We start from the raw sequence: 71411 nt of genomic DNA, 5'->3' as shown, positions 1-71411 counted from the left end.
ATTCACTAAAACTCATTTCATTATTTCTAACAGTCTGAAAGTAATGAATCTATGAAGAAGCCAGACGTATTACGTTTTGATGTAAGGAATAATAATATTACAATCAAAGTAGTGCTGACGTGAAGTTTGAAAGGTTAGATTTCACACAATTATGTGTGGAGGCGCTGAACAACCGCAGTCACCGACTCCCTCCTGGCGACAAATTTCATTAACAAACCTGATGTATACAGCACACGCAGCCACAGTTCAAACGGAGGACATAAATTCAAGCCTGTGGGGTACTGCGGTCACATTACAACTAATCAACCGCTGTCCTTATACCCTTCTGGAGAAATCTTCTTCTTGTTCAGACAGGTGGGGGATGATAAAGGAAAATATGATGCTTTATTTCTAATCAGCATAAATTACCAGCATCCATCAGGTGAGGTTCAAATTAAAATCCTCATCTGACAAATCAATGGAGTGAGCTCATTCATGAATCAGTATGATTTAATCCAATCATAGAAGAGCCCCAAAGCCAACATTTTCACCTGGGATCAACCCAATTGCCCTTCTTCGCATTTCCTTCATAAGGTCTTCATGAAGGAACATTGGAGGTTCAACCAAAGCACCTGTCCCTTTTTTCCTCTTCAGAACAGAACATTCGAACAAGGCCAAAGAAACCCTATAAAACAAACATCACATCATGTCATCCTACTCAAACACCTGATCTTAACTTTATCACTCACATTCATCACTTTATCAAGAAAATAAAGTTCTCCATATTTTATCATACAGAATAATATGCCTTTCTATAAATATGAAAACCTGAAAGTCCTTTAAAACTTATTGATTTGCTACTGTTATATATCAAAATTACTGTATTCTGACTGTTTGTTTGAATCAGCTTCAGTTAATATAACCTCCTGCACTCATTAAGTCCACATCTTATTTATTTTGTGTGTCTAACAGCAGAAATGTTCCTGCTCCATGGTGCAGTCTATGTACTGAACAGGCCTGGAAGTCAGAGGTCAACAGGCGGCTAACTGTCTCTATAACTGTTAAAATCAGATGTTTCCTTTAACAAAGACTAATGTTACATGTACGACAATATCTGTATTTGTGTGTCTTGGTGCCGTGAAGCATAAAGTGTGTATTTCTCTGTAGCAAACTATCAAAACAGGAAGTATAGGATAGGGACAGTTGGTTGCTGGGAGCTCACCTGCTGTTAGCTGGATGCTACCTAAGCACCAGCAGGGCTCCTTCAGGTGACGTGCGTCCAGTAGCTCTCCTTCATGGGGAAACTGGTCAGGGAAAGTCCAGCTGACCAGCAGGTAGACAGCTGGAGCCCATTGCTGCAGATCCACTTCATAGCGTCACAGCATCCTCCTGCTGAGCTGCACGTCACAGCACAACTCACCTGTCGGCTCTGCCAGTAAGCCCCGCCCACCACCACGCCCACTTATAAAAATACTGACCTGAAAAAAAAGGGGTGAAACCTGACAGCAAAACATTATGTCTGCCAATGTAACCTGATATATGTTTAAATTTAATCTGATATATGTTTTCATCTAACCTGACATGTGTTTAAATCTAATCTGTTATATGTTTAAATTTAAACCTTTTGTGAATTTAACATACTATTTGTCAATTTAACCCGATATTTGTAAATTTAAGCTCATGTTTGGGAATTTGACTTAATATTTGTGAATTCAAACTAATAATTCCAAATTGAACCTTATATTTTTAATCGAATCTAATATTTGTGAATTTAACCTCAAATATATTAATTTTACCTGATATTTGTGAATTTAATTTAACATTTGTGAATTTAACCTGATATTTGGGATTATAATGTAATATTTGTGAATTTACTTAGTTTTTTGCAGATCACCCATAACCGTATTAACCAGCCTCAAGTCCCCTGGGCCAATTTAAGCTGCTCGACCCCTCCTGCTCTGAGTGACTTATTATAAACTGGAATACTACCAGGGACCAGGTTCGCTGTAAGGCAGGTTCATTTAATTCATTCATTTAAAAACATTTACTTTATCAGAACAGTGCTTGTTGAAAAATTGGCAATCATAAAATAAGATTTAGACTCAGCGGTGGCTGCAAGGAGAAGGTTTCATGATTGAGTGATATTAACAGGCTATCGCTCTATATTCCCAAAACAATTTACCCAGTTTGTACTTTTTAATTACATATCCAATGAAAAATAATTCATTGTTGGCCAACCACTAATTGATTCAAATTAGAATTTATGAAATATTACACATCAACAGCTACATTTGAGTACAAATAACAAAAATAGTGCCATTTTATCTACATTAAAACATTTATAGAGCAGCCTGTAAAATATGAAAAATTACTTTAACGCAGGACCATCCAAGGTCTCTATCAGCTCTACTGTACTGCATGTATGAAGTATAGTATTTGAAAAACCTAACTAATGGTTAAAAAAGTCCTTATAAGACTCGCGCTGGTGCAGTCATCTTGTCTTGCAGCTGATATATTGGCCAAATAAAACCAATTCAATTTGGGTGATTTTTTTTAAGCACTATTAATTTAACCTTAATTGGGCTGACCAGCGCCCCGACGTCCTTGCTGCACATCCAGACACACACTGGTCACAGATTTAAGACTGGAGTCACAAAGCCAGCACACTATAGATATGAAACCTAAAAGCCACTTTACTGTTTCCAATTCAACTTATGATACTAATTAGTGTAATTGATCTAATTATTAGTTAAAGTGCACATATTTAACATTTGGAAAAATGTTTGAAAGTGGATGATTAAGAGTACTCCAGGACACCTCTATAAAACACAAGAGATAGAGGGGGACTACAATGGAACTTGTCCAATTAATCAAATAAGTGTGGCAATTAACTAAGTGAGTGCTTAAGGGCTGCAGAGGAGAGGACAATCGATTTTCTCCGAAAGTACTTACGGCCTCGTTTTATTAGAACTAAAGAGTGTAGATGGTCAAAAGGCTGAATCCAGATATATACTGTACAATAAAAGTGCCTGCAGCTGAATTATTAACACAGGGGAACATAATTAATATGATTTAAAATATATATATTAATATTATAATGATATAATATTTAAAATCTAAATATTTGCAACGTCCTTTACAAACGGCAATATCCGGGGTTGATTGTGAACCTCGTGGCGGAGAGTTCAAAGACGAGAAACACATCCAATCAGGACAGGAAGCGGCTCTGCCTGCCTAGATTAGTTTCATTGAACAGATGGCGTTTCAATTTTGAACTTTTGCACTGGTGCAAAAAAAAGCTTGGAGAGTCAGGCTGTTTTTTCTCACATCACTGACAGAAGCTGCGCATCAGATGAAGGGGATGTGTGAAATAGCATTCCCAAGCATTTCTGTCTCCATGCTCGGGACACAACCACTGAGATACAGACACGATGCGGAGGCCGGACCATGCTGCTCCGTCAGATGGTAAAACAAAAAAATCGTCAGAGAACAGGAATTCAGTATGAGCCCTCGGCTGAATGTAAAGCTATGTTATGGTGATGAGATGTGTTACTGTATAATGGTGCTTGGGTTTGTGTGTGTGTGCGTGTGTGTATGTAAATGTGTGTGTAAATGTGCAATTAAATAAACAAAGAGAGGCAACTCATAGGGGTCCTGTCATATCACAAAAAAGAATACCAGTTGGTTATTTAATGCCTCTCAACCACAATCGGCTCCTATTGCCCCACATTAGCAGCATCTTGCTCTGAATTTCCCCCCCCACCCCCCCAGTAGCAGTGGTAATCCTGGCAGCCAGCTCGCCCACGCCGGCACGAGTCGAGAGGACAACTGGAGAAAGATCACAGTTCAGGCTCAGTCAGACGGAAAATATGGAAATCAGGCGGTGGACGGACGGACCGCTGTGTTTTACCCCTGTTTCCGCAAGCTGCCACAGTTTGACTGACAAACTGACTTTTTGAGGGGCCTGTGCCCATTCCAGTCAGAGTTTATTGAAGGTGATTTTGATCTCCTTCATGAGGCCACAGCAGTGGTGCTGCCATCTGTCACCTTGATTGCATGGCGGCCTCTCTAGGGGGAGCGCCATGGCTCCTGATCGTTTACAGATTGCGCTGCTTTCGCCTCCATAAGGGCCACATGCACAGGGCCAGATGGTGAGCATACACGCTTATTATGAGTCTTTATCTCTGTGCAGGAAGGAGTGGAACCATTAGGCCTCCCTCAGGATCTCCACTCCTCTCTGCAGCCATGCTGTTCCTCCACAAATACAGTCCTCTTCTTCAGCTGTCACTGGCCTACGACAGTACACACACACACACACACGCACGCACACAGAGCACACAGGACCACTTGTCAAAAGAATAAACACAAATCTACTCAAGGCATGTGATGGTTGTGTTAATACATCTGCATACACTCAAAGACACACACACGCACGCACATGTTCACACACTAACACCTGTTTCTAATCCTGTATAATAGGAAAATATGGCACGTGGCAAAAATGCAAGGTGGGCATGGGTGTCGGTGACATTTGTCGTCTTGGTAACACACGGTCATGTAATACACATTGTGATTTGATGTGTGGCATCGAGGATTATTGCCATACGCTGTCAATGTCACGTCTTTACACAATATGTCGACAGTCTTCTGCAGCATCGTGGCAAAGGCTGTGTGACCACATGTGCCCATTGATCAACGCTAATAAGTGCTTCTAAAGAGGCGTCAGCGTGAGTGCCTGCAAATTGTCATGATAAAATAATCAGAAGCACTACGCTGCGTGTGCAATCGGGCCTTCGCGAGGTCCATTCATGCATGAGTCTGATTCAAACAGATTCCGCCTGGTATGAGACATTGGCAGGAGGCTGTTGTCCCTATCCCTGACATATGTACTGCATGACCAGGAGGGTGAAAAGTATGTTCAGGATTAAAAACTGACATGTGTAACGTCAACATACATTTGTCACGCTCCTTCAGAATCCAAAAAGTTCATTCACTTTATTGCTGCTCACTGTTTGGTAAACTCTCAGATTTTTATGTGGAGGTGAAATGGAATTCATAATTATTCAGGCGTTTATGGTGTAACGCTTTAATGAGCATTTACTGAGCTCTTCATAAGAGGTAATATCCCACTTGATCAGAGATTAACAGAGAGCATTTCAGTGCACGCTTTAATGCAAAAGGCTTAACTGCTTGAAGCATGGCTTTATTTCTCTCAATTACATCTAATCTAGCGTTTGGATTCCCCCTGCAAAGATGCACTATTCAAGCATAGCTGACCTAATGAGTGAAGAAAAACACTCTCTTGCATAAATGATGTCTCAAAATCTTCACAGCAGCATATCCGGTGGAAACTGCATAATTCATTTTGTACGAGTGACTAAAAAGCCATTAAAATCGCTGTTTATTTATTTGTTTGCTAAAAGAGTGGGCTGATGTCAGGGGAACATGCAGCATGCACACTATTGTCCTTTGCTGTCCCTGATTCTCTGTCCTGGGGCGATCCAGCAATGTGCTGCACTTTTAGGACAACAGCCGGCTATCTGCTGGGGTGAGCCCCCTCGTCAGTCTCCAGCACGGTGCACAAACTGACATACTGTACGCCAGCCTGTGGTCACATTTCTGCTCAGGGCAAAGCACAAACGCTGCGTGCACGGCCACAGACTGCGGCATCACTTTGGTTAAACACTGCCAAGGCAACCTGAAAAACCATTGTTTTACATATTGAAAACAAATTATTTAGAACAGACAGGAGCGTTTATCCCAGATGAGGGGATGCATTCTTGAACATATCCAAAATATTCCACTGTGTCTATTTCAAGGATGAATCTGTTGCAAGTTCATGAAAATATTTTTTGCAAGATATGAGCGGCCTTCATTACCTGCCACAAGTCCATCAAAGAGACCGAGTGTTGGTTTAGCTGAGTGACCACACGGCACCATGATGTCACCGCACCAAGCATGAAAATAATTGCTGGTGAAAGAAGGTCAACTGGGCCTTCGGGGGTTGTACCTGAACTGGACCCGACTGGAGATCGGTGGGGTATCATGGAAAGTGCCACGAGCACCCGGCCCTCGCAGGCCTGTCACAGACTGAAGGTGTCACCCAGAAAACAGCAGTTACATTAACCTTGGTGGGCTCCAACCAAACACAGCCTGCAGCGTGCCAGCACAGTCCAAACCCAGCCCTCCTCAATGTCTGCCGTCAGGATCGAGAATGGCACGCCAAGGCCCAACTGTCCACTTATGAAACCCCATTTAAATTCAGTAGATCCAGATTTTTACTTGGATCAAGATTTTAGACCTTAGTCCCTTTTATATGCCAGATTTGGTTTTATCCAGATCAACCAAGATCTATGTAATATTCTCGGAGAAATTAAGGAAAATAGTAAGAAATGCCTTCAGGGGAGTTCAAATTCCTGAAATCTTCCCCCTGATCGGGATTTGCACTCATGGGTACTTTATTGGGTCATGCCACACCTCTCCACAAAATGTTATGGAAGTTATTTTTGTGTAATCCTGCTAACTAACAAACAAACAAACTAAAATAGCATTCCAACATCAACGCCAAGGCCCAACGATCCCCTTAAATTCAATCAAGCTGCACCAGATTGCACACACTCATAGATATCAGCCTGCTTACACTCATAAATATGCCCGATTTATATTTAGAGCCATTAGTTATTCTTTGAGAAATTGGTGAAAACGTCAAAAAAACAGTAATTTTAAAGACTTGTCTTGGATCCACGCCTTGATTCAGAGTTTTGTGGTAAATCGTCCAGTAGTTTCTACTGAAGAGGTTTGGCTGATGTCGCACCAGCATAAGTCGGTGTGTTGCTCAAGAGAAATGCAACAGGCTTGCACAGGCACAGGAAACAACACATTTTGGGTCAATGACATCAGATCAGTGAAATGATGAAATTAAAATTCCTCACCAGGCATCACCTCTTTGTTTCGGAGGGGATTTGGTGGCCAAACTTCCATATAATTGAAGAGGCTATGCTAGACCCCATGGAGACATACCATCGCAGCACACCAGAGCTGAGTTACTTAGAAGAAGCTTCCTCCTGTTTGCCTTGGAATTAGCTTCGAGATCACACACGCACATACACACCCGACTCAGCGCACACATACACTCCCTCTCAGCCTTTTTCACCCTTCTGCATCAATCTGTTCCCAAGCTGTTCCCACATTTTGGTGAATTTCCCAGGCTTATTCCTTGGCACAAGTGGATACTGGGGCTGATTACTTTAGCGTGAACCCATCAACGCTGCCCAGTGTCTGCAAAGCGTGTACACTCAAAAACACGGCTGCCATTCTCTTTCCCGCAGTGAGCCTCTCAAAGAAATAAAGATGTGAGATAAAGCATTAGCATTTAATTCAGTGAGCATTTACATAAACTTCACATATAAATATAAGCTACAGCTTGTCTCTTCCCAGATGCACCGGGACGCCGCAGCATCCGCATCGATCTTTAATAAAGCACAAGCAACAGCAACAAATCCAAACCTCATTAAAGAATATAAATTCCAAATCTATTCTGGCACTCAATCCAATGCAGATTTTCTCCCTCTTTCTGTCTCATAAATTACAGTTCTGGTGCACTGTGCAAATATTACCAAGCTGTAAGACAGCTGTGCCCCATTAAAATGTGTTATGGTTGCTGATTTCCTACAGCACATGGTCATCTTGCCAAATCTACAGCCAGTAATTAGCGGAGATGAAATGTTTAATTGTGCCTTAATTTTGATAAAATTTATCTGTCACCCATCCTATAATCAGGCATCATGCTCGCAAATCAACGTCAGCAGATTCAGGCAGGGAGACATCCACTAACCTGACAGACATGTCTGGATGTCAGTGGCCTGCTCCAACTGCTCTGAGTCCAGCAAGACGGCACAGAGCACTGAGAGTGGGATAGATGAAGAGTTTCTTATTATTACTATCACAGATGCAATGCTCATATTCAATTTACTACTTGGTGTATGAAACTCGCAGTGCACGCAGCTTGTCTCCCTGCGAACAGACAACACGATGGGACCATGTGGGTGATCTTGTCAGAATCACATAACGACAGGAGGAAGGCATTCTCGGACAGATGGACGGCAGGGGCGCAGGAGTGGGAGAAGGTCAGGCCGGGAGAGAGAGAGAGACACAAAGCCGTCCACGCTGACTGGGAGGGAGAGTGTGCGAGTGTTTCTCAGGGTGCTAAACCGCGTGGTGCTGCCAAAGCACGGCCCGGGCAGATGAGAGGAGCCGCTCGTGGCTCTCCTGGGGGGATTCAGCGTCTCCAGACGAGGCGGTGGAGAGGAGCACTTATTAGCACCGACAGCGAGAGGATGAGCCAGGCTGAGAGCGATGGGTAATGGTGATTAACTGATTCATCAGCAGCTGGATTATTGGCTAAATGTTTAACAGCTCAAGCAAGTAAACATTCTTACTGCATCCTCGATTGATCCCCTGATTTACTGTAACGCAGAAAGATGTAAAATTGAAGAGTCGCATCTGGCCTCAAATGTTCCCCCGTTTATGTGAATAGCGACGGCGTTTGACATCAGACGTTTTTAAGTATAAACAGTTAGAGCAACCTTGAACTGAAAACAAAGCGTATTTGTGAACGAGCGTGCGGTAAGGGCAGCAGCCGTTTTGCATATTTATGAATAATGTCGTCCCTGAGAGTGGCCACCCCCCTCCCTCGGGGCATTATGGGTGATTATTGTCATCTCAGTGCAGCCAGTTATTCACCAACATGCACCGCATAAAACACATCATAACAAAGGGCCACGAACAGGAAATGAGATGTGGGGCAGGGCTCCAGCAGCAGCCCTTCTCTAATCACAACGGCCAACTGTCACCCTCTGCATCCGCTCGTCTGCCGCAGATTTGAGCAGCAGCGTGGAAGGATTTCACCGCAAACTTTTGAGTGGATCTGCAGTGGTAGGACATCCTGCGTAACATGTGGCACCCATGATAATTACGGCAGAATTAACACAGGCGGGTTTATGGCCCTTCTGCCACCAGGCGACGGCTGCCAGATAGACACAGGCCTCGTGTTTGAGCAGCATACTTGGGTTCAGACGCCCACCCGTCTCCAACACTTCTCACCACAGCAACTGTTCTGGGGGAGAGGACCACTTTCAGCAGAGCTCGCCTGTCGCAATCCCTCTCATCCTCGCTGCAGAGTCTGAATAAATTGTGGACGGTTTGAGGGAAACTGGCAAATTACAGACACGGAATGACCAAATGAAAATGGTTAGTGCTAGACTTTGCATAGTCCACATTTGAACTCCCACCAAACCAAAAGGCAGGGAGGAGGCGATCATTCAGTGTGATCTCACCCAAGCGAAAAATGCATCGAGAGCTGGGATTGAAAATGTACAAAAAATACAAAACATACCAAGTTTCGGATTAGATTCTAGTTTCAATAACCAATTTTGAAATCACAGGAGTAAGCCATGAGATCATTTTGAAAGAAACTGGCAAGGAGCTTCTCTTACGGATGACAGGAAACAAGATCTGAGTTTCTTGTATATCCGGTCGGTGCCTATAGTTGATTATCAGGCCAATCAAAGCCTTCATCCTCACACTCCTCTCTGCAACAGAAACTCTGTCTATGAAGCGACACTACAAGGGAGGGGACATCAATAACGACGAACCAGCCACCCTCTCGTCCTTGATTCCTTGTTTTCTTTTTTGTTCTCGGATTAAAGAGGAATATTTGTGATTTGCATTTTAAAACGTCGTGATCAAAAGCCATTGCCCTCCTCCTTCTGCATTTCCCACACAACAAATGAATGCGATTACAGGCCTTGGTGAGCAGCGGCTTCTCGTGGCCTTGTTGCGCTGACAATATTTGAAGTTTCCCGCAGTAACTTCATTAGGCGTATTTTGTCCAGAATTAGCGGAGCGTGCTGAAAATTGCTAATGACAGATGTTTCTCCACACTGTCACACTCCTTGTATCATTTGATTTGGAAAGCAACATACGGCGTTCTGCTCCATCAGTATGTCACAGACTGTCTGCAAACAGCTGGTCATAACTCAGTTCAGTGAAAACCATTACTTTCCAATGAAGTGCTGGACACGTTCCAAATTGGGATTTGGCGTGGCCTCAGCTGCACCCATGATGCACTGCAGCCCGGTGTTGCAGGTACACATGGATGGGAGGAGGAGGAGGCGGATGAGGGGGGGAAGGGAGCAGGTGAAGAGGTTTTCAACGAGCCCTCGGCCTCTCTGTGCCCCGATAGTGGGGGAATACTGTTGCAGCAGATACAGTGAATAAAGAGGAGACTATTATAATGTAATATAATCCTCCTGCTCTGAGGCTTTAACACACTTTACCGTTTTATTCCTAAAAAAACTTCAGCTCAATTGTTTGGTAAAGGTGATTAAATTAATACATTTAAAAATCCAACTACAATGGTGCTGGCCTACATGTACCTCTGCCAAGGCCCAACAGTTCCCATATGAAACCACATTTTAAGTCACTAGATCCACATTTTTATTTGGATCTGTACCAAATTTCACACACTCATATATACCAGTCCCATGATCCTGCTTGATTTAAAAATAAAAACAAGATCCACAAATTATCTCAGAGAAATCAAAGATATTTTTGGACCTTAAAGAAACTGACCAAATCCGCACCAAAATTGAAAATGCTCTTCCCAAAGTCTCTGTCCCATCTCTCTTTCATGGAAATCAGTTGGGGGGGTTTTGGCCTAAACCTGCAAAACACAAAAACACGAACAGATGCAAGCCTCAGCTTATCATTAAATGTGTCACTTTTCATGCAGAAGCACTTTTCAGACAGACAAATTTCCTAATTTTCCTAAAGAGCAGCACGAAGGCACAGAAAGTGAGAGAAAGTGAGATCATATCTGTGTATCAGTTACGAAGCTACAGCAAATAGTTGTTAGCTTAGCTTAGCATAAAGGCTGCAAATAGAGAGAAACAGCTAACTTGGCTCCATCAAAGGGTGACAAACCCTGTGTACCAGCACCTCTAAAGCTCACAATTAACACGTCATATTTTAGTTCAATCAATATAAAACGAGCATTAAAAACTGCCAGCCTGTGGTTTCACATGAGGTTGAGTGCAGAACTATGTCTTCCGTTAAAAAAACGTTTCTCTTCTGGAAGAAAGTGAAGCATCTTCTTGTTTCCCTGATGCTCCTCTCTGACGCCAACAAGCAGGAATGAAAGTGGTATTGTTCTTCTCATCCAACTCAAAAAAATCTTCCTTCTAAGAATGTGCTAATTATTCTTATAGCTTTTTCCTTTCCTAAAAGAATTATTTTAAACTAGCTGAAATATAAGAATCCGATTTATTACAGAATTATTATCAGTCGTATTTGTGTAGACGATGAATCCTCCTTGAAATTGAAAGGTAAAGATTCTGGGTTTCGGCTACAAATCTCTGGCCAGGAGGACGGAGCTGTGTGCCAGGACATCTCACAGCTCAGCTGCTGCCTGCACGCAGCAGAAGTGTCATTGACACCTCGCTCCATCTCTAAAGATAAGGCAGTAATGACGCGCTGTGTTCCCGGGGCCTGGTGAGTCTGGGTGATAGTTGCTATTTGGCCCGAGCAGTAAAGAGCTCAGCAGCAAAATAGCGTGCTGACAACATATGTTAAATTAATCTAAAATCATTCGTTTCTGACTCGTCCTCCTTTCTGATGAAACTAATATTGGAAGGTCAAGAGGGAAACGGATGAAAGATGATTTCTGCTATGAAAACGACATTTTTATCCAATAAAAATGATCACTCTTCAGATAAAATTGATTCCTTCGGCGATGAATCAACGGGTGATTCATTACATTAAATGTCACTACAATCGCATGCTTGGTGCTAAAGGGTCAACAACACCAGCACCCGAGGGACCTCCTCAGCTAACAAGACAACGCACAACAAGCAGCGTTCCTATTTACTGTATCAGTCGTGTGACCCCTGGCAGTATCTGGTCCCTTTATTTCTCCGCTGACTGTGTAACTGTGTAACTGTTTGGTAGCAAAACTGACAAAACAGAACAGAATTGGATTAATGAAGACAAATGTGTGAACTCGCTTGTATGAATGTGGACTTTCTAGTCTCTGTGGATGGTATTTCTGCTGCAAAGGCCCGTTCCCTCAATCATTGTAATAAGGCTGATCCCAGTCAGAGCTCTGACAGCTCCGAGATGAGGCTGCCCTCGTTCTGCACGCCGCTCGCTTCAGCACTGGTGCAGGAGACAAAATGGCTTCACTAACAAACACAGATATGCAGATTTTCCTATGAATTTCATGCTAAAATGCATGTAAACACTCAGAAAATACTTAAAGCAGCATGACCTCAATAATCTCGAAAAAGAAGATCAAAATTCTGAGATTAAAGTTATGGGTCTTGACTTTATCCGTTTTGCTTTTCACTTTTCCTTCTTTAACTCACACTTAAATAAAACAAAATGTTTCCTAATTCCTAATATGCTAACAGATCAATTTAATATCCCATTTCCTGAGGTTAATTCAAACAATATTAAAAAAATGATGTTGACAAGGAAACCGAATCTGATCGATGAATGAATGTGATTGTGTTGGTTTTGATACATAGCTTTTAGTACAACTGAAATCAGGGATTATTTAACAATTTCCCTCATATATTTTATTTCAATGCACTTGTATTTCACCAGGATAATCCCTTCAGTAACCACATGCTTTTTATGCAGATTGAGTTGTATTGAAACCAAACAATGAAACAACAATATAACTGTAAGACAATATTTGGGACATGAAGGGTGACATGAATTTTTCCACACGACTCGACTGCTGTCTGAGCTGCTCAAAACGATTTAAAGAGAAAATGTACATATACAGTTAAGCCACAGTACATGTCAAAATAAAGTAAATTCACATTTTTTTATGCCAAAATGTCCACTAAAACATTCACATTATGTAAATCAACATTTCATACGTTTTCCTTTATGGAAAAGATGCATTTCTACATCATCAAACAAAGACGTAGATGTTTTTTTTTTTTTTTAAAGATTCCAGCCCATAAAGTCATCACACGTCGTTTGAGCAGAGAATGTTTGCTTCCTCATACCAAACACACATTTACTCATATAGTTACAGGGATGAGAAGCTGCCCAAATGCACATGGCGGTGTTATCTCATTATCTCCACTCACATTGTTACCGGACCATGAGCAGTAACAGAGGATGTACACTCCGAGCTGCATCTTTAAGGAAGATTGTCCCATTAAGCTGCTCGCACGTCTCCCGGGAGGATAAAACCTTTTTATTTCTTGTATTAACGTCAGGCTTCCGTGGAGTGCAGTAATGTGTTGTTGTTTAGCCGCGAAGAAGTGAAAAACGAAACATCATTTGTGTTCATCATGGTCGTGTAAGCATTGAGACACACTATCCACTAAAAAGAAGAAAAAAACGGCCCTGCTTTTAATGGGATGTTGTTTATTTCGACTGTAAGCGTCTTAAGCTACTTTATAGGTGCAGTGCTAATGCAAAACTGACAGCGCTAAAGGGCTAACGTACCTAATCACCTTTATTAAATGAGATATTTTAGCGTTTTTAATACGCTGTTCCTCGTCTTCTGAACGCCCTGACCCAAAACTGACAATTGTGTTAATTGGATCTGATGAGGTTAGTTGACACAAATTTACATTTAACCACATTAAAGTGAAAGGAAAGAAGACGTCGCCCTCGGAGTCATCAACTCAATCAACACTAATGACTCTAATGCTTCTTTGAATTTAATACGTATCACGCACTTAATCCAGAGAAGAGAAAGGTGAAGGGGCAGGAGGCTGCATGGTCGGGATTTTTCCACCGCTGGTTTTCGCTTTCACATTTTTATATTCGAGGGAAATTTGAGAATGATCGTACGTTTCTAGAAATCGTGTTTTGACCTTTTCACCTCTCTCATGTCTCTCATGCTCTCTGATCAGATCTCCAGGTGTAGCACAGACTGTGCTCGTGATCTCATTTAGTGTTTTTTATGGTTTTCTATTTTCACATTTCCAGAATCGTACGTCTCTAGAAATCATTTGTGTTTTAACTTTTGCACCTCTCCTCTCTTTCCTCCATTTCTTGACCCTCATGTTCCCTCTGCTGTTTCCTCCTCTCGGATCATATTTCCATGTGTGGCGTCTCTCCAGCACGCTGCTGCCAGGCTCTCCACAAGGATGCTCCTGCAAAACAAAAAGTCACATTTATCTCTGTAATTGGCCTCGGCGTTTAAGTGGATAATGCGGTTATTGCTGCATTCTTTTCATTTCTTCCCCTCCACCGCTCCTTCCTTTCTTTCTTTTCCATTTCTCTCTCTCTCGCTCTCTGTTTTTTTTTTCTGAAACTGTTGAGCTGGTAAGTCCAATGCAGAGGCACGTACGCGCTCTGGAAAGGTAATCTAGAAGCCAGTTGAGCCATGACAAATAGGGACAGCTGGCCTAATTGAATCATTTGAGCTAAGACAGCTCAACTTGGTTATCCCCTCTGCAGCCCACACTGATATTAGTGCGGGAATCATTAGCCATGAAATCATGTCTGCTCTCTCTGACTGCATCCTTTATGACATGACAGCCAGCCAGGCCCGTCTCTCTCACCCCCAAAAAGAAGCCCTTCATCATAAACAGGTGGAGGTGGAGGCGACCAGGACTGAGCAGGATGTATTTTTATCTCTATTCCGGACACTTTCATCACAGAACTTGGTGGTTACTGCACAGCTACCGAATATCACAAAATATATTTCATTTGTTTTATTTTGAAGGCGTTTTTCTGTGCTTTTTTTGTTTTGTTTGACAAAACTTCGAAGATAAACGCCTTCCTGTCACACTTCACAGCCCTTAATGAGACACATTTACACCCAAATCCTGAGGACCATTTGTGCACAATGCTATCAGGTGGTCATGATGGGCTCCAGTGAAGGATCATGGGGCGTCCTGGTGGCGCCGCGTGTTCTGAGAACCCTCCTGCCTCGCAGTCCGTTTTCTGTGGTTCTCTCTCGGCAGGACGCCCCCTTCATGCCAGGCGGCGCCATGGGCAGAGGGATGGAGGAGTCAGAGAGAGGGAAAGAGGCGTTAAATATTTGCCAAATTGTTTCTTTGGATTAAATCCACTGCACAGGAGTTCATATTATAATTGTTTAGCTATTCAAATATGCCAAGGAGTGGAAAAACTCTATTTAATGGTCAATGTAGGTTCATTATCCTGCTCTCCGGCCTCAGTGTAGTGATCTGGGACGTGAAGCAGGGTGACAGACAGACAGGGTGACGAACTCAATGGATGGTCCTTGTGCTCTGCGTAATAATGGACATCCATCCCAGAGTGAGGATGCCTGGCTTAATGGAGCTCAGACTGGGGGATACTGTGCAATGTTCAGGCCCATTTCCCTTTGACTCACATTCCACTGGGGTGGCATGACCCCAATGAGACGCCTGCTTTCCCCAGGTGGCAGTGAGCGATGCTACCTCCACAGTGCCGGTGCAGGGGAGCGAGGAGACCCCTCTTTGCCCAATGGGCTGGGCTGGAAAAGCAAACGCCCGCACGGACTTGCACATCTCTTATGCACACGTACACTCAACTGCACCCTTCACACCCTCAAGGGCCTTAGCCCACTTTCAAGGAAATTTTGACACAAGCAATTATTGAGCGTTAGGGAGTGACAGGTCTATTCCAGGTTTCAACAGGCGCACAGAGGAGAAGCGGGCCGACAGTCGTCTAGAATTACCAATCGGGTTAAGGCAGTGTGCGGGACTAAGTGAGCTGCATGTCTGTCTGCATCTCTCTTTCCCCCTCAGGGCTTTTTAGATGAGCGCGCTGCCTCTCGCTGGATGTTTACACATCATTAAGGATCCCCTGTCTCATCTCTGCTCTGTCCTTTAAGGAACAGGGCTCTCGTAGGTCTGAGTTGGAAGAAGAGAAAAGACAGTCTCTGGTCAAGCATGAGAGAAAGGCAGGAAGGAGGCGGTGCTGATATGGACACAGCAGAATCCTGCAGACAGTGAGAAAACACTTCAGCTCCTGTGAAGAGGAGCTGCCTGTCTGCTGTTGGAAAGTTCTTTTGACAAACTTCACCGCAAAACCAAAAGAAAATAGCCCAAACTTTTCTCACAGCATTAGTATTCCATTTTTCTTTTGTATCAATTGTTAATCACTTCATTTGGAGCTTTGTCAAACGTGCATATTAGAGAAACAATTGTGATGAACAAAAGAAGAGCTCTCACTGATTGTTTGTAGCACACATCATCAACAGAGCCTCAAAAGGAACTTTATAAATCTGACTTCTGAGAGAGAAACAAAAAGCCGACGCTGGAAAAGTCTGGTGTGTGGCAGACACGTTAGACAAAACTGGTAATGATGCATTGGCAGAAAGTGATAATTATTTTAATTAATGATAATGGTTTTAATGATTCAACATTTTGGCTAATTGATTATGATTGATTGCACATTACTAAACAAGGAAAGTGAATCAGGGAGGTAATCAGGGAGATGACAGCACAGGTCAACACTACAGCGTGACGGAACATACACTACACATGCTAATCAGACCCTGAGAGACGGAGAGAGGGAGAGGGAGACACGGGGCGGGCGGAGGGAGGGATGGAGAGACGGAGGGAAAAGAGAGTGAGTGAGGAAAGCAAATAGAGGAAATAAACATAGTAAACTGAGGGATGAAAAGAATATTAAATAGGAGGTGGTTGTCAGAACAGAACTGGAAACTCTGAAAAAAGGAAGAAGAGATATGACTGTTTATCTGGCTTTGTGTGATTATAGTAGAAATCTGCACATTTAAAATTACTGAGCAATAGGCTGCATCACTTTTGTTATTCCAAAAAGTGTTTATAAATAGTGTGTTTTAGTAAATTGGGATTAGGAGTTAAATGATTATGTTTGCATACAGTAACGGGTTAATAACCATTAACCAGAGAAACAAATGGGTTTACGAGTGTTTGTCAAGTGCCTTTGATATTTGGTTTGGGTGAGATTTGGATTAAAAATAATTTGAATCTTCATTATACTCAAGGGCTACTATTTATCAATAAAATGTCTCATTACTGATGAGTTTGGTGGAATAGGCCTCGACCTGGTATTGCAGTACATCCAAGAACAGTAGATGGCCGTAATGCACCTTGACGTTGGTTGCCACCCGTCAATAAACCGCACAAAGAAGACGATAGAAGAAGAGTTTGATGAGTTCCTCTGGGCAGATGATTGTTTAAAAAAAATAATAGTGTGAGAAGAAGCTGACTTTCATCCTTGAGCTTTTATTTGTTGAGTTTGGGACATCAGGGCGTTTGCTCACAAAGTAATGTTGTATATCAGTTATATACATAACCTCGGCAGAGACGTGTCACACAAGTGCATCAACGGAAAACACAAACGCAAAAGCAACAATACAACAATACAGTTTTTAAAAGTTGGACAATTCTGTCACCTACGCAAAGATAAGATGTTTCATATGGCGCAGGTGCTTGGAGCATCCAAAAAGGTCATAATAAAAATGTTGGTGTTATTCCTTTGAAACAGTATTTTGTGCACTTATATGTTTAACATAATAAAGCAAAAGACCAAATAAACAATATATCTCTTGTTTCTTTTTGTTCATCTTTGGTGTGTCTTTGAGGATAAATTCTGCAGGAGTCAGTTACGATATTTTACAAAGGCCTCTTGCTGCCTTCTCCCAGTCTCTTCACAGCCACTTGAAGTGTGTTTGAGTCAGTTAGGAAGCATCCGACGTCTGAATCCTCATCATACAGCATCAGCCTGTGACTCTGACCAGTGATCAACGTTTAGGAAGGATGGAGTCGACCATTTCTCTCCTTTCCAGAGCATTGACACTTGTCAGGAGGATTCCTGCTTCCCTGACTCCCCACTCCACCTCCATTATCAGCCTCTATTGTCTAGGCCTCGAGCTGTAACCCGCCCTAGGAGCTCACGACATGCAAATCTGTCCCCTTGATTTCACTTTGGAGAGATGGTGAGTGGAGCGGTGAAGTGCCCTGCCCTCTGCCACCCTCCTCCTCCTCCTCCTCCTCCTCCTCCTCCTCCTCCTCCTCCTCCTCCTCCTCCTCCGTCCCGGCCCTCCTCCGTCTCCCGCTCTCACCCCCAGGATGGGGCGCTCCTCGGAGTGGATGGACTGGGTTCGAGTTTAATTAATGAAATGCATGATAATGTGATTTCTTTAATAGAATGACATAGTCTAATGGTGTTGTGTGATTATGATTAATATAGTACTTTGGTGGGAGAGAACATCAGCCAAGGGCTAATGAGGACCTTCTCTCTGCAGCTCCAGTCCTGGACACATTTCAGCTCAGCTCTGGGCCTCTGGACAGCGTCTGTGTCTCACTGCTGAGACGGTGACGGTGCAATTCACCAAACAACAGATGCTTTACTTTGCCTCCATCCTCTTTAGTTATTTGTGTGAGATGAGAAGATCAGCAACACTCCTACTATTTGCGTTCAAAGTAAAAAATAAAGCTGCAGCTAAAAGGCAATTAGCTTGGCTTAGCATCATCTATAGTAGAAAAATTGTTGTGTTTAAAGGTTATAGATCTTCTATCAACTAATGCCTGAAAAGCTCATTGAATAAACCTGCAATGACAGATATTTGACATATTATCATCTTTAAGTTGAAGTGGTGAATATTTATGTATTTCTGGCCACCTGACAAAAGTAAGATCAATATTAATGCTCCTTTAAACTAAGCACGTTGTATTTTGTTGGTTTCTGGAGTTGGGCAAAAAATATATGCTAATATAGTAAAAACTGAAAAACAACACAATGAGCAAAGGCTAAAAGGGTCTGTGAAGCTCCAGGGTCTGGTTGTTATTAAATTTGCATTTACATCTTATGATCCCAACAGTCCCCTAAATAAATCTGGTTATTTTCATAAAGATCCATGAATTATTCTCGGGGAAATCTGTGAAAATGGGAAAATCTCACATTTCACAATGTTAACGGAAGTGAAAAATCCCTTGATCCGCCCCTTTGGACAGGAGTGGTAACAAATCCTCCTTAGTGGGGTTAATAGAAATGGTACGGCAGCTGTGACAGGTCATGTCACGTTTGTTTAATACATACGAAAACAAAATCTAAAAACACATTATGGTTTTACAAGCATTGCCTGGCGACCTAACAATGAAAGGGAATTGCTATTTGGACAAAGTCGGTCTTCCTGTTTCCCACGTTTCCATTATGTTGAGCTAAGCTAACTGGTCTACTGGTCTTCACACAGTGGAATAAATCTTCAAAGTTAACTCTCTGCAAGAAAGAAAAAAAAAGATTTTTCCCATAATGTCAAACTCGTCCTTTTTATTACATATCACATTTTTAATTGAATTTGTCAGTATTCATTCTGAATGATCCGTGATTAAATCCACCTCCAATAGATGATTCTGTTGTTGCTGTTTGAGAACTACAACGTTAAACAGAAGATTAACGTCTCTGATCACACGTGGTTCTATACATCTTCCATTTGTAATGATGTCATGGGTCAAAGGTCGATCTTTTCTCTCTCAGATGTAGACCGGTGAAGAGGCTGTGAAGCGTGAACCGTATTATCCTTGAAGAGATTAATGTAGCTGACTGAATGAAGAGGGTAATGATGTGGACAAAGGCCACTCATTTTCCCTTCATCACAGGAGCGACTGCTTTTGATTTTTCATCTGGAGTTTTCTCCATTTTCCAAATATTCGGCCTCAACTTCTCATCAGACGTTGTTCTTTGTCAAATGAACACATAAAAATGTTTCTTTTTGGCTCACAAGTGACATTGTCTGGCAGAATATGCAGAAGGTGTTGAATGGAGGTGTAAACAAAAGCCTCTCCGTCATATCCACCTGTGTGAAGGTCGTCTGAAGGGCAGACGCCAAGCACGACGTCTGAAGAAACAGGAGGCTCGACGGCAGTGCTCCTCCACAACCGTTTGTCACTCTGATATGTGGCAAATGTGATAATTAATACTGTAATTTAACTAAACCCACTCTGCGAGGCCTGTAATTAAAACTGATGTACCTACTTAGCGCACCAAGCATCACAGGTGGGCCCAAATTAATCTGCAAATAGAGCTAAATTGCCTGCGCTTAGCGTTTTCGTCAACGTCACTCAGTTTGGGGGGAAATATCTGTAATTAATTCTGATATAACAAAGTCATAAATTTGAGGTTAAACGCAGCCTTGACAACAGACGCGGTGACAGCAAGAGACCTCATCTAGCCGTCCCCAGATGGGATCCAAGACTCCGCTGTCTCCCGAAGAACTTGGCTGAGACTTCCTGGTTCCTGCGACGACTGCGTGTCACCACGGAGACCGAGAGGAGAGAGAGAGAGAGAGAGAGAGAGAATCGACGATATACTCATCTTCCTCTCGCTTCACCCCCACCTCAGTCTTTTTCAATTTGGAGTAAATCAAAATGAACTGGCGTGAAAGCCGACTTCCAGACTACAGAACGGAAAATGAAATGATTAGTTCTGGATGAAAGCCAAATGAATGAATGCATTTTTGATTTTGAAATGAAGCTCGAGTCACATCGTTTACAAATGTGCATTTTATTTGATTTCTTCCCAAATAATTCTGTCCAAAAATAAGAGTTTACTGCCTGTTTTGAATTTGCAAGGTGCAATGTGGTGCATTCTTGTTAATATAAGCTTTTTCTTGAAGGGAAAGTGTTTCGTTTTCAGATGTGTCACATTAAAATAATGATAAAAAAAAGTAAAGTAAATCTCATTCCCATCAGATTCAATTGTTGCAGCTTTGCATTCAATATCAGAAGATCATTCATGTCCCAGTTTGACCTATGATGTGCAGCTAAAGACTTCCTCTTATAGAGAAGAATTCAAATAACCACAAAGATGCAGAATTAGCATTTGGATAATATAAAATAGAGATGTGTTGAAATTAAAGCATCTAAGAATTAAAGGCTTCCGACTATAAATGCACGCTGTTGTTCATTGTTCCCTCCTGGGTGTTTTGTTTTGGATCGTGCACACAGTAGAAGACGGCATGTCGCTATTGTTGAGCAAAAATAGTAGATTAAACCAAACGACAGTCAAATCAAAGAAATAATCACATCTTTATGAATATTTAATATGGTCATGGCAAATAAGGCAAGTAATTAGGAGTTTCCATAAATTAGCAAATTGTTATTTTATGGTAATGAGAGATCTTCAGTTTTTGTCCTCATGAATAATTTATGAATCAACAAAAAAAAAGTTTAACAGGGAAGGAAGGAGGAATTCTTGCACATGTGCCGAGACAAACGCACAGCTTTCTCCTCTCATTCTTTTTGTTTTTGTTTCAATTTGTCACTTGTTGTATTTATTGGGCTGGAGACGGCAGGTTCCATCAGCTGAATGTACAATGCTGCCGGGTGTGGAGTTGTTATGGAAGGAGAGGTGATACGCCACAGAAGCCTTTTGGTGTCTACTTTGATAATAAAAAAAATGCAGACTCTGGGAGATCTTATCTCAGAAAGTGGAGAACAAAAGGAAATGTGAGGAAAGTAAAGGGGATATGAGAGGGATCACACGCTGAAGGGCCTGGCCCACCGGGGAGCCGGGGAGGGGTCTCACTAAACGGGTTAATACGGAGGCGGAGGAGAGGAGTGGGTGGGGCAGGGAGGGCAGCGAGTCAGAAAACAAGAGCAAAACAAATCTGTGATCTGGAACTGGGAGAGCAGCCACTCAGGGGGGATTAATGAGAAGTAGGAGGCTGTGAAATGATGTGGCCTTTGAGTGGGGAGAATGGCCCTAGCGGAGCATGGCCCTGAAATGAGGTGAGACAAACTTCACCTGATCCACAATTAACGGCGTCGCGCGGATTGGGTGACGCCGGGTCACCCAACAGGGGAAGTGAGGGGGGGGGGAGGGAGTCGGGGAGGCGAGGATAAAAAGTCACAATTCACTTTGTGGCAAATTATCAACCCCCCGAAGAAAAGGCAGCCATCGGAACCCCGGGAGTCAATGAGGAGAGGCGAGGATTTTACACACCTTGTCTTTATTTTAAAAAGAACGACAGGGATGAGAGGAAAGCTTGTTAGAGAGATTTACGCTGGGTGAGGACAGACAGTAGCAGGCGACGGGGACAATTAACGGTATGGAAAAACATAAATAAAGAGCCGGAGAGTGAGAGACCGAGAGAGGAAAAAAGGGGGTGAGCTGATTGGACGTGGGGGGTGAGGAGCAATAACAGGAGCACAAATGATGAAGTGGTGTTGGGGACTAGGAACACTTGTTTGCAAGGACAATCTTTGTGTGCTTTTGTCGTGTGCCCAGCCGCCTTTATCTTTGTGTAATTCTCCGTCTGATGAAATGTGTTTAAAGAGATGAATTGGGATCGGAGGAGCCGTCCTGACATGATTATGAGGGATTCATCTGCAGCCATCTGCCACCGTTATGAAAGGGGGGGAGGGAGGGAGGATGGAGGGGCTTGTAGAGAGATAGAGGGAGGAATGGAGGGAGGGAGGGAGGGAGGGAAGTGCAGACCTTCTGTTCAGCAGCCCTGCCACAAACCCGCCATTACACGGGCCTCTGGCCTCCAGTTTAACATGAAGACGTGCTCGGCCCCGGTTCGGTGGAGGTGAGCTTGGGTCCAATTAAAGAAGCAGAAGTGGGTCGTGGAACTTGTGCACGTGAGGTTTGGTTCTGACCCGATCCAGCGACACGTGAACAGTCTTTAACCACAGCACGATGGGACACGACGGGATTTCAACTCACATTCACACTCGTTTTTTGTCTTTTTATTTTTTTTTAAGAATACATCTCCAGGTACCACTGGTATCATATTCCAAGTTGGAAACGGCAGCTCCAGACTCCATCCTGTTCACACACCAGTTGGAGGAGAGGGCGCAGCAGATGGGTCCATTGCTCATCACAACGTCCACTTGTTCTAAAGGGGAAAGCGGGGGCTTCAGACAGCATGTCTTAAGTTGTGTAAGAGGCTTTTAAGTGTCACAAACGAAAGTCACACATTGGGTTTTTTCTTTCATTTTTTTCTCAGGTTGTTTGGCCGTCCTCCGTTTTTACACAGCTCAAAAGATTTGCTCACGCAGTTTAACATCACAGAGGATGAAAAACGGTCTCTGCACTTAAATTTTCAACTGTGCTCCTTTTGTATTGATTAAATCGATGACTCTGACGGCCCTCTCTGATCCCTGACTGCAGTCGCCATGGAAATCATTCCACTTACAAAATAATATTCTGTGTGAGTCTTTTGAAAACGAGGATTTCTGACTCACTGACAGCTGTCCTCTTCCTCCTCTTCTTCTTCTTCTTCTTTTTCCGGGTGTGGAAAAATAACTCCACTTCCACATCTCAACAAAGCACCTATTTCATTCTGCCCGCACTGAGCCATCACTTCATATTACAGGTCAACGTTGCGGTGCTTAATTATGTGCCGGCTGCTCGCGGCTCCTAATAACCTGTCATTGAGGGGAATTTGAATGTCACACCATATTGTTGGGCCCTAATGGCGGCGGGCAGATCCACTGATGAGCCGTTTTGGGACAATTACAGCGGATATTCAAATCACAGATCTGGGTGGGCTGGGGGGGGTCGGCGGGTGGGGGGGGAGAAATACCTGACACGGGTTGACCAACTGTGCACATGCACGCGCACGCACACACTTGTTGTATCTTGACCCCCCCCCTGCCTCACTCATAAAGAGGCCTCCCTCCCTTCTTCTCCCCCCCCCCCCCCCCCCCCCTTGCTGCTGAAACTGTTTAACTGGAGCCTGATCGCTTTTATTATCCACCTAATCCAGATATCAGCGATTTCATCAAGCCCGGGGGAAGATATGCATATCATGAATTATTTTGACACTGGGACCTTTTAATTTTCGCCGGCAATATTTCATCCCACCAATCAGCGGCTGGAGTGGTTGTCGCCGGGCGGACGTGTCGGTGTCAGAGGACGAGACTCCCTCCCCCCCCCCTCCGGTGGATCCAAATCATCCCGGGGACAATAATGAGCTATGGCCACAATTATGATGTGCCTGTGTGTGCATGCATCTCATCAAGGGCCCCATGCATGCTGCTGCTGCTGCTGCCGCTAAATGTTTTGGATGTAGGCCTGGATAGTGCATTTTAATGATAATTCTTCACTCTTTCTCAGAATTAACCAGTAGGTAATGTTTTGCTATTACTTGATTTACTTCACATTAACACAGCTGAAGTACAGTTTGCACTTTAGCAGCCATAGTAAGTTGCTTTTGTGATTTTACTTATAACAGCTTCAGCAAATGTATTCATGCAGCTTTAAAATGTTGCCCCCATGTTGACACATCATCAAAAATAACCAAATATTATTAGATTTCACAATGAATGGTTTTTCAGGTACTAGTTAAAAGAAAATTTTGCTGATACTTAACAAAATGCTGGACTTTAGCTTTATCCCGTCTCTGCACATTAACGTTAATAAGACATGATAAACTTACAGAATATGATCCATTGTGACTCATTACACGACCAACTGCAGTTAAAATTCACCTTGACCATACAGCTACGACCTAAAATGGTGCTTATGATATATAATAAATATATATTAAATCGGCTATAATATATAATACTGAGAGGAGCCATTCTGGATTCTAAGAAGGGGCTATTACCTTTGAGTGTGTTGAAGTTCATTTTAATACAGAACTAGAACTTGCAGTGAAAAATATATACATTGTGGTACTGAATAGCACTTTCTAATAAGATGTACTTCATTGAGGAATTATTGCTAATAGTTCTCTTTATCATTACAAATACATTTATATAATCATTCAATTACAGACTCTCTGTTGGTCGCCATCATTCTCTCTCTCTATTTAAAGGATCATTCAACTGAAACCCATAGTGAATCTGCATAAGTCTCACTCACATTATGGGGAGTTTTTTTCCTCATGACGACAAAAAGCAAGTCCAGATAATGTAAATCATTAAATTACAAGGTGAAGAAACTCTATAAGGTTAGGTTAAGGTTAGGACAATAGTTAGGCTTAGGCAAGTAGTAACCATGGTTAAGGTTTGAGTAAATCTCCAGGATATCAATGTGAGTCAGTGTAATGTCCCCTGAAGCCATGGAGACACGACTGAGTGTGTGTGTGTGTGACTGTGTGAGTGTGTCTGATGTGTGCTCTGTGTAACTTAATACTCTGTGTCTTTACCCAGCTCCCTGTGGAGCGGGTATTACGTGCACAAATTGGATGCTCAAACAGTCAGTCCCTGACCTTCCCTCATCTCGGATGTTGACCCCCGTATAAAGAGAGACATTACATCTCGTTACACAACAACACGGCTCTGGCGCTTCGCTGCAGATAGAGAAAAATGTCTCAATTAAATCTTCGCCGGGGCCCCCTGCAGAAGAGTTATCGCCGCCCCGGCAGCGCTGATCGCTACACTCACACATCCTCAAAAGTTATTTGACATAAATTGCCGGAGTCACATCATTTCCCGCCACACTCTGAGCAGGATTTACGGCTGATCCCATTGACTGGGAGCTGAACCTCCAATAAAATTCCTCAAGAGCCTGTGGGGCTGTGAGACGCACCTATCTCCCCCCCACCATCAGGCCCTCTCCGCCCCTGCTCAGATTAACCATGCAAACACACACAGGTGGTGGTGGTGGAGAGAATGAGGGAGGGGTGATACCGACAACACATTCATGTACATATATGCAACTGATACGGCCCTGCAGGGTGGATGAGGCCTGTGCACACGCAGGACTGATTGTGTTTGATCTGATACGAGATGGAGCAGAGGTGAAACTGTAAAGCAGCTTATCCGATCCAAAGAACTCAAGAAGGGGTGGAAGGGAAATTATCTGTGGCTTTAATATGAAAATGAGAGGTGAGAGCCTCTTTATGATCTCTGGGGGATGTCCTCCTGCATGCTAAGACCTCCTGAGAGGAGCGATATCATCATAAGGCAGCATATTAGTCCTTAAATAAAATCATTTAGAGCTGGAAACTGCTGAACATCAGTACTCAGGCGTTGGAGAGAAAGGTGCACACTATATTAAGCACTAAAAACAACCTTATGGCTGCATTAGGCCACAGATATTAGAGTCTGAGGTGGACAAAGATGCTCATAGTGTAGTTTGTTTAAATGCAGTTTCAATAAGGCTGTACATGAAGAGTAATATTAGAAATACAAACAAGTGTTTTCATCAGTTTCACTCTGCTCTTCACACTCACTCATTTGTTCTTTGTCAGGCTTGCTGTCTCTCTCTAGTGGTCATGTGTGAGAAATACGAGGCCTCACGGGTCACACACAGCCTCCCACAGCGTGCTCGGTCACTGTGGGTGGGTGATATATTTACGCAGGATGTTTGTGGCTTTGCAGCGGGACACAAAATGATATCAAAGTTGAAAATATAAACAGCATTCTGTTATTTTTAGATTTGTGGCAACAGCATCTACTGAACACGCTGCCAGTTTCTTGATGCAAAACACAACGGAGCAACATGGCTGAGAATTCCTTAAAGTGATCAGACATTTCAATTTATTTTTGACTTCTGAGAAAAAGGCACTTTATATTAAATTATGCAGTATGAATTGGACCTGGAGATGAGACTGTGTTAAAGGAATCAGATTATGTCTCCAAAAAGAGACTGGACATGGTTGCTTATTGTTTATGCATACTGTCCCTTACCTCTATGAGTTATAAATCATACCTCAACGTTTTAATACAAGCAATAAAATCTGACAGAGACCTCATTTGATCAAAATTTCTATCTTAAAAATATTTGAATCTGCATTTTGTGTTTCTGTGCCGTCCCTGCGTGTAAACAAACAAGGTCTTCTCAGCAGATTGTCCAGATCAAATGTAAGTGGAATTCGAAAATGGAGCAAATTCCAAAATGTTTTGTGACAAATCAACATTAAACATTTCTTTAGTCCAAATGATGGAGCAGGGAGGTGAACGCCTCGTCTCCAGCTTGGCCCAGTGTCTCACTGAAGACTCAGCATCATCATCATCATCACAGCAGCAGCAGCCAGCCCCAGCTGGAAGCCCTGCAGCCACTGCTGCTGCTGCTGCTGCTGCTGCCTGCCTACCAGCACCGTGGCTGGGGGAGGTGGTGGTGGTGGTGGTCAGGCGACAGAATCACCCTGGGGCACCTCACTTATGCACCAGTAAAGAAACCTGAATTTTCCCCCCTCTCGCTCTCTCTGCCGAGAACGGTTGCTGCCCTCAGCAATTTGATTTGACAAAGCGAGGTCTGCAGCGCTGGAGTGAACTGCACACACCAGGGATATGAGACAAGCGGATTATCACAAGAGTGAAGTACTGACAAATCATAGGTCAACACTTGTCGTAGCCACTTAACCCTGATTATGATGCGAGGAATAAAAGAAGCGGCAGACAAAGTTTGATTTTAAGTTTATCATTGTTTGCATTAAGTGTATGGGAATCTACAGTTTTAAGATCTGCATTACAGTACATTATATTACATAGGATCACGTCTGTACACGTTACATTACGGGTGACATAGTTCTCGGTTCGTTGTCAGTCTTACAGAATCATTGAATAAAACAGTAAAGGGAAATTTACACTTTGATCAGCACATGGAGTTTTTAGAAAAAAAATTGTTCAAGGATTCTCTTTGTGAGCAAAGAAGAGACCAATAATATTAGCATGAAGACATATGACTTAATTTAGAATTTCAGTATGTGCAAAAATGGACAAATAAAGAATACGTTTTAATACTGATGATGAACTTAACTTTTAACCAATACTTTTTAGCGAAACATGGTGATGCAGAACTACGGTCACAACATATAATGCGCAAAAAAATTATTGCTTTTACAGAGAACAGCACCATCAATTCCATCCCATCAGTTTGACCTCAATCAACTGCGACATCTCCGCACCATCAAAACAATAAAACTCACCTGGTCAGCATTGAGTACGACTGTCAATGACGCTCACATGAGTCAGAAGAGATGATAATTAAAACGGGTGCGAGTCTGAGGACTGTAAAGACTGAGTATCCTGAAGTGTGACATAAAATGCAGATATTACAAAAACAGAAAAAGAAATGTCTTTGCATCTAACACCCGAGAGACTCGGGCACCATTTACAAAATGTACATAACCACGCCCTTGTAACAGTATTACTACTGCTCGTATGACAGCATCAGTGAGTCCTCTCTGTGTGTGTGTGTCAGTGTGTGGGCCGACATGATCTTTGCTTTAAGGACACTGCTGGCTAAACTGATAATCTAACTGAACAGGCGGGTGCACAATACTGTAAAATATTGGCTGGAGTCCAGGTGCACGAGCAGGCAGCTAACAGGTTTGTCTTCATCATGCGGCTCTACGGCTCTAACTCAAACTACAGGGGACCTTGGTGTTGATGATGTGAGACGGGACAGTGAGAGCAGAGGTAGCCTAAAAATCTGTACACGCAACACAAGGAGCTGTCGGTCCATTGTACACCGCTGCAGAACTCGCGTTTGATTTTTGCTGCGCTAAAAGCATCGTCAGAGGAGCCGACGGGTGGTGTATAAACAAGCCAGCTAGCTTATCAGCTCCTCTTTCAGGATGTAACAAACAGTCTTATGCACATGAGCCAGTGGCTAAAGGGCTGCGGCCTCTTGCTGGAGTCTAGTTCACCCTTTCTACTGAAGTGACGTCCCTCTGTGAGCTAAAGGTTGATGGGGGAGTGGCGGGGGGGGCTGCTGCTAGGGAAGCACCAACGTTGCATCTGACACGCTCTAAGCTCTCAAATCATTTGAATGAATGAATAAATAATTATTACAGTGAAATGTCAACAAAGGCACACACAATGATCACAAATCTAGGCATCAGGCAAAAATTGGCACAAAAGACTCAACATGCTAAAAAATCTGGAGAGGGAAGAAATTAATGAGCTTAATTAGGAAATAAAGAATGAAAAATATGAACAAAAAATATATAGAGAGTAATAGGAAAATTGGGGGGGAAACAAACAGTATGAGGACAGCAAAGAAAACCGTGCAAAAGAAAAGAAAGAAGCTCCCAATTTTTAAACGTACACAAAATCAGCCAGAGAACAACTAAACACGCCTGCCACACATCAGCTCTGTCAACGCAGTGATACACATTTCCATTTGGTTTGGGCTTATTTAAAGTCCCCTGGCTATGTTTTGTGAGATACAAATGCAGCTAGTATATAGTGTATGCATACAGCCGTAGTGAGGTTTGTAGCTCAATATATACACAACTTAAAGTTATTGCAGGTTCCACTTGGCCGTCCAGCACTTGTTGCTCACGTGTGCTTTGCGGAGGGGAGTCTAGACTAGTCTGCAGCCGGGAGGCAGGGTTTAGTCTGGGACTAGGCTGAGAGATGCTAAGGCTGCAGCTGGATAGTACTTTTGGAGAAAAATGGGGGTGCAGAGGGACACAGGAACACAGGAAGTGGTCACCAGTAAAAGGAGCGGGTGACGAAGTTAGCAGCCGTGCTGAGCCAGCCCATGCCGTCTGTGATGGAGCCCACGCGGGTGACGGCCTTGTCCGGCTCCTGGGACGGACTCTCCTCCTCGGGCAGGTAGTCCGGGATGTCTGTGTTCTCCTCCACCTGCTCCTCGGAGTCCTCCTGGAATGGCACCACCCGCTGCACAAAGACATGTTTAAAAAAAATAATCATGTTCACCATGAAACAACAAATCTGACCAAAACACAGATTCATAAGATTCTAGGATTAATGTCAAACACAGTCCACTAAAATCATCATCTGGACTCAGAATACATAACTGAGCCATGTCTGACCCCTGCTGGCCACATTGTATATCACTACTAACGCATTCTTTGCCCATTACTCTCAATCACTGGGGCAACAATTATCTGCCAATTACTGCTAAACAAACATTTATGAGTCTCATATATTAATAGAACTGAGCAGTTTCAAATGATGTACAGTTTGGAACGTGCTGCAGGTTGGTAGCATGCATATTGTAAAAGAAAGGGGGGGTACAACTGGAGCCGGTCATGTGTTTGGCAAAAAAACAACTAGCCTACAGGCTGAGGCAGAGATGTGACCAACTAATCATGTCAGTGTGAATAAGTCTCAGCCAGAGGCAGTAGGGCCACACTCCCCGAACTGAGACACACACAACATACACACGCACAACAACCTATTAGCTGACTACTATTAAGTGAAATGCATTAGTCTTTCTGTAGCAGTTTACAATCTTACCTCTCCTCCATTTTCAGTCTTCACCACCTGCTGCGCCTTCATTACTTTGGTGGAGTTGATCGCGGTACCCAGAGCCTGTGAGAGAAGCAGCCCACTTAGATTTTCATTCATGAAAGTCTCCACATCGCAAACAGGAAAAGAGCACTTCTGATTAAATTAAATATTAGTGCTAAATACTTCAGTTAACGCTAAATTCTAATTGCCTGAGCAATGTCAATGAGGATGCTGTTGGTACCAGGGCTAATATTATAATTTTACCCTACAGAGTTAAAAAATTGGATACAGTATAAGTATGATTTTTCAAGGACACATTTACATTGACATTAGGCGAAACACACTACTTCCAAAGCATTTAAAATAGATCAATGGAGCAGATTTTCCTTTTCTGGTATCATAAAACACAACAATTAATCCTGGTATTAATTTAACCAACATTTTAAACTGGACACATGCTAAAATAAACCAATTTTTATTTACAAAAATTACAGCTGAGATTTGTTATCTGTTCACAATATTGTGTGTGGCCAACTTCCTGTGTTGCCTCCGAACACACACGTACGTACCTCGGCTTTAAGGTCAGAGCGGATCCTGACAACACATCTCTTGACAGCCATCTGGAAGGTGAAGCTGATGACCCCTCGGATCTTTAGCAACGCATCCTCACACAGGCTCCTTCGAGTCTGACAGCAGACAAGAATCAGGTGAGAAGTATGAAGAGATTTGTGTGACACAACAAAGCCAAGTGAAGATACAACTGCGGCTTATGAGGAACATTATACAGTGTAAGACAGGGTATGCAGATGATGCAGTTAAATGAAATTAAATTGGGGTATAAATATATACTGTTAATTTTCCATTTCTACATATTGAGTGAAGCAGTTTACATGACTACGGTTTCCAGCTGCCACATTGATGCGTGTTTCCGCTGTAGTGATAGCGATGCAGCCCACCAGAGGCCGTCTGTCTGCTGTAATGTAATCTGGCTAGATGCAACTTCCTGCAGAGCAGCACTCAGGTTCAATCTCAACGTCCTGCTGTTCAATGCCTGACATTTACAACCTGACCCCTCCACCCTCCGATGTGAAGCTGCTTTCAGACATGCACTGAACTGCTCCGGAGGAGGTATTATGTGTGAACGCCAATGTCCGAGTGAGAGGCTTCGCAGTTACTGCTGACTTTCTCCACCTCCCCTAGAATTAAGTGCGTAGAAATTCAGGATAATTTGATGTAAGAACGTGTGACAGACGCAAAAAATGAAAAAAACTAAGCAAAACCAAATATGCCCGTCGAAAAAGAACAGGGAGTTTGTGGTGATAAGAGCCGACACAGGTGCCGGGGTGATGTAGCATGATCACATGATCTCCGCAGCACATTCAATACGGGTTAGGGTTAGCTCCACCTCTCGCCTGAATAATGCAAAGGATTTGATGTTGTTGTGAACGTGTCCGTGCAGAGAACCTCTTGCTGCGTTGTACATGTCTGAAAGCAAACTGTGGGTAAACTCCACAACCAATTCTGCAGATTTTACCAGCAGGTCATGTCTGAAAACGCCTTGTGATCATTACAGCAGCAAACACAATGCACACAAAATCTTTGCTTCCTGCGTGCGCTGCGAGCACTTACAGAGTCGTCCAGTCCATCAATGTGCAGCACCACAGTCTTGGCTTTCTTGTTGTTGGAGCCGAGGAAGAACTGAGCTTTACGTCGGCAGGAGGCAGCGTCTGCTTCCGCCTGTTCGGCCTCCTCTTTACCGGCCGACTGCAGGATTTCATAGATCTCAGAGGCCAGAAGTTTGGTCTCTCCAGGTGAGGTACTCCTTTGGTGAGAATGGGTAAACGAAAAGAGAAGATTAATATCCTGATATTATGAGGTTACATGAGATTCAATAGTTCAGCATGTCATCCCTGTTTTCTCAACCTTTACACATCTAAATGTTCACATATGTTAAACTCTTATTCTCTTTTTGTCAAGTGTTGTTTGATTTGTGTGAATACATCTACAGGGCTGCTTTTTAATCTCATTGACAATGACAATAAAGGGATTCTATTCTATTGACATCAAGATATGTGTACGCCTCTGTGGGACAAATTAACTCCACTGGGTGTGACCTGAATCTGGACGTGTCTGTCTTGTTCTGCCCCTGGAGACTCAGGACTTAGCAGCCGTCACAGTGACAGATAAAACAGATTTTCCCTATTCATTATTCTACCCAAAGACAATCCCACCATCAAACATTCTGACTTGTGCTAATTGAGCCAACACCTCATCAGTTTACTGCCTTTTTAGCAGAAAAGAAAAATCCACAACAGAGCTGTTTATTGGGCAGCAGTTTCCCTTGAAGAAGCCACATGAGACCATTAGCAGTTGTATATACCGTGATGCATCCTGGGATACCCCTCAGGCTATATTGCTTTATATGTCACAGAGACATCACTCCTTATATAGTAAACCCAAACAACATCAGCGACGCGGCGTGGCTGTCCTCTGAGATCCTGGTGCTCCCAGGCGCTGTTGAACACATCCAGTCAGCCTTTCAGCAAACAAACACTTTCCTCAATCGATTGATTTATTCTCACTGAATACAAGGCAGCGTCTCCTTGAGCTTCGGACCGTAATGAGACGAAGGAATAAAAAATGTTATTCACACCCGTTTTGTGCACCCGGGCTACATGTTCCCTGACAGCTTTGTGTTCCCACTCAGTCGAGCTATGATTGACCTCTGCTCAAAGTCAGACTGACTGGACAGCGAGTAGGGAGAGCCGCTGCTGTCACTGCAGGGCACCTCGTGATGCAACCCCCGACTAGCTGAAGTGACTGGCTTACTCCAGGCCGAGCAAGAGCTCTGCCGCAGGAAGACGAGCGGGGAACAAAATCAGACCAGCTACGGTCGGCCACTTCAACATGGGTCTATTTCTATCAGGGTGCTAATGACGAGCAGCAAACACTTACCAAAGCTGCATCGTGACCCTCTGGTAAAACCAGTGGGATGGATCACAATGTCACCTCAAACCAGACCTCTCACTTACACATTGCTGGACCAGAATAAGTTTATCAAGACAATACATATTAAATTAGATAAAACAACGGGTATGAGGCTGAAACCAAACAACAAAAGGAAAGGGTTGACGATGTACCATGTGTGCAAATTCAGCCATTTCTTCCAAATAAGGAGCAACTAGAATGAGACTCAGTAGAGAGCAAAGCTCGGCCCAACATCCCCTAAATTAAATTCACTCAATCAAGTTTATGTTTGGATCTCATTGCACACACTCAAAAATATCAGTCCCCTAAACATCGCAGGAAAAAATATTGAAGTGTCCTATTTCAAAATGTTTAAGAAAGTGAAAAATATAATAGTACTAGGACCCACACCATAACTTAAAGGGTTTTTCCTTGGGTCCTAACCCCCCTCCATAAAATTCCATGGAAATCAAGTCATTTTTGTGTAATCCTGCTAACTAACAACTAACTCATAAAAACAGACCAAAAACACAACTTCCTTTGTCAGGCGATAATGGAGTTAAATAAAAGCCTACAGGGGTAAAAATATGGAAGTTGACTCATCAAGAATTTGCAGCGAGGTGGCAGGATGTATTAAAATCTATTACATGCAGAAACAGCTATTTAACTGGAAATCCTAGGTTAAGGTTTTATGTAGAGAAAGTGCCCGTGTGTGAGTGTGTGTGTGTGTGATGTGATGTGGTGGTGACAGGAACTTGCTTCTGCATGACATTCTGCAAACTCAGCATCATGCCCAGCTCGTCCTTCATCTTCTCCCTGTTGGCTCGACATTCTGCCAGGTAGCGCACAGCCTGCAAGGACAAGGGCAACCGTTATCTATCCGCCACCGACAGCTGACAGACCCTTTGTGATATTACTGAGGGCGAGAGCCTTTGAGATAGACGTGCGTGTGCAATGGTAAAATATTACATAACCAACACATACACGTGAACCGACTGTGTTTACACTCCGCAAGACACCGTGAAGGAGCAGCTATTACGTAAAGCACCTCAAATGCGTACTCACTCCACAAGTCATGTACTGTACAACATGGTGGTGGTAGGGGAAGAGGGGAGAGGCTGTTGTTGCGTTTACACCACAACACAGACAGCAGATGTCACCATTGTACATGGTTTCTAAACATGTAGTTCTTTTTAATGCCACCATGTGTCTGTGGCTTAGAGGAAGTGGCCTTTAGAAGGTGACCAGACACTGCTCTGACACCAAAACAGAACGAGTAGAGAACTGAGCCAACTATTCAACCAAAAGAAATGTTATCTAACAACTGCTGTAGATAGTTCACTCAACACGTTTTCATAAATAATTCAATGTGCATACAAACGTTGTCCTTTGCGTAAGAATAATTGTATGTACCATAAAGCATCCTTATGTCAATATGTATTTGTATGCTTGCTCACCAGTAGCGCTGAGTAGACGACCTGTGGGTTGGGGTGATCCAGAAACAGGATGAGGCCCGGCAGACATCCGTGATCCTCTACTATGGCCCTCCGGTTCAGGGGGTCTGCGGCAAGGTCTCGCAGCTGGTTCACCACCGTCAGTGCGTCCACCTCCGCACTCATGGTGCCTGGTGTCTTGATGCCATGCACATCAACCAACTCCTTCACCCTACTGAAAAGAGAAAGCAAATAAGGGTGGTTACTTTAGACTAATTGAGAATGCAAATAATAGTTATTACCTCTGGCAAGGACGTTATGTTTGATGTTTGTTTTTTAGCTGGAGGGGTTACCACAAACCTTGATGGAAAGATCCCATTAAATTCTGATATGGGTTCGGATCAAGGATTTTTTTCTTTCTTTAACATTGAGAGATGGGATGTTTTTCAACATTATGGTTGATTTCACTGGGAATAATAATGGATCTCGATTAAATAAAATCCGGCATCTAGGGGACGGATATTTAAGAATCTGCAATTTGGTGCAGTTCCAAATATTAATCAAGGTCAAGTGAAGTTAACTGTGGCTTCATTCAGCCTTGGTGATTGAATGTGCTCTCTTCGGGCCATTTCACTTTAACTAAAAACTTTATCTGAAGTAGGTTTTTTTATGAACTCTTTGACCTAGGCAATGTCATAACATTGGTACAAAATCCCTCTCGATTTCCCTGGAGTTAGATCTTTTTTAAAGACCACAAGTGTGAGGGGGGGATCTAAACTATTAAATTTGCCACTAAGATATAAGAAAACAAGCAGCAAATATTCACATTCCAGACTCTCTCTTATTCAGGTCAACCTTAATTTACTAAAAACTTTTGACAACTATATCCCTGTGAAATAAATAACCAGTTAATATCAGTTTAAAAGCAGAAAACAATGTGTTTATATGCATGTGAAAAATGAAGAGGGACATCCATTCACTATGAAACTTTCCCTACTGTCCCATGACCGTACACAATATGTAGGGGGAGTTTCTGGGGATTTAAATCCTGCTCTGATCGATCATTCATGCACACCAGCTGAACTGAACTGTAAAAGCCTTTACGTGTCACATAAAGGATCACATAGTGTTGCGTGCTAACAGAAGCTCCTTGTGTAACCCGGCTGTTTAATCCCTCTACTTCGCTGGTAACACACTCGGGTCAGTGATGTTAGCAACAACAGTTCGTTTCTGACAAAGACACTCTCCACGACCCCAACCTCACCTTAAATCTCGCCCTGTGACACAGAGGGGGCTCCCGCAGCTAAGCTAAGCTAAGCTACGCTAGCTAGCGTTGGGTGACAGTGGCGGCGTACCTTTTTGTCAGCGTGTTGTGAAACCATGAGACAACTCCGGCTACATGCAGAGCTGCGTCAGCGACGTGACAACAGACAGCGTGGTTCTGCGTGAATAAAACGAATAAAAACAAAGGACAGCGAGCAGCGGTGTGGGCCCCGGCCTCTGTCTCCTCTCCGCTGGGTTAGCTAGCAGCTGGGTAAGCTAGCAGCTGGACGCGGTGTTTGGGTGTTTTTTCGGCACGTCAGCGGGCGCAGCTGTTTTGCGAACCGGGACCTCCCAGTTTTCCATTGGGATCCCAGCGGGTGGAGGCGGACACAGCCCCGCCGGGAGGAGCGGGGAACTATAACGAACACCCCCGACAACGTTCCCTGACGAGTGACATGACGGTGCAGTTTGATCGACTGACGCGACGTCCAATCATCAGAGAGCTTTGTTTCACACGTCACATGTGATTGGTGGAGGCGTCTGTCAATCCCTAGAAACAACCAATAGGAACCTAGCATAATTAAAGCCCACCCCCTCCTGTAGTCCCTTTAACCCAATTGGCTTAGATGTTTCCCACTGACCGCCTCTTGAAGGAATCCAACAAGGTGGAAAGATGAGGAAAGTTAGCAGTTAGCACCCGGCTCGGTGAGTTTCTACCAAAGTCAAACATGTCCTCAGTTAATATTTCTATATGTTTAAGTCGTTTACTCGTCGTCTGAGCTGTTTCCAGAGTCGTGTGAGTCCTCCACATATTATGAATTAATTTGTCAACGTTTGGTCAAGTTGTTTGGACTTAGCTGTCGCTGTTAGCATCAGTTAGCCTCACAGTTAGCTAAAGTTGGGAGCCACTTGTGTGACGTAAATTATTAGCACGTTAGCCTTCAAACTTAGCTCACATCTGTCTGAAATTATTTCATACTTACACACAGCGAGTGCTTCGAGTTTTACAGCAGTTAAAAGCTAAGCCTCGAATACAAGAATTACACATTTCAATGACAGTTGCTGATTTATATCTGGACACATCCCACTGTGTTGTGTATCTACATGTGGAGGTGCCACATGTAAGTAAAAGCGTTTTTAATCATACCATTAAGTTACTTTACCATGTTGCCACTCATTAGAATAAAGTCGATCAGACACATACTAATTCCTTATTCGATCAAATATTAAGGCATCCAGTAGCAAACAAAACAAACACAACAGCATTCGAATAATATTTGTATTCACAGCAATGACAATATAATGACAGTTAATTGTGATTAGTCAATACAAGATTCAGAATGCCTGTATAATACTGGAACATATTTACACAGGTATATTTCAAGTACTTCAAGTCATCCTCGTGGGTTTTAAGTTTTGTGTTTCAATCTGAATCCCTAACCCTTGTTTGTTTTGTGTTGTGTTTTTCTTCTAGACGACCACTTGGTTATAATGCCCTTGGTTTTCAGGCACGTGTGCGTCTGCTCTTGTGAAACATGACGACAGAAATGAGTAAAGAGAATGAAAGTATTGAGATGGACCTGGTATGTAGGAGTCGGGCCCACAAGTGTCTGTGTGAATTTTCATTTTAGGATTATTATCCTGTCTCTGATTATCTGACAGCTCATCATTAAAGTGTCTCAATTGTAATGTATGTGAAATTAAATATGCGTTTGTTTCCACTTGAATGCCAATAATAGATAGACACTTATCAAAATATTTTATTTGTGATATAAGTCATGTATTATATGTTTTGTTTTGCAGGCTTCTGGATCAGCCAAGCCCTACGGGTCCTCGAGAAGCATTGTGAGGAGAATAGCTACTAGTCTTCCCCTCCAACCTTGCCCCAGGGTTCATTTTCAGGTGAGGGAAGAGAAACAGGATCGTTATTTATGTAGTGTTGTGTCATTTAGTCTTTGAACTTGCGCCCTGGATATCTTGTATTTTAAGATTGTGGCATACAGTGATTTCAAGTTCTTTTATTCACTATCTTCTCTCTCTGCCCCGTCTCTCCTGTCTGTCGGAGTCACTGTCATGTGACAGCAAATCACGCACCCTCTTCAACTTTTGTTTACCTCTGCCTGTCTGACTGTTTTCATTTCTGAACCATAAACAGAGTGGATGAAGTCATGAGTACAGAGATACATTAGTTCAGGTGTTAACAAATTCGTCTTTTGCAATTTGTCAGTGTCATGTACATAAAGAAACTGATTTTAATAGTCTTTTCTTTCCTGTCTCCTTCAACACTGTGCTTTCTCTTTTCTTCCTTTCTTCTGTCTCCAGCCGCCCACCCTAGCTATGTGGAATGCAGTATGTCTGCTTTAGGTCAGTTTGTTCGGCAACCTTTAACAACCTTGAGCTGATTGACGACTTACTCATCTACCTGAACTGTTTATTAAAAACAACTTCTCCGTCCCTGTTTTTTCTCTGAACTATCCTCAGCTTTTCCAAATGACTTCTTATATAATTACATTATTGTTGTAAATAGTTACAATTAACACTATTGTAATGTGAAGTTATGTGTTTTCTTTTCTGGCATGTTTTTCTTTTCATTGTGTAAAATCGTTGATTGTGGCTCTTTCTCTGACAGCTTCATCCGTACGCTGAGAACGCTGGTGTCTTGAGGAGGCAGAACTGTCAGGTGGCCTCTCTGGCTGATGTCAGCTGGATTGACCAGGATGACGAGGAGGAAGAGGAGGAGGAAGAGGATGAAGATTACTTAGGCAGACCCAGGTGAGAGGCACATAATCAACATATTTGCATGATTAGTGTCTGGGAAATTGTGTTTCTCTTGATCATCAGTATTGATACTGTTTTTTCAAAGCAGGTCAGGGATTCCACCAGGATTTGTCTTTCGAGCCCAGCGCCCTCATCCTGGGAGAAGACCGTTAAGCCGCCAAAGGTCACTGCCCAGCCTGCACCAGGGGGCTCCTGACCCTCAGGGGCCATCAAAAGTCAACGATGAGGCCATTCAGAAGATCGGTGCTCTGGAGACAGAACTTGCCAGACTCCGAGTACAGATAGCGCAAATCGTACTGGCTCAGGAAAAGAGCACACAGTCAGGTATCTCATAACACAACCTCCAAATCATGCACTTTGCTCCTCAGTACTTAGTGGAGAGAATTGATCTACTTGTTTTTCCCCTTTTCTCCCCTGTAGTAATACAAAATGTCCACTAGGTGGCAGCAGAATCTTAAAAGTTAAACTGCTTCAATATTCCTCTTTGTTGCAACCACAGGACCCCCTATGCCCCCCCCTGCGCCGTCTGGCACCCTACCTCCCCCGCCTCCTCCTCCTCCACCACCACCACCTCCCCCACCACCTTCGAGCCTCCAGCGGACATTTTCAGCCATGGATTTGATAAAAGAGCGCAGAGGGAAGAAGACAGACGGGCAGACGATTTTGGAGTCGAGGTCGGCAGAAATCCCCAGCATGCTGGATATCCTGAAGGACATCAACAAAGTTAAGTTGCGATCAGTCCAAAGGTAAGTCTCCACTTCAGACATATTAAAACCTTCAAATACAGACAAAGTGATTTTTGAAACCAGAAAACATACAGAAGTCGTTGCCTGCGTGTTTTCACAGTCGTCCGTTGGAAGGCGATGGCAAACTAAAGTCCAGTGGGCCTATGGATCCTGCCGCTCTCATCGCTGAGGCCCTGAAACGCAAGTTCGCCCACCGCTATCGACACGACAGTGAACAAGGGGACAAGGAGGATTTCCAACTTCCAGTTCCAGAAGTGAAGCCTCGAACCGAAACCCCTTTGGTGAGACACTGTTCTCCATTCATTTTCTGATTCTTAGCTAAAAAATAATCTGAGAAAGATTAGCCATTAGTTCATCATTAGCAGACTGACTGAAGAATGTGTTTCTAAAAATATCTGGGTGATATACACAATGAAATATGAGCCATGTGACCTATATCTTAGTGGTCTGTACTTTACTTAGTCTTCTGTCTGTTTCCACAGTTTGGGCAACACATGTTGAAATCAACTGGAAAAAAGAACTTTGTCTGAACAGCTGCTTCTGAACTCAGTCCAACGAGTGCTGTGGACATTTTAAAGTGCCTATCAACACTTTTAATACCTGCTGTCTCTGTGTGGAAGGACAAGGGATTCTGCCCGAGCTCGACCACGGGCCGCTCAAAGTATGGGTCATCTCTTTAAGTGTCGCATCCGATGATCAACGTCATGTTTTTTGCACTTTTATAACATAACATTCACGATCTGTTTCATGGAAGTAAAACTAACGCAATGTCTTGGTTTTTCTGTTCGACTTAAAATTGATCCCAGTCCTGAGAGGAAATGTCAAAGGCACACAAGTGCTGGTTAAAGCAACACTACACAATATTATGTTATTATTAAGTCTTCATTAGGTTTGTATTAAAATTGTTGCACACATCAGTTTTACATCCCCGTTTCTAATTGGTGTGTAAAAGCTTAAGTTCTTCCGCAGAAGGAAGCGAGCACTTTCTTACCTGTGGGATATTGTGATGTCTTGTTTATCTATGTATATAGACCGGTGGACTAATTTATAATTGGAATACAAGTATTTATGTTGTGGTTGAAATAGTTTTTTTCCGTTAACATAAGTGTAATAATAATATTCCTTCGATCAATCTGTTATTTTTTTATTTTGTGTTGATCCTGTGTAAACAGTGTCATAGTTGCTAATCTTGCAACTTATTATTTTATTTTTGTTGGTTCTAATAAATGTATCCCAGTTTTAGTTGATGTAATATATCTCTACTACGATTTGCTTTTAAGAGCCAAAGACATTCCAGTGATGCCAGTGTTTAAATGCCAAATCCTTCTTTTTTTTTTTTTTAAACTTCTCTTGTTTCTCATGATGCTTTAAGGGTGAGGAAAAGATACTCTTACTGTTAAGCAAAGTTCAGGCACCTCAGGTACATGCGCAGTGTTTTGTTTCTGTATCAGTGCCTCTTTTGATAAGATTTTTCTCTCATTGCAGAACACTAACATGTTTCCCAGAACATAGACTCATTGTTCAGTATCAACATGCTACAAATACTGCGATTGTAGATAGCTCAACAAACACATTGCTTATTTAAAGAAGTCCTGGGAAGGTACATGCTGTTTTCAGTATCCCAAAGGTTTAGATGTTGCCAGTAATCATGTTTTCAAGCCTCAGTCCAGAAATGTGACCTATCAACTCACTGCAGTTGAGGTTTTTAGGCAGTATTTAATTCAAAGTGACTGATTGCACATTGTTACCCGTTTTATTTATGTCAGTGTAGTTGCTGTTTGTAGTCAACTCTGAAGTTTTTATAAGGGAAAGTGGAACAGACGTGTCATAGATTTAAATTTATAATGCAAAAATCTTGTAGAAGAGTTGTCTTCCATGAAAATTAACTTGAACTGTGGAGTCTAAATAAAAGTTTATCCTCGGTCCTGACTTGCTTCGTGTCTTTGATTTTAACCTGTATAGAAAATACTGGATGGCTCAGAGTTTCTTGTAGCTAAATATTGAAAAGAACAAGGTGATGACTATTGGCTGTGACAGCTCTCGTACACATCGAAGCACCTGGACTCTTTCCCAAATCTTTGCATCACCTTGGACAATGACCTCACTTTAACTTAACATGTCAATATAGTCCAGCTTGTTATTCATGTCTTCATCCGTCTGAGCCAATAGTCTCCATTAATTACAGCTTCTCCAAAACACAGCAGCCAGACTCCACCAAGTCCGCTAAAGAGAGCAAACTCCGGTTGTTGTGGCCTGGAGTCCTCAGCAAAGACCCAGCTCACCATTCAACAGTCCGGGCCGAGGACCTGAGGTGACAGAACCTTCTGTTTTAGTTCCTACTCTTTGGAACAAATCTCCCATAGAAGACCCATCTGTCTAACTCCTGACGCTCTTTTAAGTCGCTCTTAAAGACACATTTTTATAAGTGTCCTTTATCCCGGTTCTGATCTGACCACTTTCATCTTTTTTTTTTTAAATGTTTTATTAAAAGTTTTAATCTAAATTTGCATTTGTAATATTAGTTTTGAGTCTGTTCTCCAATGATGTGTGATCTTCAAATTGCTTTTGTTTACTTAACTTTTTTTTTATTTGACTTGTAAAGTGTGCTACGAAGTTAGTCACCTGGCTTTATATTTGTGCAGTTAGTCTCAGTCAACAGTAGCACTGAACAAAATTATAATAACTGAACATATAACGTAACTAAGTGGTTTGTTAACATGAGCACCAACTGTGTGAAAGTCAAACATTTGTCAACAACAGGTTTTATTATTCAAATTGTAACTGCAACAGGCATGTATCAAAAATGTCAATACACCAAAGCTCTTACAAAATCTGGCTCGACACCGAAGTCTTCCCAAAAATGGCTGTCGCAACAAATTGTAAACAGTTTTATCAACAGTCTTACAGCACTTACAGCAAAATACAAATCAGCTAAAGTAAGAAAAGCACCTGTTATCTTTCAAAATGTTCAAACACAAACACAATTTGTGCCACTATACAGAATTGAAGGAGACAAACCAAACACAAAGAAATGGAATGTTCAAAGTCACTCGACCATTTTGTTTCCGTACAAAAAGAAGAAGAAGAAGAAGAAGAACGTAAAGGACAGCTGGAGTTGTTCCTCACAACAAAAGGCCAAGGGATTGGACAGTGCATTCAAAGACAAGCACACCATGCACTTGATGGGAACAGGAGTTGGTTTGGTCACTTAGCATAGTTTGTGCATAGTTATAAGGCATCAATTGAGCAGTCCTTAAGGTTGCATGTGGCTGTGAGAGACATTCTGTGGAGAGGAAGAGTCTCCTTCAGTAGATCCTAGCCAAAAAAACAACACACAAACAAAACAAAAACAAAATAAACCCTTGCATCTCCCGCAGTCGCCTCCTCCTCCCCTTCCTCCTCCACCTCTCCCTCTTAATAATAAGAGACTAGCAAAACCCCTGAGCGAGTCAAGTTGCGTTGAGCAGGTGAGATACATGTGCAGAAAGTTTGAGATCTCCAGTCTGGGAGTTCAACCAGCACTGGAAGATAACAAAAAAAACAGGGCGAAATTCTTTAATACCTTCCAAGACGTCTGTGAGATGTCACGGAGACGAAGCTGCACATCCATCGCCATCTTTACTCCGGAGTGCAGGAACACATTTGAGCAGAGGTGGAGTTACTTATGGCATCGAGTGTGCGTTGGAGTGAGATTCTGCTCATGGCTTCAACAGTGGGATGACAGTTCAAACGAGTGGTTCTTCACATCTGTGTTTCCGAAGGCAAACCGTCGAGCCAACGTGATTCACTTCAGTTCGAGGGAAAAGAAACGATGAATAAGGACTAATGCGTAAACAGTCTTCATAGAGGCAGCAAAAGGACCGGGCTTGTCACATTTTTTTTTTTTCTCGTTTTTTACATGAGGAAGAATCTTCAACACAAATGCAAAACGGCATTATTCCAAAGTCTGAGGAGGGTCTCGTGTCTGAATACTGGAGTTGCCTCCGTCAGTTCAGTTCAGAACATTCTTCAAATCTTTCTTTTCAAATGGCACTTCAAAATACCAGGAAAAAGTCGTCTTCGGTTCGTATACCGCTTTCCCCTTTAAGGTTCACCGACACAACAAGTGGTGTGTTCAGTTAGTAATGCCAAAACTACAGTGGACAAATAAATAAAACAAAGCAAAAAACTGAAAATACAGCAGTAGCCAAATGAGGTATCTATGTATTGCTCTATGCCAAAACAAAAAGAGGAGTTAAAAATTAAATAAATTAAATAAAATCAGTGGTTTATCAAGATGGGAGGCAAAAGCAACAAAACATAAACATAAGATGGATCAGGTGGGGCAGCGATGGGTCTGTGGGCCGTTGGATGCACCACTCGGCTCCCAGTGTCTGGTGAGGCCGTGAGACCAGGGTCAGGGGTCAGGAGGCTGAGGTGAAAGGGCACACAAGGAGTGTCAGGATTTTCTGTTTCCCTGAGGTAATTCTTTGGAGCTGGTTCCTCCTGCGGTCGCAGCGGCGCTGGCGCCTCGTCGGGCCGCAGCGTCTTCTGCACTGGTGCTGGCTTTGCTGGGTTCCGCCTCCTCTGAGACGGAGCTTTGTTCCTGCTGCAGGCCGCTCCAGCTGGCCTTGTTCAGCCCCATGTGGCCCAGCATGGTCTGAGACAGACGTGTGTCGGAGAAACGAGCCCACTCTGCAAACAGTGGCTCCGCCACATACGTCATGAAGCCTGAGGAGGGAGGAGGAGAGGCAGCACATGCAGATTAATGTTAAACATCAGACACAGCAAACAAATGTAACGGATGGTTACTTACCTATTTGAATGTTTCCAACTGTGTTTATCTCTCTGTCGCAAAGTGGGCTGACAAGAAGTTTGTGCTTCTTCTCAACGTCTCCTACAAGAGCGCAAAGACCAGTAAGTCATTTAATAACATTTTAATACAACATTTATGTAGTTTTATTAGAGAATAAACCCAAAAAGAATGAAGAACTAAAGTAATAATAATAGTTCAATATGCAAATAAGTGAAGTGAACCTTGTTGGAAGAACTCCTGCGTCACTTTCTCACTCCACTGCTTGCTCAGCGCCCAGGGTCTGCAGGGGTTACAGATGTCTGCGCACTTCAGACCCATCTGCACGAGGTGCCAAAAAAGAAACAGAGTAAGAACCTGAGGATTTTGCCTGGATGCAGAAGTAACTGGCCTGAAAAGCAGAGGAGGTAAACGGACCTGCAGGAGGAAGTGTCGGTGGCCGGCTTTGCTTAAGCACAGGTTGTCCTGGTCCAGGTGCAAGCGGAACCTGGACAAGTACTCATTCTGTCTGCTGATGTCTGTGGCCAGGATTAAGGAGCCCAAGTCCCTCTCCAGGCTCAGGCTGTGGGAGCAGACAGAACATTTATTTCACACAACTGTTTTCAGCACAGAACGTGGTACATGTTGGTATTTTTATCTACACAGCTCAGCAGAAAAGTGAAGTAACTAGTTCTGAACTAACAAGTATAACCTTCTGGTGCGTAGGCATTTTGTTCAGAGTCAAACTGACCTGTCCTCAGGAGGCAGGTGGGAGAACAGCCCAGTTTCTCTGAGGAGACTCACTGCCGACTTCCAGTGGTGGCTTTCCAGAACCGAGGTATTCTGGGAGTTCAAAGGGAGGAATTGTAAACACACACACACATTCAGTTCTGTCAAGCTGAACCTCGATTGTCATGAGGTCTTACCCTATAGAGTGAAGCTAGATAGTGGTCTGTCTTGATGAGGAAAGGCTGATTGACCCCAGGATGGTCCAGGTCATGAGTGGCAGCTGCTAACAGTCCCAGCAGGATGTCGTAGGAGGTCAGAGACTTTGCAAGCTGCACACACAAGACAGCAAGACATTAGATTTCACTCATACACTAAAACCGTGTAAAAACATTCATCAGATGGACTCCTGGCTGTGTAGGTAAGCCGCAGGTGAGTCATCTCCTGGTTGTACTAGAGGCATTAGCTTAGATAAAGAAGGAACTAAAGTAAATTTGCTTTAAATTTAGAATATTCAACTAGCCTGAGAGATAACTAAACAAGCCCAACTAGAACCCGATGTTCTCCGCGACCACAAGCATGTGCAATATAAAACAAATGAAGAAGAAAGCCCGGGTCCGGTATCCACACTCTAGTCTGCCCCATCTCACCTTGGGCTCCTGCATGTAGCAGTACATGGCCTGCGTGACGTCTGCAGCGTGCACAGCGTTGTGGTAGGGGTTGTCGCTGTGGTAGTCCTCCTGGACCATGACCAGGAACCTCCAGAGTTTGACCATGTCCAGCTGGAAGAGCTCCACCAGGCCATACTGGTTCAGCAGGTGGGAGGTCAGGGTGATCAGGCCGTTTCCTGAACAAGAGGACGGATCTGATCAGCACAATCTAAACTGTATTATACCCATTACATTACAGGAGGTATGTTTTTTGGGGGGCATTCTTTTTTTAACTTCTAATCCATTAACTTTCCCTCAAGGTTAAGTTTTTTTATATTTTTTCCTTTTAAGGCAGTAAGCAGCGTCTTCCTCGTCTCAGTCTTTGAGGTTCAACAAGTCGAGACAGGTACATGGAAGAACATGTGCTGTGACTGGAGAACATTCTGATCTAGTGAGGCTGCTGTCAGAGCAGGAATATATATGTCATCTTTAAGATTCACCCTATACGAACCTATGTTTGTGCTTCAAAGTGAAGAAAGTGTAGGAAGAAGCTGTAAAATCTTCTGTTGGATGTTGTGGAAATGTTGCAGCTGCGCTAAAAAAAGATTTCACAAGTCTGGTGTCCGCACACAAAACTGCATTCGAGGTGTTTTCTGTTTTTACAATGTAGTCATTCAATAAAAGTGTTAATTTTCACACAGTACATTCTCCGTGTTGGTCATCCAACAGATGGCACCATTGTTAACACTTTGAATCTTAAGCCGAGTTGCAGGAATCTCCCGTCATAGATGCATCACTTCCGTTATCATGACTTTTAAAACAACGTCCGAACAATATTTCACTCACCGTTAGTCAACTTGTCGAAGAGGAAAATGTCAAAATTCCAGGTCCCGACTTTTCCCAGCATGCACTAGAAAGAGAGGGAAATGAGACACTTGATAAGTGAGGAGGTCAATACAAAGCAATTCATTATGGCGTCTTTAAATAAATGTGGGTGTCGTACTCTGGCCTGTCCGGTGTAGTCTTCATCGAGGAGGTGGAGGGGGATCTGCTGGGGGATTCCTCTCAGCAGGCGGGATGAGTGCAGGTACCTCTGGAAGCTGAGCAGTCTGTGGACCCTCCTCTCAGGAGCAGAGTCGGACGACGTGGAGCCAGATTCCAATGGTGCTGCACACACACACACAAATAAAATTACACAAAAGATGGAACGCGCGAGAACGGCAACAAACTCATGTTCATTTCAAAAGCTCATTAGGCTCGGGGTATCATTTGAGTCGCACAAACTCGGTGGGGATCTGACACCGACACAGCGATATACAAACAGTCACTGCTGACACAGCCGCCCACTCATAAGCCTTTCGTCTGGTATCACACAGGGGACATGCTTTGTCAGTGGTCTCACACACAAACACACGACACAGGCACACACGCACACACAGAGACACACAAAAGCACTGCGTCTGTGTAAACCGTGACCGGAAAAACGTCAGCGTGGGGTAGGATTAGTTTTTGGTGAAATTCTCTCTCACACACACACGCTACTTATTTGTTAGCGTTTGATGTTTTATAAAAATGTTTGAGCAAGTGCAAAGGCGGCTATTTTATCACACCGCTATTTAAAGAGCTTTGATAAAAAGCCTCTAACTAGATTTACACTAAGACACACCTTGGTCTTTATCATTATACGAAACAATGAGCACAAACTTCCGCCAATCTTGCTGGAAAGGAACAAAGTGTGTCGAGATACGGTTTGATAACTCGCTGTAGGGTCAATGGAACTGGCTCATGATACACTCACAGACACGGATTCATACTCACTGTGAAGAGTTCGGAAGTCGATGCACACGTATGGATGGGAGCCTCTTCGTTCCGGTTCAAACCCAACCTGACTTCTCACTCTCACATCTCCTGGAAGAAATCAACACTTATTTTCTCAAGATTTATGCTGCTTGGAAAGTGTGCCTGAATGTGCTTGGCTTAGTGGTATTCATAACCTCCATTCGTTGGATAATGATAAGAACTACCTAAATTACAAATAAATGTTTTCAAAGTGTGCTTCGACTTTTTAGTTTTGCCCATGTGTCACATGGACGAGTCGGGGTTTATGAACTATACTGCAGCCAGCCACCAGGGGGCGAACAAGACGCTTTGGCTTCACTTTTGAGGAGACATCAAATTGTCCATCTTCACATACAGTCAATGGTCAAATCCTCCATTGGCGGAAATAACCTCAAACAGGCAGTTTTTACAGCTGCAGATCATATGGAAGTCTCTTTGGAGGTCACACCACAGCATCTCTACTGTAAAAGATTTGCACTCTGACAGAGAGAAATTCAAAGAGGCAGATTTTATTATTGTCGTTGTCCTGCTGCGTCACCCACCAACTACTAACGTTCAGCTGGTGCACAGCCACCTAGTTATTATACCTTGGTAAATGTAGGAATTCATTTCACCCCCCCAATGATGGAAGCAGCTTCAAATTACACTGCTCACTCCACCGTACTGCTGTGACCTTTTTACCCCACACACGGTACTTTGTGTTCCTCCCAAACAACTCCAGCCATGTTTCATCAGTTCAAAAAACACTCTCGTGGTGTTATTGAGTGTCAAGTTTCCTCTCTGGCAAATTTTAGGCCTTGTTAATGTTTGTTTTGGAGAGCAGTAGCTTCTTCCATGGAGTCCTGCCATAGACACCATGCTCAACATGTACTACGGATATAGTAGAGTCATGAGAACAGATTCCTGTGATTCCTTCAAGCCAGTAGCTGTTACACTGGGGTTGCTTTTAACCTCAATGATCATTCTGTGTTGTGCCTTTGGAGTATCTTTAGCTCAGAGTAGCCACAGAACTAAATGATCTCTATTCACAGAGTTTATCAAACTGTGGACACAAATATCTTAGCAGCTTTACAGAAATCAATCCTATTTTGATCTGAAGTGTCCTTCGAGGCACAGTTCGCATCAGCAGATTTGTCAGAAGTTTGAGTGAGTCAGGTTTCATTGACTGGAATCCACCCTAACGTTAACCCTAACTCCGTTCATTAATAAACTTTTGTTGACGTCATTTCCCTCAGGGTTAATATAGTTTACCAACCTACACTGTGGACATTTGAACGATGTATTAACTATGGACCAGCACATATGTGTGTTATTAATTCAAATAGATTGTGCTTGTTCATGAGAAAAACTTAAATGAGGGCAAATTTATACAGAAATGGAGATAGTTGCAAAGGGCTCCCTTGCTTTTTCTTGCCACGCTATTTTACATCACAGTTTCTTTCATTGAGCCATCTAAAAAAGGAACTCAATGATATGATATTTTCACTTTTTTTGCTGATGTTATCCCTGTTTTCTTAACTGCATTTTGTAGCTTTTGTATTTGTTATTTATCTGCCTGTGTGATATTTAGTGCTTAATGCTTTCTGTGATAAAAATTGTGGTTAAACCCATCATTTAGGTGTTCAAGCAAACTAATACAAGCAAAAGATGTGATTTTGTGAATACTGTTTGACCCAGGTCTGGCCTACACTATCCATGTGCAGGCAGAGTCATACATAGATGCGCACTCACATGTCCCAGAAGAGAAAATTCAATGGACAGTTGATTAAACAGCTGAGCCGGCAATGTCATGTCAGGACAGTCTGCTCTGCTATTAGTACTCAGAACCACTCAGCGTGACGTGCAGTCCATCTATGACTGTGTTTATTAGTCAGGCAGAGGAACAGGGATAGGCCAGACTGGTGGACTGGACAGTGAGAGCATAGTCAGACAATGGTGCTCTGACGCTGATGCAATAAAATGCCAGTACGTCATTCATGGCAACACTAGCAAGACACTATATGGCTGTAAACTGATCCAGGTTCTAAAAAGTGCTATGGTATGTTTTCAAACGGGCACTTTTGATTTTGTCATGTGTGCATCAGAATTCAATTCAAAGCAGTCACATAGGTGTGTTCCCCCAACCAGCATGTAATTTACTTGCAAACAGCTATTTGAATACTACACAACCTCCTATCATAAACTTATAATTAAAATTTAAGTGTGATGACGCTCAACAATATTTTTAAAGCTGTTTGTAAAGTTGTTAGAATGAATGTGGAGAGTGAATCCATATCAGTGGCAACTCACGTGCAAAATCAAAACAAAAATAATTCACTTCTAGGGCAGTGTGTGTGTGTGTGTCCTCATACATCTGTCACATCTACAGATGCATGTGCCCGGTCTCAGCATGTTTGTGTGCACTCGTGTGATTAGTGTGTTTTAAGAGTCCCAGGGTCCATGTTTCCCCTGCGGTGCATTAGTGCTGGTGCTCTTGGGTGGATGTAGGTCATGTCATTATAACTGATGTGGTGAAAGCTCAGAGTCTCGCTATTTGCAAGCACATCAGCATTTACTTGGCGGACTGAACCCCGGCCCGCGCAAACACCGGTCTGCATTACTGTGCCTCTCCTCACACTCAATTTAATATAAAATCTACAGAGACAGATGCTTTATGCTGGTGACGTATGGGACTGCCATTATACTTAGCCAAGTAAAATGATTAAAAAGCTAAAGCTCCTTCAGTCAGCTCAATAAATTGCTGTTACTGCAACTAGACACATGTGACAGCAGTCAAGGGCATTTTTCGAGCTGGAGAGGTATAGAAATATTATGTGACGGCTTCAGTAAACAGGATTTCAACCAAGGTATGAGTAAGCCCTAAACTGCTCCTGCCGTTTAATGGTCCCTGCCCACTCACTACGCTTCACAGCAGCAATCTGATAACTATGAACGACAGGACACTGACAGGAAAACACTGAGCTATTCTACCTTCCTTCTGTGATGCTGCTCATTCCCAGTCAACAGCATCAGATCTATTAATTAGGGTGGTAAAAGTTGCATGTGAAGGCACATCTGTGTGTGGTGGACTGATGTCAGGGGTGCAGCCAGGCTCTAATCGCACCATTATCCGCAATAACCTTATTGATTAGGAAGCCGTGGCAGATCTGGCTGCTTCCTGCATGCATCTGGCTCCATCTGCCTCGCAGAGCTATGAGCCCTCCATCCTCCCATCCAATTTCTAAACAGCTTATCCTGTTTGGGGTTGCTCTGGGTAGCACTGGGCAAATGGATGTGCACACACACACACACATACTTGTACATAAACACATGTCTGTTTAGGGGTCAAATGAAATCCTGCTCTTGTTACAAATCTGGTCAAACTTCAAAAGAAACTCCAACAATAAAGACACACACACAAGCTAAGCCTATTGTGATTGAGAGATTACCAAAAGGCCAGGGATTGAGCGGACTCTGGATGTGCGCTCGAGTGTATCCCCCTCTTTGTAATCTCAACATCCCCCTCTGCATTTCTGGTTCATCTCACTACTTTGTGAGCCATTGTGTATTAGAAATGGACATAGTCATGGAGGAGATAGACCTACTTATATCTGGAAAAAGTGTGTAAGTGTGTGTCTGTGTGCAGAAAGATTGGCAAAAGACTTACCTAGCATACGGATGTACAGCGCTGTCTGGTCAGAGCTGTCATAGGAGATGGCTCCTCGTCTCTGAACAAAAACAAAAGGAACATCATTAAAAACTTTCCGGTGTTTGTTTACACCGCTATAATGTTGCACTTATGTTGGCACATCAGCATAATATTTACAACTTCATAACCCCCAAGCAAACACACACATCTCAAAAACACAAGCGATTCTTAATGCAAACACAGAGCTTGAATAGTGGAGGGTAGTGAAATGTAGTGCTGCCACTATCATCTGCTGTTTGTGACTGTGTGTGTGTTCATACACTGCTGCACTGATAAAGATGTTCCAGCTCCATATCATCAGTCTGAAACGGCACCTACAATGCCGTATCAGTCATGTGAGGAACACATGCAGACACATGGACAAGCACAGCTTTTCCCATAAATAGAAATTACAATGATATTTGTTTTTCTCTTCCTTTAAAGAAACTCTGCTTCAATTTGCTGTAGAAGCTTTGAAAGATTACAAGTTTGTGAAGAATGTTAATTATTATTCAGATGAATTTGAATGCCCATTGCCCGGTATAACTTGCTGTTTCTTAACTGAGATCGCTTCAAGGACAGATCAAAATGTTCATGATTCCCTTCTGGCATGAATCTGATCTTTTTGATCAGGGGGCTTCGGTTCATCTCAGAGGAATAATAAGTTGCCAAAATGTGGATAACAATTTCCAGTTTCGGGGGGCAGGTCCAGTGCAAGAGCTTAAACCAGTTTGATTTTACAGGAACCAGCTGAAGTGACATTTCTTCATGATGACAAATTTTGACAAAGTAACCTACGTCAGCAACCGGTGTTGACGCAATCAATGTACTAGATCAAACTCGTCTTGAATTTGTAATGACAGCTTATTATGTTTGTTAAACAATGGACTAATAGAGCCATTAGTGTCAGATGAGCCGTGCGATTTACTGTCAAGCTGAGGTTATCAACATGCCAATCACATATTTGTAAATTAAGGGGAAAGATGCACGTGGCACATATTGTGACTGTTTACTGGAAAGTTCATGAGTTTTTTGGGGTGACGACGAGAAGAGATATGGGAGACTTGGTCTCAAATCAAACTTAAAACTACGCCAATAAGATAATGTTTCCGATATGAAGCAAACAAAGTTGAATGGTTATTGCAAGAAATATAAACTTGTTTTCCTGCTGATCACGGTGCCTCTTCCTTTTCTGCTTCATCCTCTTATATCATTTTTATTGGCAGTAGACTGGAGTTGCTACACATTCTATCTCTCAGTCGAATTTTGTTCCGGTTCAGTCATTTGCGACGCTCAAAGGTCAAATTCACTAAACTGCTCGAGTGTGGTTTTTAACCTCGATATCAAACCGGATCGAACATTTGTAAGCTGGCCCAACCCTACAGCAAGTAAAGTTGTTGAGTTGTCTCCTTTGTCTTCAATTGTCTGCACCACATAGAGCCAACAATGTCCCTCACCAGGAGGCAGCTGCAGCAGCAGAGTCAATTGTAGCAAGTACAACTGTGGTTACTGCATATTTGCTATGTCAACAGACAGCTGCTCAGGGTTACACTGAGGTGTTGGCTCACCTCTCTATGCACTCCACACATCCTGAACCCCCTCCAGGCTGACTCTCTTCTCTCCCTTCTGGGGTTACCCTCCTCTAGGGTTATCCATTCCAGTGTTTCCCACAGAATTAAGAGTCTGTGGTGGTGAGCACAATCCAGGCACACGCATGCAGCAGGCTCTCAGGCACACCCTGAATAACAAGTCCACAGAGGGCTGGTTATTAGGCTGAGTTCTACCTGCTTGTCAAGGATGGTTAAAGGCTTTATGGACTTTCTTCAGGCCCACTAATTCTGTGAGATTTCTCCTGGTATTCCCAACAGCCAGTCCGACTATGACAGACAGGCCAACAGTCAAAGTGTTTGGTGAGGTGTAAGAACTGTTGAATACAATGTAGTTCATTGTTATAAAGTTATGATGGGACAAATCCTACAGAAGTATTGGGAAACACCCTATTCTACAGGGAGCTTGCATGCCTGGCTGGTTGTCGGATGGACTCGCTGTCTATTTGTTTAAAAGCATTGGACTAGCGACTGGTCGAATGGTAGAGTTAGGTTTAATGACAGCGATTGGTCCAATGATTGCCAACTTGTGATTTTCTGACAGAATAACAAAGGGAATAACTGGACAGATCGTAATAGGCCTGCTAGCTGCACTACACCAAATAACCTGCAGGGGTCCCCTAACCACTGTCCAAAGAAAGACAAAATGTTTAAAGTTATGCCTGTGTATCTTTAAAGCTAAAAAACTAACTGGAGCCCAGTACAGCTCTGTATGTCGACATTCTGGGAATATTCAATAACAACAGTTACCGCGTCACACCACAAACACAAACATATACAAACACAAGTGTACAAGCTTGAATATTTCATATCCTTAGAGTCCAGACACAAACACACACACTGTCTGTCCTCTAAGCTCATGACAGCTGCCAATCTAAAGATAATATTTTTCCAGCTAGCAAACAGCTTGACTCAGGCTTGGTAATCTGCAAAGCTGTATTTTACTGTCAACAAGCCTCTGTGTTTACACACAGCACCAGGTTAGTGTGAGCAGTATAGATTGTGTGTGCCTGAGCTGTGTGTATCTAAGTGTTTGTGTGTGTGTGTGTGTGTGTGTGTGTGTGTGTGTGTGTGTGTGAGTGAGTGTGAGTGTGTGTGTGTGTGTGTGTGTAAGGTTGATATCAGCTGCCTGGGAACTGTATATTGCTGGCTTCAGGGCTGGGAATCGAAGTGTGTCCTGCCTTGCAAATACTGGCCAAAACAAACCTTTTGGCCAGAGATTGCAGCAAACACATCAACACACACACACACACACACAAACTCTCACACTCTTATTGGGGCAGCCACCAGTTGGAACTTAAGTGGATACTGACATGTGCTCCCTCGTGAGCTGTGAGAAGGAGGCGGCAAGAGAAAAAAAACTGTGTCAATGTCACATTCCCAGTGTGACTGGAGGAGAAAGTCACATTTTACCCTTGAAAAGGCCAGCCCACATCACACACACCCCTGCTACGCCTTGCAGTGCCAACATACACAAAACCATGTGCCCGCTGTCCTGTCAGGGACCAACATTAACTTCAGTATCTCTCTGTAAGCCGTGTGTTATCGGCATTTATGCTTCACAGCTGAGGGGCGACGGGAAATAAGGGAGACAGAGATGCAGGTTGTCAAAGACAGGACTTGAACTTTATATCACAGATGCACAATAAATCAATGTAAGTTTATTAATTGTTGGTCCCTAGTGACACATGTAAAGCATCCTTGAGTCTCTTGAAATGTGCATTTTAGTAATTATTATTATTTATAACTTGAATCACTATGATTTGCTGTAATTCTTTGAATAAGCTTATCAGGAATCACATGAAACATAAGGAATGTAGTGGTTTAGCTTGTGGTTGCGCTACGTGCCTGATCTTCAAGTTTTGTGTTTTAGATTTAGACTACTATCAGCATCATATAGAAGTTTTAAATTTCCAATACAGTTTGGGATAATACAATTAGGATTAGTACATCCTCAGAAGACTGGTTTAGAAACTTGTTGTTAGGCTGATAAGAAATAAAACTTGTACATGCTAAGTTGATTGAGAGGTGATGACTTGGTTACTGCAAACATCAATTGTTGTGCATCTACAATAGATGTGGGTATTTTTTTAAGACATTTTAGTTTTTGAGAGAGGCTTACATTTCTCAGAGTAACTGAACTGGTCATACAAAGATGTGCAGATTAAAAGCACAGCAGAGGTGAATCTCATTCCTCCAAAGAGCAACATGGTGGTAGAATGCCCATATCACAGGTAGTGATCATAGTGGCTAACGGGTGTGTCTCAACAAAGGTATCCAAATCTGCAGTTAAATCATGAGCAGATTCAAAACAAACACAGATACAACATCTGAGACTTCATCTGTGGGTTTCTTTAGGGATACATGATGTGGACTTAAACCTTAAACACCATCGTTGCCATTATGAGAGCGAAACAGTGTCCTAACTCTAGGATGTTGGATGAAACTTATCTAAACAAGTCAAATTTTCGGAAGAATGAGTCTCAAATTACCCACCAGGGCATACTTTATATTAACAAGAACTGAAATTGAGAGCGTAAACTTTTGTAGGGAAATATTTTACATTTCAATAGAGAAACTGTTGTCATTTTCGACTGACATTGCTATAGTCTTAGTTGTTGGTGTCAGCGTCATGTGGACAATATAGAAATGTAGCTTTAGGGACTAACCCTTACTGGTTGCCATTGCAATTGACCCACAGCCTCTGGCATCAAACAAGACAGGGCTGGGATTAACAATTCTAACAATCTGTTGGCCTGTGGCGTTTTTTCACTTCAGGCTCATGCAAAAGTGGCGTGTAAAGGGAAACATTTTAACTCACATGGCTATAAAGGAACAAAGTCATCAACTGTCCATCTGTGTCGCATCCTGGACACTGCTAACTTTGTGAGACAACCAGAAAAAAACAAGTCTGAAGTATTATTATTCCAGGTTTATACGCTCAAAGAAAAGTCAGAGGCGTTGCTCGGTAACACGTAGTTAAGTGCGTACAAAAACCTTGGTTTTGCCAATTTGCTTGCCAGCGAGTGTGAAATGAGCCCAGGAAATTGTTCAGGAAATAAAGTGGATTTACAATTATATGAAGCATGAAATTTGATTCGAGCCAACTTGAGTATGTGTAGGTACTGTACATTATACAGGTGGACAATGTCCAAAATAGGTTGCAGACAACATTTCTTTCTGTTCCTTTCAATGAAGCCTTACAATCTCTAAACTTAGCTTGCAGCAGTCTGAAAACAAGTCAAATTCAGTTTTGTTTTACTATAGAGTTTTACTACAGCATAACAACTGTTTTATTGTGATCCCTGCAATTCCTCATAAGCTTGTTTACACACGGCTCTGTTTCTTATCTCAGCTTAGTCCTGCAGCGTTGGGTCACACAACTCAGGTTTCTGAGGTCAGAAGGTCCCGGATGTCTAAACTTCTGAATGTGTGAGAAACCCCTGGGCTTAAACATTTGTCATTTTCAAACTCTATTAAATGGGTGTGAAAAACATCACAAAAGGTTTTGAACTGGGAAATCAAGTGACCTATAGTCCTTCCTGGAATCTGGTGAAATTCAGTAAAGGCGTGTTGAAAATCCGCTTTATGTTCCCATGAATGTTTGCTGAGCGTGTGTCTGCATAGCTTAATCAAAAGGTATTGGCTAAGTTGCAAGAAGTCATTTGAAACAGCTCAGCATTAACGTCATAGCATTGTGATTGAGCTGATATTGTTGTCATTCACCCTTTGAAAGTTTTCAACAGTCCACTGCACAGCACAGCATTCTCACACGTCATCGCTGTGTCATTAAGCCTCAGAATTTGCATTTCGCAGAAGACAAGCCTATTGTGTAGTCAGTAAGTCTGGGCGGGCCAATACATTGAGGAAGCTGGCTGTAGTCCTGACATATCAGAAACAAAGCATTGCACGCACGCACACAACACACACACGCAATTTGTGAGATAACAGAAGCAGGACTCATGGTTTTATAAACTGAAAGCTTCCTTCTGAGTTATAACCTCTTGTAGCAGTGTGCTGTGTGGGACGGCAAATTCCAGTAACTGAGTGCTAGGCCATAAATGTGGACAGGTTTGGAGTGACTATATGTGTGTGTTTGTGCGTGCGTGCTTTGTGCACAAGCCGCTGCATACACAAAAGCCGTGGATGGAGTCTACCTGTTGTAAGAGTGTTTTATGAGAACACTCTCCACTGTGACACACTCCAGCTGCAGTGAGTGTTGGAGAGAGGGCTGCTGGTTTGAAGAGAGGCCTGGGGTGAATTGGCCCGATGTCTTAGTCGGCAAATGACAGGGCAGAGTTGCTGCCAAAGACCAAAGCAGCATGCTGTCGAGCAGTAATATATCTGCAACCTTTTTTTTTCTTTTTTTTTACTGGAAGGTAAAGTGTCATAAAATGATTTAAGCGTTCTTTACACGGAGCGTTTTAAGGGGCCTATAAATGTGCTTTTAGCAGTACTCAATGATACAAGCAGAGTAAATTAGTGGGGGAAGGGGCAGACCTGTTTCATACTGTATTCTCAGAAGCAGTCTACCCTGCACAGGAATTTCATTCATTTCAAACATCATCCCCAGGCTCTAATTGCTTCTCTGGGGCAGCTTAATGCACACCCCCACCCTTGGAAGTCTCAACCTTCTGAGAAGGGCAAACAAAACCCAGGTCCCCGACCAGTGCGCCTGTGGGCAGCTATTTGGGGTTTAAAACTAGTAACGCTGGTAAATAAATCCCGTCTTCCTGTATAGGCTCATCTCATATGTCTATGGGACTATATGATTCATATTCAGCCAGTTAGCCCTTGACACTGTGTTCCTTGGTGTGTTGATATGTGGAGCCACCTTCTCACGGCCGATTGCACTCGACACTGCAGCACAAAAACAGAATGGTCATGTGATAAGAGGGGCCCCTCACCGAGCGAGACAGGCAGGCAGAGAAACAGGCAGTGTGTGTGTGTTTAAACGAAGACAGGATGTAAGGTTTGGCTCCAGTATATTTACTAAATAATACACATCCTCACTCAATAACAAACAGGACCCACTAGCTTTTTGCGGCTCAAGGGTTAAGGTTTTTGAGAAAGGTTGTGAAACTCCAGGCTCAGAGTCTGAATGGCTCTTTCAGCATTCTTACCACATCCTGAAACGACATCAATCCGATTGCACTCCGCCGAAGGGAGCAAAAAAACAACACCTTATCGGTTCAGTTAAAATCAACAAAGTTACTCCCTCAGAAAGAAGCCCTTCAGTGTATTCCTTATCAGGCTCTGCACAGAAATGTTCATAGTGTGGATGAAACAAGCGGCACTATCTCCCATTCGTACGCACGGGCCTATCATCATCTGCTGGGCCTAAAGATCCACAATGAAAAGGAGTCGATACAGGGTCAGGGACCAACGTAAGCTTGAGGGTATCTCTGACTGTGATATGATGGACAGAGATGAGGGCAGATCAGTGTTTCCAGTCTGAGCTTCTTTCCGCCCATTATCGTCGAAAGCCATGTGACTACCCGGACCACATCAATATCGTGCATCCGTTTATTGATTCTTGTATCTCTTGTGTGCCATGTGTGCAGTAATTCCAAGGAAACTTCACATGCAAATACACGTGTCATATATTGTTTGAATTGGCAACCGCGTGACAAGCACAATTAAAATAATCTTCCACCTCACTTTGGGGAATTAATCAACACGCAGCAAACATGCATTGTGATTTCAAAACAATAGAGGCATTGTAATAGACAAATAAGCCCATTTATTTAACAGCGCCACAGTTTTCAACGCCTCCTCAACAGCATATTCACACCCATAAGCATTCCATAACCACTGAGTGACATATTCTTCTGAGAATCGGTCATGTCCTCAACCCTAACCCTTTCGTCCTCTGTTTACAAGAGGAAATGTCTTCATCTGCGAGGAAGGCTGGTGGGGGGTGGGTGTGTGGGTGGTGGAGGAGAAAGAGAAAGAGGGGGGGGGGGGGGGGAGCTTGCGAGGGAGCAGAACAAGATAGCCAGCGAAAGACAAGAGACTGAGACTCGGGCCATCTGTGAGTCTGGCGACGAGCCAAACCACTGCCCACAGAGCCCAGGCACATGCCTAACGGCCTCTTTCTGCAATGGGAGTCCAGCCCTGCTTCCACAAACAACAGGCCTGTGGAACCACACACGAAAACACAGCAGCCACCGAGGACAAACGCACCCTTATGGTCATAAATAGGGCCCGAAACACAATATTTGTAGAAGTGTAATTGCTCTGTAACAAAAGGCTGAGTGACGGTGCCGTCTGCACGCTCGCCCAATCCTGCCAACATTCAGGAGGAACAGAAGAATATGTCAGCGGTTGAATTACTGGACCCCCTTGCTGTCAGGTCCTGATGTTGGTGATGGTAGTGATGGTAACGATTTAATAACATCTCTCCAAAAATGACATGCAAACAATTATTGTTTTGCCTGGAGAACTCACTTCACACTCCGGAGAGCACTGCTGGTCGGAAATGACCCTTGTTCACAACAAAGGAAATGAACAACAAGCACATCTCACACCTGCCAATTGGAAATGAACTCTGACCCACTTGAGAAAAAAACTGGTGAACTTTCCCGAGAGACACAATAGCTTCACACTCGTGTTTGTATGCAGAGGGTGAACAATCGAGCATTATACCATTATGGATTCTCCATTTTGGACCTTGGATGGCAAGGGAACCCCCACTACAGGGCCTGGGATTACTTGGATTAGTCTTCCTAACAAAGACACAGAGTGATGATGGAGTGACCAGATTCTAACTGAATATTTGAAGAGAATGGATGGATGTCCAGCTAAACCTACGGTCAGATAAATCATCTCCCACCAATTTATCCAACAAAAGACCACAGAAGACGAGCAACCTTTAGGTCTGCTGACAAACGGCATCCTATGGAAGTTCATGAATTAGTCTCTGACGAAGCTGCCTGTGATGGTGTGGTGAAGTTCAAAGCGGACACACATGGGTGGTTATGTGGAGCAGGGTTCTGCACAAAGCACTAATGGACAGCCCATTGAAGAGGTTGCTCCCACAGTCAAAGACTGTGACTTAATGCTTGGTTAATGTGTTGGGAAATCCCATTCAGAGCGGTGGGAACCTCGGTTCATGAGCAACCAGCAGGACGTGACCCACGGAGGTGAGAATACATTGTGCGGCAAAACTACTGAAGCGATAAAAAGGATGTTGTTTAAATTTAAAGAGTGTAGCATAGTGGGGAAGGTGCTTGGCTCATGACTTGATGTGCAACTTTTCTCTGAGTGGAGGTTACACATGTGTTAGTTAGTTAAACAAGTGGACTGGACAGTGGCCTAATGGGTTTTTCACCCTCTGAGACACATGCTCAAACACAACAGTGACTCAGTGCTTGGCTAATGCATCATGGGTGCGTTGTGCTCGTGTTCCAGAGTGCATGAGAGTCAGGCAAAAAATGTTACCCCACGCCATGAAGACTGGGTTTTGAGGCCTACCTTTCTTTTTTCTGTCACCGCAAAGCAGAAATACAGAGGCACAATTTCAAGAATTCAAGACTCTGAGAAAGCAGGAAGTTCAAGAGTGACTCAATGATTTATGTTCCTTCTGTCAACATGTCAAGGGACACAAACATTAATATCAGTGTGGCACGTTCCTTCTGACAAACGTAGCAACTCCCAGAAGTAAACTGGTGTACTTGAGGCATCACGCCATCAGTGCTGGCTAAAGTATAAGCAAAGAGGGCCTTTATCTGTGGGGGACATGCACAAATGCAAATTGGTTTTAGGAGATGGGCTGGTTGCTGTGTGTTCTAGGTCTGAGAGATAAGACAATGTACCGTGCATCTGTGCAGGGTGAGTGTTCAGCATGTGTGTGTGTGTTGGGGCCTAGATATCCAACAACCACCTGCAAGATTCCTGTGGATTATTCATGTGTCTGTTAAAGAAATGTGCCGTTTTAAAGGCCTGAATGGTTCCCAGGGCCAAAGCTGCTGTTCCAGTGCAACAACAGATGAGATAAGTTAAAAGATTTTTTTTTTTAAATTAGTCTTTTTACCTGTGACAGCTGTCTTGGATCAGGGGCCCCGAAGAGAGAAGAGCTGGAGCTGAAACTAATGGCTCCCCTCCGGCTGAGTACATGCTGGGGAACCGGCCTGTCTAGAGGCAAAACCGGCAGCTGATAACATACTTCCATTGAACAGTCGGGGGCTGGATCAGGATCAGAAATATCAACACAAAAAAAAAATGATAACAATAACTCAAAATGGTTACAACGCGAAAAAAAAGATGAGTGGTGATTTAGAAAATCTCCCCAAGGCGAAAATAACCTTTTTCTTTAATATAATAGAAAGGATCGCGAAGTGTTTGTGTTCATAGTGAGCGACTCCGAACTTGTTCCAGACCGTCTTCACTGATGCTGCGTCTGGTCTTCCTCCGCCGGCTCACCACTCATTCCACATCCTTTCCTTCTCATTCCACTGAAATCCGGGCCCGCGGACGGGGACACCTTCTCGCCATGTTCTGGGTCTTCGTGCAGGCGCTTCCTCATTCTCACGGCAGCGAGGGGACCTCCGATCCGAGGCGGCCGCGGATCCGCATGTCGCTGCGTCTCTCCCCGGGACCAAAACAAAAAGGCACGACCGCTTCCGAGCAGAATGTCCTCCGCGGGGAGAACCGGAGGGTCCGCGGCGGCCGAGGCAGCAGCAGCAGCAGCTCCCCGGGATGTGAGAGCGGGTCGGCGGCGGCGGGCGAGGAGCCTGGTTCTCCTCCTCTCTGGGTCCCTCTCACTGGAGGAGCAGCACCGACATGTCCGGGCTTCTCCGCCTCCTTTCTTCTCCTGTGAAGCCGCAGTGATGGAGGATCGCTGGGTGTCGGATCACCGCTGCCCGGCGGGTCCGGCTCGGAGAGGGAGAGGGGGATCCCCGGCGATCATGGCCTCGCTGCCCGGCGGCTTTACAGGAGACGTGACGGCACGTAACACGGAAACTGCGGCGTCCCCCCAAAGAAAAACCCCGACAAGTAGCCACGTAAAGAGTGTTTAAAGCCCCACAGCGAGCTTCCTAGGGCCCGGAACATGCGCCTACAGTGCGGGTTGGAGAGCACACACACCACCTGCCAGAGATGGTGCTGTTGGAGCAGAGCGAAACAAACAAAACGCCCTTGTCTCATTCCGACCAATGGCGTGGGAGCCCTCACTGCAAGGGACACGCTGATTGGACAGCGTGGCATAGAGGGTATAATAGGACGTCCGCGATTGGCTGATTCCCTGTACCTGTGTGAGCAGTCGTTTGCAGACGGCGTGGACTTTCTCAAGGGTATTCCTCCACAACGGGGCTTGCCCTGCAGCGGTCCACATCACCGCCTGTGATTGCCTTCCTCTCATGACTCATACTACTCCGGGAGCTTCGCCTCGCCGGGAGTTTGAAATGCAACAGTCGAGGAAATGGAGCTAAAGGTCGCAGCTCTGTGAAGCTCAAGCAATTTGATCCCCAAGACATGTGCAGATGGCTTTGTAAAAGCAGACTCGGGTTTTATTGCCTGCATGTGTGTCTGCACCGACATGCCTCTGAGATACTGGAGTAGTTTATCTTTTCATTATGCTGCAGTGGATCCAATAATTCACAATCATTACGGTACCAGAAAAAAAAAACACATTTGCACTGGAGGTTTCTGTGCCATATCCATGTGCTGCTGGGGGGAACAATAGATGTGCCATGGCAACAGTCAGGCCCAGTGCCAATGGAGGCATAATCCCCCCCCCCCCCTTCCCATTTCCATGGGTCTGAATGTAGTCCCCCACAATCATAGGCTACCCCCCATAAAGAGGTCCTGCATCTTTTCCAGGCAACTAAGGCAACACAGCAAAAACACAAACAACAAGCCAGGCCTTTGACAGAGGCAGGGCTGGAGAGAGGGCTGGAACAGCCAACTCAACCAGAGGGTGTACTGGGATCTGACTCCACTTTTTACTTAAGGTAACGTGTTTGTGTTTTAAAACCACAAAACTGGCTGTTTTCACTTATTAACAGAAACAGTCACTCAGTTGCAATTCTTCTGTTGAAGGCAAAATATAGTATTCGGACTGAAAGCATATCACAACCAGTTCACCAAATACCTTCATAAATTGGCTAAATCGACTGTATTTATATAGCACTTCTGGAGACTTATTGACCTCTCAAAGCTCTGGACAAGATGCATTCGCACACACAAGTCATACAGTAATTATATATGCAGCGCTTTTGTATCACAAACTATTCATACACTGTTAGAACAGGGTGGATTTGGGATTTGGTATCTTGCTCAAGGAATGCAGACAGGAGGTGCCGGGGACGGAACCACCAACCTTCTGGTTTGTGGACAACCCTCTGTACCTCCACAGACGCCCATGTATTTACATGAAAAAGAGGGATACTTAAATTTATGTTTATTATCTTCCTAAATTAGCCTTACCAGTAGATTTCTCAAAAAGCAATATATCTAATCTAAAAACCATTTGAAATGTGTTAGTGTAAATGACTAACATGTCATATCTTGATTATTTTTTTTCAAGGTATTTGCTGCAAACAGAACAGAGGTGGTCTACCACATATGGGTGGTACTGCTCACGCATTCGTAGTTTACAAACCTGTTGTTGCCAGACAACTCTGAAACTGCTTGATCTGGTATATGACTGCGTCAACAGTGCGTCACATGTGTGTGCAAAGGACAGCGCGTTTTCTACACTGGCTCCTTTAAGTGCACACGTGGGAAAAGGATATGGGAGGCATTTCTTTCAATTCATTTCCTCCACAGCCCCATTTTTTGGGCTTAATTACACAAGCATGCAAACTAACACACACCGTGCACAGACACACCTTTGTTGCATGACAGGTGTGTTTGACTACTTTAGCTTCAGCCTCGGGGGCTTCATATGACAACAGAGCTGCATACCTGCTGATTCCCCCTGAGGTCACGAGCACTGGTTCAGCTTGAGGCCCCCAGCGCCCCACTCCCCCTGACTCTAGAGTTTCTGATTGCTCTCTGGAGACAGACTGTAATCCGGCATGCTGTCTCTAATTGATTTACCAGTTACCTTCTAATGACACTGAGCATCACTGGAATTATAAGCTGTTGCTTGATTGCCCACGCAACAGTTTTACAAACATTCTATATGTGCAACTGCAAAAAGTCACATTAACACACACGTGCATTTTACATCCCTGTTTTCTGATGTTTTTATTTGACATAAAAATCAGTTCTCTTGATCGTTTGCTTCTTTTTGAAATAGCAAGGATATCTGGACAAGAGGATGGGTCTATCCTGGACAGGTCGCCATTGTACAACAAACACACAGAGACTCACAAACATCCACGCTCACATTCACACCTTCCATCTAAAGTCTCCAATTAACTTTATTCTCAATCTGCATGTCTTTGTAAGGTGAAAGGACACGTGGACATCATGTAAACTCCACACAGAGACCTAAACCAAGCTGGAATTTGAACCAGGAACTCTCCTGCTGTGAGGCGACAGTGTTACTATAGTTAATTACATTTAATTAATCCTGTTATGAAGTCATTTTGCAACTGATGTTTTGAAAGATTAGGATATTTGAAAAGAAATAAACTTTTTTATACTGCAGTGTACTCTCATATCAGATTTTCAAACACAAAATATGTTGTTGTGTGTATGTAGAGCCATCTTGTGGTGAAAAAGTGTACCTACAAGGACATGTGGATAAAACATTTTATTTTAAATTAGAATAAATGGCAAGTTTAGGTTAGTTAAGTTTAGTCTGACAATTTTTAAAAGGTAAAATAAGAGAATTACATTTAGCGAAGAAAAATAGATATCAGCAACATAAGTAGTAGAAAAAAACAACAAAAACATAATAAATGAATATAGATTCATATTTCATTATACTTTAAACTGATAGGGAATATATTAGTTAGTGTTCAGAAGTTTATAATTGGGAATTAGCACAGATATGAGGATTATGATATAGGCTTATATTCTCCAGTACAGTGACAGCTGCACTATTTAATTCCTGCCAGATACTAAACATGTTTCCAACCTGGAACATTCTCTATGTGGTAACACTTCTAGTAAGATGAAATTCTTCTACCCTTGTGCAATGGGGGGGGGGGGGGAAGAATGTGAGAATTGACAAACCTAATGACTGAGTCCTGGACAGCACCAATCTGAGAAATCTTGATTTGTTATTGAGTTACGCAAGTGACAAATCTACTTTCCATCCACATTATTCACACTTATTACAAAGAATATGATTCACAACATAGCAGCACAGCCCCAAGAACAACGTCAGGCCTATTCTCTGATGACTGCAGTGATGTCCGTGTGCAACAGTGCATGTACTTCACACATTCTTTCTACCACTAGATGGCACCATTTACTGTGTGAAAGGCCAGAACTCAATATCAGTTGTGGCCCCTATGGTTGTGGCTTGAGCTTGATGCTCCTTTAACCAGCATTACAATTAAGATTGATTAGTAATGGACATTGGTAAGTTCAAAGGGAATTTGATGGTTTAAAGTAAAACAATTAAAATAATGGCAGCAGCAACACAATCAGAATCAGAATTTTCAAAAATTGATGTGCTCTAATGGTAAAGCTCTTTGGCTAAAATGATAGGACAGCCCACCACGTGCTGTTTAGACACTTGGATCCAGATGTAAAGGGTGAGCATAAGGCTAATACAAGAAGGTGAATGTTCTGAGAATACACTCTTTATTGAATAGCTGTGGTAATTAATTTGTTGAGTCACTCTTTCTCTGCATCAAATTAAACTTCCTGATGACCGAATACTTTAACTTTCCGAGACACTATCCCTCTGTCCTCTTTTGATCCGAGTCCACAAATACATTTTTAAAAAACTACACAGAGATTAAGATGCAAATGTATAATCTGCTTTTAAATAATGTCTAACATCCATGAGAAAACATGAAAAAAGATTAATAATGATAACTGCAGTCTGAATGTCCATTTGCATACAATTTATCACTACTACTAACATACCACTGAGAGTAACCAGCTAACTCCTGGCAGCCTCTTGTGTAAACACCAAGCTGCTTGACTGCACATGAAAATTAAAATGTTGAACATGAGATATTATGGTCTTCGCTTGTTGTGGTGCAGGGGGTGGGATGGTAGAGCCAGGCTGAGAGAAGCACTTGAACGCCGAGCACATCTCTGTTTCCCATGACCATCAGCATGCAGACTGTTAACGCACACTGACGTCTCTGCTACGTCATCGTATGGGAGAAGATGTTACATAAAACCCCATGTGGAAAACTGTCTGTTTGATTTCATCTCATCTCTCTTCTTATGATGAGGTGACAATATGTCTAGAAGGTTGACACATCCAACAAACTTGTGATGATATATTTGTCCCATGAATCCACTGTATGCAAACCCTATTTGTACTAAATGGGCTTATCACAAACAACTGTGGTAGATATGGAAAATGTGAAGCTTTCAGCAGCTTTATGATTGTATATCAATTTTCATTATCTGAAATATTATTTAGAATTACAAACTTTATACTCTATGATATTTTGGGACGATGCCTTTTTCCATTATATACTTCTGTATGGCCAATCTTGACTGTGAACTGATATGGTTATCTCGTGGGGCCTAATTTACTATGACTTAACCATGACCACAGTAGCTGTGGTGTACACGTGCATCTCACTTTTTTACAATACATAATTATTGGGTTTTTGTGTCGTTTTTGTGTTGTTTTTGTGTTCTGAAAGGAAACCAGGCGTGAAACACCTCTTCTATGATAAGCAAAACCAACCATGGTACTAATACTTGCACTGTGCTACACTTTCAATCACAACCAAGACACAATCGAATATATTGTAAAGATAAAATGTCCACAATCCTCACAGAGTAGTTAAAGTGTGAACTAACAAAAAGTTGAGCCTTTCACATTGAAACCTCAATAACTTGATAATTATGAGTAGAACAGTACAAGCCATTACTATTTTTTTCAATAGGTTTATATTCGCACCAATGTATTTCTTGGTGATTAAGGTTCAACAGTACTTTTTCCACTCCTGGTCAAATCCAAATTGATGTCCTGAAATGAAGAAATAGTCATTTCAGTGGTTCTTTCTAGGAGAAATGTGTCAATGCAGAAATAGACAATGCAATCTGTGAATGTTTCCCTGGAGACCCTTCAAAGCACGGACAGTGGGTCCTTACCATCTGTACGAATACAATATGACTTCCACCTAACTGAAATATTCATAGAACAGATGGCACCCTTTGTTCTGCTCCCTATCCGGGTCCCATATACACTTTTGTCTTGCTTACGAGCTAGTAGACCTTTAAATGTGCTTGTATGTGAGTGTGAGACACCTTTGGTTGAGCATTTTGTGGCCTTGGTATTACCTGCAGACCCTTTTGCTTTATTCTTAAAACACTTCATGTCACCACCGAGCAAAACAGAGGAATATGAGGGTCACAGCAGTGTCGAGCTTCAACAGCAGCACTGTGCGGTATATTCATGTCAGCTTTTCAAGAAATCTCCAAACTGCTCTTAATTTGACAAGCTGCAATATGATGAGTCAGACAGTAATGGCTTGACAATTACGATTTGACTTCAATCACAAAGGCATCAGCCGGAACATGTTCTTAATTGATCTCATTTGAATTCACTTTTAGGAGCCGTCTGAATGTGGAGCATTTGGCGAGCACTTGCTTGCCTGTTAATGAATATGCACTCATACTGGTTTAGCCTAACTGATAACTTACTGATTTAAACTGAGTTAAGTGATGTAACCACAGTGTCAGAGAGTGACAAGGAAACATAATTTGTTAGCAAAAAGGAAAATGCATATGCCTAACCTTATCATACACGATAATCAGAAAAAGAAATCAATCAACTATTTTATGTTATAAAGTTGATAACCTTTTCCACTCTATTTCTATTATCTCAATGCTGTCAGATGCCACCAAGCAGGCAAACGTACAGTTTCCTGTGATTGTATATAGGTGAACAGCGTGGGCAGGTAAATGTTATTGTATCTGCTACATGTTAGTCTCTAATCAGATTTCTATAAAAGGGCGCTGTATGAGTGTGAATGTCGATGTGTTCCTTGTGTGCAGGATTGTTCAGGAACCTTTATTAGGGGCCGAGCACCTATATACCAAAAAGAACACTTCAAAGGATTCATTAAGCAAATAATTATTTGTTGTCAGTTTGCTTTAATGTCACAGTGTCAGTGATGTTTGAATCCTCTGATGTCTTAGATGCAAAGGTGAAAGGTATATGATCTAAAGAGAGAAAAGAATGTTATTGACTCAGATCTATGGTTCTAGTATAGTGATAGCGATAGCACCACCTACTGCAAAAAGGAGGTAAGCCTTGTTTTAAAACTAAATCCGATTTAGATAAAATCTACTAGGTAGCCCGAGTAATAATAATATTATTTTAAAAGCATCTTTCAAAACAGCCATTGCAAAGGGACTCTACAGATATTGCTTATTGGTAGGGAATAAGTAAATACCTTGTTTAGGGATTGCGTGTTGTCCTCGACCTTGGAAGTAGCTGCTGCTTGTGCTTGTGCCATGAACAAGTTCTGCAAGGATGTGGAGGACCAGTCGTTTATAGATGTCAGCAAGGTGAGACTCCTCCTGAACCAGAAGAGTTATGGATCAACTCAAATACCTGCAACGATAGCAGCATCAAGTCGTTACATTTTTTGGAAACATCAAAAACTTAAAATTCTTTTACTAAAGAATAGTTCCTCTAGCTTGTGAGGAGCATTGAAATGTCCACACTTCAAGGAGATTATCTCCTCAGTCCATTCTTGAGAAATCAGTCAGACATCATAAATCTATTTATATTAACTAAAAAGACTGATACACATGTACGAACCTTTCAATCCCTGATTCAAATAGCTGTGCTGGACAGAGGCTTGTATTTGTGCAGCAACACAAAGGAGTAACAGCCATTATTTAAAAAAGCCACTTAGTGCGTAATACTTGCTGCAATCCTCAGCACAACAGCTAATTATAATTTCCAATTCATCCACATGAATGTCAAAGTCAAAGCAAATGACAGTGTTTCGCTATAGCTGCAACCAGGTGAGTCACCTTTTGAACTGAGGGATCAACGGTGCAGAGCACGCAGGACGCTGAGTGACAAGATCTCCACTGTTATCAAAACTGTAATACAAATTTGAACCTTTTTTTGTATGACAGTGAAAAAAAATCAACTGATCCTACAAATATTTAATTTGTTTCAGGATATTAACAGAGGAGCAGTGATCAGGAATCCTGTCGTAAAATGAAGACCCTGTTTTTTTAAGTATAATATGTAGAATATTATAAAAGAGAATTAGCGCCTCTGCCAAGCCTGTATTTGCTTTTTAGCATGTATTTGTATATGTTTGGAGAAACCCAAATTATACCAGGTACACTCTACACAACACACACACAATAAAATTGCTTTTGAAATGGCTATATACCTGTTCTATTTTCTTTATTCTGTTATTATTATAATATTATTTAGCATTTAAATTTGATAGTCTTTGCCGATTCACGTTTAATTTTATCAGACGGTGAACTCTCCGTACTATGCCATTTAAACTGTAGCACAAGATTTTAAAGCATGTCTTGTGTCATCAATCAAATTTTTATTTGCAATTTAAACATTGCTTAATTCACATAAATGAATGACATAACTTATAAAAACAAAAAATATGAATCAGAAAGGGAAAATATCAAATGCACGTGGGACAAAGAAAAAGATTCACTCCTTCGAGCTGGATTCGAAACAGCGACCTAAGGAAACTGTCTGTTTGATTTCATCTCATCTCACTTCTTATGATGAAGTGACAATATGTCGAGACGGTTGACACATCCAACAAACGTTTTATGATATATTTGTCACATGAATCCACTGTATACAAACCCTATTTGTACTAAACGGGCTTATCACAAACAGGAACCTTTATTAGGGGCCGAGTGAGTACCTATATAAAAGAACACTTCAAAGGATTCATTAAGCAAATAACTATTGGTTGAAAAAAAAAAAAAAAAAAAAAAAAAAAAATGAATTAGTAAAGGGAAAATATCAAGTGCACGTTGGACAAAGAAAAAGATTCACTCCTTCGAGCCGGATTCGAACCAGCGACCTAAGGATTCCTATGCAACCACTACAGTCCTCCGCTCTACCAACTGAGCTATCGAAGGTGAACTGGCGCTTTCCGGGACGCATTCCATAAAGAAGGCAACTAGGATAATAGGCCCTCGTAAGTGGTCAAATGAGGTTAAAAGATAAAGGGAACGGAGCAAGATGACCTAAGTTTCGCTTCGGTTACGCAGTGTCATCGGGTTTGTGTTTAGAGATGACATCGACTTGCGATACGCCATGACGGTTACACACAGATGTCCTCCAACCTCGAAGTTACTGTCACGTTGTTGACACACAAATACGAAGACTTTCGGACACATTACCAGGCCAAGTTGAATCAGATACTGTGAGTGGACACTGGGGTTGTCTGCAGGTGCTGTCATTGGAGGAGCCAGCGTCACGGTACTGGTACTGTTGTTAACTATATATATAACGGCTGCACGACAATGCACTATAAGGGGAATTAGCTCAGATGGTAGAGCGCTCGCTTAGCATGCGAGAAGTAGCGGGATCGATGCCCGCATTCTCCAAACTTTTTTTTTTTTTGCTTTGTTCTCATCGTTATTTCATATCAAACGCAGCGCACTTACACGATCACCTCAGTTTACTTTGAATACATTTTCTTTACTACTTCCTGTCACACTGGACATAAATACAACACAGTTTATCCAGGTGGTAAATGTATTTAGGCCAATTTGGACTCCGTCGTGTACCTGTTGATTTTCACTGTGATATAGCTAGCATTTGAACTTAGCATCGGATCAGTCCACATATGTTTTTAAACAAGCCCGGCGCGTATATTGACATTGTTGTGTGTAATGTCTCTATTGATTAATATTATCATTCATCCATTTTTCTAAACGTTTAGTTGTCTGACTGGGACGTAATCCAGATTAATGTTTAAGAGCATATATATTTTATAGCTCATCGGCATAAATAAATAAATACGTTGATAACAACAGAAATGTCTAAATACATTTCTTCCACGTTTATTTATTTACTTATTTATTTACTTATTTATTTATTTCTGTATTTATTTCTACATTTATTTATTTATACTTATGTCATGTATGGTCCTCCTTATCTACATGCTTTAAATGGAGGTATTGTAATATGTGATATTGTTACACGTGGTGCAGAAAACAACACTTAAGTCCTTAAGTCCCCCCCCCCAGGGAACTCTGGTGGAAGTGCTGGGGCCTGGGGGGGCAGCTGTTCAGCGCCGCCCGGCTCGGTTTCAAATAAGGGCAAGGTAAAAATGGCAACCTTTGACGTGACAGCAATAGCTGCTATAAACAGAACTGACAGCAGCGAGATAGGAGCCCCACACCCCGAGAGACGAGAGCAGGCAGCAGGGCCTCCGCCTGACCCGGGGCCTACCGCAGCAAACCCGACGAGTAGCTAACTGCAGCAGCTCGGTCTGACTCGGTGTCTGCCGGCCTCCCGAGCCTCGACCAACGTGTCGAGTCACAGCATGAACACCATGGAGAACTTGGAGAAGCAGCTGATTTGTCCCATATGCCTGGAAATGTTTACAAAGCCCGTGGTCATCCTGCCGTGCCAACACAACCTCTGCAGGAAGTGTGCCAACGACGTCTTCCAGGTAGGCAACAGGACGCACCGACATGTTGTTGTTGTGGTCGAGGGAAACTGCTGTAAACATCACACGTTCACCAGGACAGTCTGGGTCATTTCAACCCCCACTGATCTCCCCACGAACGAATGA

General features: G+C 42.9%; 4 protein-coding genes and 2 non-coding genes across 8 annotated transcripts in view; 3 read left to right on the top strand and 3 right to left on the bottom strand.

The window, feature by feature from the left end:
* Positions 1–27311: 27311 nt before the first annotated feature.
* Positions 27312–36040, bottom strand: armc1 (armadillo repeat containing 1). The gene is made up of 7 exons (XM_061093935.1): positions 35869–36040; positions 34538–34748; positions 33840–33931; positions 31743–31935; positions 30683–30799; positions 30120–30194; positions 27312–29537 (listed from the first exon to the last, which is right to left on the bottom strand). Exons 2-7 carry the CDS (start codon positions 34697–34699, stop codon positions 29346–29348), a joined length of 831 nt encoding a protein of 276 aa, XP_060949918.1. The 5' UTR covers positions 34700–34748; positions 35869–36040; the 3' UTR covers positions 27312–29345.
* Positions 36041–36422: 382 nt separating this feature from the next.
* mtfr1 (mitochondrial fission regulator 1) lies at positions 36423–41229 on the top strand. Its single transcript, XM_061093643.1, has 8 exons — positions 36423–36481; positions 37251–37359; positions 37580–37678; positions 38406–38548; positions 38643–38878; positions 39054–39300; positions 39401–39581; positions 39783–41229. The coding sequence occupies exons 2-8, from the start codon at positions 37312–37314 to the stop codon at positions 39828–39830; spliced, it is 1002 nt and encodes a 333-aa protein (XP_060949626.1). The 5' UTR covers positions 36423–36481; positions 37251–37311; the 3' UTR covers positions 39831–41229.
* Positions 41230–42046: 817 nt separating this feature from the next.
* pde7a (phosphodiesterase 7A) lies at positions 42047–61594 on the bottom strand. Of its 3 annotated transcripts, XM_061093835.1 has the most exons (13): positions 60867–61594; positions 60596–60747; positions 50933–50993; positions 47266–47355; positions 46451–46614; positions 46294–46357; positions 45448–45644; positions 44998–45129; positions 44823–44914; positions 44510–44654; positions 44317–44413; positions 44096–44176; positions 42047–44010 (listed from the first exon to the last, which is right to left on the bottom strand). In XM_061093835.1, exons 2-13 carry the CDS (start codon positions 60731–60733, stop codon positions 43739–43741), a joined length of 1533 nt encoding a protein of 510 aa, XP_060949818.1. In that variant the 5' UTR covers positions 60734–60747; positions 60867–61594; the 3' UTR covers positions 42047–43738. The 3 variants fall into 3 exon arrangements, with proteins under 3 accessions (XP_060949818.1, XP_060949817.1, XP_060949819.1); XM_061093834.1 differs by having other exon boundaries at positions 60596–61594; XM_061093836.1 differs by having other exon boundaries at positions 47266–47352; positions 60596–61594.
* An 8064-nt stretch (positions 61595–69658) lies between these two features.
* On the bottom strand, positions 69659–69744 carry trnay-gua (transfer RNA tyrosine (anticodon GUA)). Its single transcript is given in 2 exon segments — positions 69659–69694; positions 69708–69744. It is a non-coding gene; the product is annotated as a tRNA-Tyr (tRNA).
* A 398-nt stretch (positions 69745–70142) lies between these two features.
* On the top strand, positions 70143–70215 carry trnaa-agc (transfer RNA alanine (anticodon AGC)). The gene has a single exon. It is a non-coding gene; the product is annotated as a tRNA-Ala (tRNA).
* Positions 70216–70957: 742 nt separating this feature from the next.
* trim55b (tripartite motif containing 55b) overlaps positions 70958–71411 on the top strand; it is a 6166-nt gene continuing 5712 nt past the window's right edge. Inside the window, exon 1 of the mRNA XM_061093987.1 lies at positions 70958–71288. Within this exon, the coding sequence (XP_060949970.1) occupies positions 71160–71288 (129 nt within the window). The 5' untranslated portion in view covers positions 70958–71159. The remainder of the gene's footprint in view (positions 71289–71411) is intronic.

This window comes from Limanda limanda, chromosome 20, assembly GCF_963576545.1.
Source record: "Limanda limanda chromosome 20, fLimLim1.1, whole genome shotgun sequence".
In the NCBI taxonomy this organism is placed as follows: Eukaryota; Metazoa; Chordata; class Actinopteri; order Pleuronectiformes; family Pleuronectidae; genus Limanda; species Limanda limanda.
The sequence above is the reverse complement of the archived record's forward strand: the minus strand, read 5'-3'. Positions and strand labels throughout refer to the sequence as shown.

Excerpts from the sequence above, each read along its gene's own strand:
- mtfr1 (XM_061093643.1), top strand. The coding sequence starts at position 37,312 with ATGACGACAGAAATGAGTAAAGAGAATGAAAGTATTGAGATGGACCTG. Across the intron at positions 39,301-39,400 it reads AAGTTGCGATCAGTCCAAAG|TCGTCCGTTGGAAGGCGATG; the intron begins GTAAGTCTCCAC and ends GTGTTTTCACAG. Across the intron at positions 39,582-39,782 it reads CTCGAACCGAAACCCCTTTG|TTTGGGCAACACATGTTGAA; the intron begins GTGAGACACTGT and ends CTGTTTCCACAG.
- pde7a (XM_061093834.1), bottom strand. The coding sequence starts at position 60,733 with ATGGAAGTATGTTATCAGCTGCCGGTTTTGCCTCTAGACAGGCCGGTT. Across the intron at positions 44,915-44,997 it reads ATCTAGCTTCACTCTATAGG|AATACCTCGGTTCTGGAAAG; the intron begins GTAAGACCTCAT and ends TTGAACTCCCAG. Across the intron at positions 44,655-44,822 it reads CACCTGCCTCCTGAGGACAG|CCTGAGCCTGGAGAGGGACT; the intron begins GTCAGTTTGACT and ends CTGCTCCCACAG.
- armc1 (XM_061093935.1), bottom strand. The coding sequence starts at position 34,699 with ATGAGTGCGGAGGTGGACGCACTGACGGTGGTGAACCAGCTGCGAGAC. Across the intron at positions 30,800-31,742 it reads TTGATGGACTGGACGACTCT|ACTCGAAGGAGCCTGTGTGA; the intron begins GTAAGTGCTCGC and ends GTCTGCTGTCAG. Across the intron at positions 29,538-30,119 it reads AGACTGAAAATGGAGGAGAG|CGGGTGGTGCCATTCCAGGA; the intron begins GTAAGATTGTAA and ends GTCTTTGTGCAG.